Below are 54,682 nucleotides of genomic sequence, written 5' to 3'. Positions count from 1 at the left end.
TCAAGTCATATAACTGAACCTCCAGATCCTCTTAGGTTACATGGATATAATATGCCTGCCTGGCAACAAGATGATGTGAACTATGTGAGATGCAAGATGAGTGAGTGCCTGGCACAGAACAGGGGCTCAGTGAGTGCTAATTCTCTTTCCCACTTTTTTCATAGGCAGTCGCTATTCCTTTTTGCCCCTAGGAGGTTGCAATATCACCTTTAGGGACTCAGGGAGGAATTTCCTCAAGGATTTCTCTAGCATCTGCAGCAGTTGTGGGTCTTGTAATTGGAACATCTTGGCAGGTACTGTATCCTAAAGAGGGGATCAAGAAACATCAAGGAATGAGAAGTGCTAGACAACATACTAAGACACAATACAGACCCAATAGTCAGTTCTAGCTAATGGTCTGGCCTTTATCCCAGCCATTTCATTGGTGCCCATTCACTGAACTCCTCACTAACTCTAAGGAAGGATAAGTCTGGCAGAAAGCACAGATGCCTCTTTCTAAAATTATTTTTTCACATATTTTAATCTTTAAAAACATAAAATTTCATTTTGATTTTTATAATATCCAAAATTCCAATAATTAAGGATTCACTGAGATTAACAACTATATTCTCTAAGCATGAATGAGCACCCTTTGAGATTAACTTTTATTCATGACAAGCCTCATTTGCCAATTAGAAGCTATATGCCTTTGGGCAATTTATTTTAACTCTTCCATGCCTTGGTTTTCTCTTCTATAAGTGACAATGACTAAAGCAACTGTCCCATAGAGTAGTTGAACAATTAAATAAATCAATACATGTAAGGTTCTTAGAACAGTGCCCGGGACATACTAAGCACTCAATTAATTATTATAATTATTAGTATCCTGTTTATTATTATCATTAATAGAAGCAACAGTTTCCACACTGTCATCCAAAATGTTTATTGAGTGACTCCATGCAATCTGGCTCATGGTAAATGAGACATTTAATTTTACATCTAAAGAGTGTCTAGCATGGAGTAGTACTCAGTACATGTCAACCATTTTTATTATTGCTATCACTTTAACTTAAATAAAGCATATCTTTTCTTGCTTCTAGAGCAAAAAGTTAAAATTAAAAAATATAAAAATAAAAAAGTAAAAGAGCCCTTATATAGAAGACAAACAAATGCTGTAGGAAAATATTTTCCAAACTAAACTATGTGTTAAAGCCATCTGAAAATATATTTAAAATTATTGAATCCCCCAAAAAGTTATTTAATCCTGTTCCTAGTATTTTGTTATTTAGAACATTTTATGTGAAATGAGGTCTAAATTATATATTTAATTTTTTTCAGACTGTTTTTATTGTTGTTCAGATTAATCTTACCTAATAATAGACAAACAAGTAAATTGACTGTACCTCTGCTATGCCACCAGGCAGTCAGGAGTGATATGCAAATTAATCCAACAAAGATGGTGGTTAATTTGCATACACAGGTGCCAAGTGATGGGGGCAGGACACTTGCATCGTCGCTGTGGTGACAACGCAGGTGTTCTGCCCCACCCCCTGGTCTCTCAGGGCCTCTGGGCAGTGTGGGAAGGCAGGGCCAGAGTGGAAAGAGGCGGCTCTGGGGCCTGAGGGGAAAGGGGCTGGGCCAGAGTGGAAAGGTGGTGCCAGCAGCCAGGGAAAGGAAAGCCCATTCTAGCATGAATCTTCATGCATCGGGCTTCTAGTTAAGATATAATTTACATACAATACCAACTTTAAGTGGACACTTGATGAGTTTTAAAATATATGTATATATATTATTATATATATATATATTTGTGTAACTAGCACCATAATAATAATATATAGTCAATTTGAATACCCCCAAGGTTTACTTATGTCCCTTGCAATCCATATTTCTCTTACTCCCAGTTCCTAACAATCATTAATTTGTTTTTCTTTACAGAATATCAAGTGTAAGAAATTATTTAGTATGAATCTTTTTTAGTCTATTCTTCAGTAGTAAAAAGCCTTTGAGAATAGTTCAAATTGTTATATATATATCAACAGTTCATTTCTTTATATTGCTTAATAGTATTTCCTTGCAAGGATCTACCAAAATTTGCTTATCTGGTCACTTGTTGAAATACATTTGTGTTGTTTCTCATATTTAATGATTATAACTAAAGGTGCTATGAACATTCATGTACAAATATTTGAATTTATGTTTTTGTTCCTCTTAGGGAAATGCATAGAAGTGCATATGTACAGTCACACATATGTTGAACTTCATAAGAAACTGCCAAAGTGTTTTCCTAAAGTGGCTGCACTAGTTTATGTTCCCATAGCAGTGGAGGGGCTTTCCATGTGCTCCACATCCCCTCCAACACTTGTCTCATGCAGCCATATTCAGAATCATTACATAGCAGTTAAAATCTTCAACAGTACCCTTCAAATAATTAAAGCAAAAAAGACTTGTAGAGCTAATTCTCAAAGCTAGCCAAAAGGCTGAGGTCAAAGTGTATTTCAATAGATGCAATTCTCTGGCTGGTGCATTCCTGAAATGGCTGACTGCGGGGAACCAGCCTTTCCCCATCTGGCCTAAGACACATGGATGTCCTCCTTGTTTACCTCTAAGAAAGCCAGATGCTGATGCTCTAAATTCCCAATCTTTGTTTCATGAATGATTAGCTAACTGTGAATCCCCACTGACATTTCAGAACAAACTGCTTGTTAGCCAAACTTGAGTTCATTTTCTCTCTTTCCCCTGGATTGAGTCAGCATATAAACCCATTCTTAGTCCCTACCAAGAAGAGGCTGAACTCAGGGTAAAACATTCTCTGAGCTGTATCCATGCTGCCTCTCTTGCATTCCTCCCTTCCTTTCAGGCTTTTCTCTAACCCTGTTTAGATTTACCTCTAAATGTGGGAACCACGCCAGAGACCCCAGATAGTCAAGGCCTTACTGTTAGTATGCCAGAATGGACAAGACCACTTTGAACATGGGCATCTTAATCAGAATGTTCAAACCTAAGATACCATAAGCAGGTGCAAGGCCACAGTTATGGTATACTGAGAACGTGTGCCCTTCTATAGCCCAAATGATTGATGTCATTGTTGGCTAGAGGCCTCTTTTGTTTAAGTGGTGTAGTACATGGTAATGACAAGCTAGAGTGTGCTGGAGAAGCTGAGTTAGGCACAGATGATGTAGCTACTATGTAAGGCTGGAGAGGTTGGAGAAGCTGCTGAGGCAGAGGGCTCAGGTGCTGTGGTGTGAAGCGGTGAATCTAGGGGCAGCATGTGGCTGCTCAGATAATAGCTGTGGGCACAGAAGAGGCTACTGCTTTTGTAGGAAAGATATATTTGGTTTATCAGCCAGTGTGTGGTGACCTATATGGAACTTTGCTTGAACTTTTGTGTGATGGCTAGATGGCCACTGGCTCCTGCAATAAAGACTCATTCTTATACACCCACAACTTCTCATGATTTCTCCATCAGATACCTGGTGTCCCAGAAGGCTTAGCTCCTGGCAGTGAGGCTTGGACCCAAGAGTTAGGGCAATGGGCAGAGTTTGAGAAGGAACCTACCCTGATAGTTGGCGTAGTCGAGCAGAATTCAGAAGAATATATGGACTCAGAGCAGCAGTGCTCTGGCAGAGCTCTAGTGTTTCTGACACCTTATAAATGGTTAGCTTAACTGTTCAACGCCACCGATCCATGAGAACAAAGTTCTGATGTGTTAGCAAAGTGTTAGTGGACTTAACCAAACTTAAACTTCTATCCTCTGCTTACAACTGAACTTTGATCCACACTTGGCCTGGGCCAAAATTGGCAGTGGGAAGACCCATGTACCTGGCTTAATCCTCTTTACAAAAGAATAGTCATTTCTGCTTGACCTTTCAGATGGTCTGGGGTTCTCCATGTTGAAATAGTTCCCCCTCCCTATCATAACAGCCCCTTTTCCTTTCTCCTCTTACAATAATCCTCTCAAATAAATTCTCTCCTTACCTAAGGGCGGAGTTGTTTTCTATTTAGCAATACTTTGGCACAGCTTCATTATGAGTAAATAGACTTTGTGACTAGCTTGGACCCAGGGATGACCTTCTGTGCCCCCACCATTGTGGAGCCCCTCTCCAATCTTGCCCGACGGGGATTGCCAGGGAATCTGTGGTCTTAACCAGTGAGAATCTGATTGTGATGGAGTAGTGGGCAGAGATTGCAACAGGGCAGTCTGAGTTCCTGCCTGCGGGGCTCAAGTAGTAGCATTTTGCTCATGTGTAGAGCCAAGACAAGGTGCTGTCTGATAGGGGAACTCAGAGGGGAACAGGTTGGTCTGATTTGAGTTATCAAAGAGCAATACAGCCATAGAGGCTGGTCTGCCATGCCCCACCCCAATCCCAGCCCAGTCAGTGAAAATACTTCATCAAAGAGATATTTGTACCCCACATGCATAGCAGCATTATTTACAATAGCCAATACTAGAATCAACCTAAGTGTTTATTGTTGTGGAGCGAAGGCGAGTGAACGACCACTGGAATCCAGACCAAATTAAAATTTAGTGAGCCTTTATTAGCCAGCCAGCCAGCTGGCCAGCCAGCCGGTGACTGCTCTGCCTCCATGCAGGGAGGTCAGAGAGCAGTAATGACCCTTTGTGTAGGACTGCTTTTAAGCCCATTTACCACATCCTGTTTGTGCAGAACAAGTAACCCAAGACAAAACAGTTTTTCGTAAGCAACGTCAGGATCATGCCATTGACGACCATGTTATTCACAGGGTCATCCTGTTCTTCAGAAAGCTGACAGTGATTTATGAAAGAAGGCCTACATGCTGGGAAGGGGCAATGAGACCGTATCTCAAGGCCTGGCCTAGTGTCAGCACTGACAACTCTATCTGCGGCATAGTTCACGGTCTCTCTGGAAGGGCCCAAAATTCCCACTCTCTAACATCTCCCTCTGGTTTTACGTACATGAGTCAAATCATTGACTGTTTTGGGTCATTGTTGGCGAAGGAGTTATACTGACCCATGAGGACTATAAGCTTGATAGAATTAATTCTCTGCTGAATAAAGTCAGAGCCTGTTTCTTCGACCTTGACTGCTGTGGAGGTGGTCCTTTCCAGGTAGGAGTCAGTCCTTGTGTGGCTTTATCCAAACAGTCAACAGGGTGGAAGGATGGACCGGATCAGAGATGCTTCTGGACTGCTTTCTGGGTGGACTGTAAAGCCTGTAAGAACTTGAGTAAAGATTGGTTATGGATTTCAGCTTTTCTAGATTGGGTTTCCATGTAAGCTGGTGAGGTGGGTAGGTCAGGGTTTGGAAGAGTCACTAGAATCTGTAGCGGCCCCACTGGTTTTAGGGCAGCCTCCCGGGCTGCTTCATCTGCAGCCTAGTTCCCTCTTGCTTCTGGGAGTCCCCATGTCTCACATAGTTAGAGCTGGAAAGACTTAATTACATCTGGTAGTGCTAGTTGGCCCATCATCTTTGCTCTGCTCATATCTGTCTAACTGCCTAATATATTATCTCAAGGATCCTGGCTCTGAATTATTTTAGGGAAAATGGACGTCAGTGGTCTCTTCTAGCTACTTCCTGCTGAGGTGGGTCAGAAGTTTCTCTCAGAGCCAAGAGATCCTTGCTGTCTGTCAGAGGGACAATGAGACCTGGGCACAGAAGAAGGTGGGCTTGTGACCTGGCGGAGACAAACTGTAACAAATGGTATGGTGGAAGGGAAAGAAAACCTTTCAGTTTTAGTAACTTCTATTGAAATAGAATTTTTCTCCTCAAAATTACCCCCATATTTATAAAAAAAGCCAAATCAAGACTAATTTATCTATGGTATTTAATTTGGCCTGATTGTTTGCATAAACATAACAAGAATGGTAACTGACTACCTTTGCCGGAATTTAATGATTGAATCTTAATGTGCCCCATAGGGTCAGGAAGCCAAGCTATCCAGCTGCTGTCAGGCCTGCCTGTAGTATCTGCTGAGATAGGTGAATCCTCACCTGTAGTGGCTCTACCCAGGCCCATGCCCTAGGCTTCAAGGCCGATCTCAGCCCTCCTACTCATCGTGGCTCAGAATTGCTTGGGGGTCCTGCAGGGATGCAGAGGCGCCCTTATTGCTCCCCTTGTACTCTGACCAACCACCAGTGATGGTAGGGTATGGGCCTGATGCTCCAGCACCAGCTATTTTCAGGGCTCCCAAGAAGGATACCAGACTTTCTCCATGGCACTCTTATTGGCTTCAAGTCTTCAGAGTTCAGGCAGGGCTCTTTAAAACATGATACTCCAGTTAAAGTTTCTGGTTAACAAAACTACTATTGGAAACCAGTCTTATTGAATTTATGCAAAGAAATTTATTGTCATGGTTTACTTATTAAGTATTGCCAAATTTCGGAGGAATTGTATAAGGAGAGAATAGAAAAAATCAATAAAAAAACATATTTATAAAAATTTAAAAAATATGAAGGAGAAATAAGGACTTTTTCCAGACTATAGAAGCTGAGGAAATTTATCACCAAAAGAAGAGGCAATTACTTCCTAACACATTTTATAAGGACAATATAACCCTGACACCAAAACCCACAACCCAAGCATGTGCCCTGACCACAAGGATAACATAAAAAAGAAAGCTACAGACCAGTATCTCTGATGAATACAGATGCAAAAATCCTAAACAAAATACTAGCAAATAGAACACAACCATACAGTAAAAAGATAATACATGCCCAGCTGGCATGGCTCAGTGGTTGAGCATTGACCTAGGAACCAGGAGGTCAAAGTTCAATTCCTGGTCAAGACACATGCCTGGGTTGTGGGCTCAAAGGCTCGATCCCCAGTGTGGGGTGTGCAGGAGACAACCGATCAATGATTTCCTCTCATCATTGATGTTTCTATCTCTCTCTTCCTCTCTGAAATCAAGGTGTATGTATGTATATTACATCATGGCCAAGAGGAGTTCATCCTGAGGCATAAGGATGTTTCAACATACCCAGTCAATCATTGTAATACACCACAATAACAAAACCAGGAATACACATCATATAAACTTATCAGTAGATGCATAAAAAGCATCTTTGATAAGATACGACATCCATTTATAATTTAAACGCTCAATAAAATGGTTACAGAAGGAAAGTACCTCGACATAATAAAGGCAATATATGACAAACCCTCAGCCAATATCATAGCCAATGGTGAAAAACTGAAAGCTTTTTTCCTAAAATCAGGAACAAGACAAGGATGCCCACTCTCACCACTGTTATTCAACATAATTCTGTAAGTCCTAGCCAGAGCAACCAGGCAAAAAAATAAATAAATAAAATACATCCAAATTGGAAAGAAAGAAGTAAAACTGTCACTTTTTGCAGATGACATGATTCTGTATATAGAAAGCCCTAAAGACTCCACAAAAAAAAAAATTTAGAAACAATAAACAAATATAGTAAAGTTGCAGGATACAAAATCAATTTATAAAAATCCACTGCTGACACACTGGTGAGGGAGACAAAATGGCGTCAGAATAGGCGGAAGTGTCCTGAGCCTTGTCCCGGAGCAAATAGAGTGATCGGCTAAAATGAATAGAATTCAGCCCTCATTGGTGGTGAGACAGTTTGCAGCCAGGAAGGGCAGAGGAGGTCCCCTGGAGAAAGGTAAAATCAAGGATCCAGGCAAGAGAGTCTGCTGGACTCTGTACCCAGAGGGTCAGGGGGGGACCACATGGTGCCAAGCCGCATCCCTGGGGACAGGCAAAGCATCTGACTGTGAAAAAAGGGTCCAAGGGACTGTGGGAGGCAGGGGAATTTGAACTTTGAATTTTGGATCTGAGCTCAGAGGTAGCCCTTGAAGGGCTGGCTGGACCGTGCAGTGTCGGCAAGAGAGGAGCTTGCAGAGATGCAGTCCTTCCCTGCTATGGAGCCTGTGCTTTTCTTCACTGAACCTAGTTCATAGGACATTTTGGATACAGACACTTACCCGTGGCTGAGGTGTGGTTGAGGGTGTGGACTTGTGGGGTCTGGAGAGAGGAGGCAGTTCAGGAGAGGTAGTAGCGAGTCTGGTGCTGAGTCATACCTGAGCACAGGGCTGCCATTTTCTCCTGAGAGAGAGCCCCTCCCTCCAATCTCCAGGCAACTAATACAGCCACACCCAGATTCCACCCTGAATGACACAAAGGAATATGAATAGTCCCTGAGAGTTCACAGGGACTGGCCTAAAGAGGAACCGTCAGCCCCAGCAACAGGAAACTGAGAAACAGTACAGTACAGACGACTGGGATCATAAGCCAGCCAAAGGAACAACACCACTTTTTTCACTTTTATTTTTATTTTTTTATTATTTTGTTATCCCTTTTTTTCTTTTTTCTTCTTTTCTTCTTTTTTTTTTTTGCTTTCCTGTTTTTATTTGTTACTTTATTTTCTTTTCACATTATTTTTCCATCACTATATTTTATTGTATTTTTATTTGCTATTTTTTAATTTTTTATATCATTTGTGAAATCAATTGTTTTGTAAATTTACTATTATTTTCTTCTCATTCTCTTTCTTCTTATCCACTCATTCTCTTTCTACTTCCTGAATACTGAATTAAGGTCCTCTCAATATTCATCCAATTCTTAATCTTATTTTTAGTATGTAAGCTCAGCCTCTACAGATTCTGCCCCAACCCTCTTTGCTGGGTATTTGGTGTTTGGTGTTTGTATTTTTTTGGTTTATCTATTGCTTCTGTGGTGTCTTACCCATATATATATTCTCCTTTTTCTTCCTTTTTCTTTTATCTCTTATCTTTTTCTCTCTCTTCGATATAATTTGTGCTCTCTTTTCTCTCCACTAATTCTCTTTTCTCAGGTGGCCACTTATATTGAGGTTATTGGTATCATGAGTACATTTGTGCTTAGTTCCCTTTGTGTTGTTTCTTGTTGAGGTGAATTTTATCCTGTCTGACCAAGGTGTTAGAGAGCAAGCCACATAACCAGACACCTGGAGAGGAAACTCCATCCATGAATGGGTCAATAACACCCCAGACCCAACTATAGAGGCAGGAAGAATGTGGCAGTGAGTAAGAGAGTGTGAGTGAGTGAGTGAGTGAGTGAGTGAGCAAAAGAGGAGTGTGTGGTCAAGTGGTGTGTGTGTGTGTGTGTGTGTGTGTGTGTGTGTGACTGAGTGAGGCACAGTTAGATCCCATAGGACCTTCAGGGGCAGGCTAATCTGGCTCGCCTAACTAGGCAGCTTCTGCTACCACTGCAAACAGTACTGGGAGGCTGAATCCTTCTCAGAGGCCTAAACTTTTTAAAAGGGAGAGCTGCTGTAACTGGGTGGCCAGCCTCAACTCCACCCAGAGTGCCCTCAGATAACACCTGGAACTCTACAGCCACCCCTGCCAGGTACCTGATATGTGGGCTGTGATCCCATGGTCATCAAGGCTCCAGCCACCCCGGGCGCAGGCTCCTGTGAGTTCTGAAACACACTCCCCTCTAAACGGTCCTTTGCTTTAACACAAGGCACTGCAACCACGTGAACAGCAGACACATGAGCAGCCCACTCCTGTCCAAGGAGCAGCAGCCCCGCAAGAAACCCACACCAGGCCTAAGAGCAGCAGTTTCACGTGGCCTGCACCTGTCCAAGGAGCAGCAGCTGTGTAAGCGGCCTGCTCCCCTGTCTGAGGAGCAGCAACCACGCGAGCAGCTCACCCATTCCGAGGAGCAGCAGCCGCACAAGCAGCCCATCCTCTGTCCAAGAAGAAGCAGCTGCGAGAGCAACACACACCCATACAAGGAGCAGCTGCCCTGCAAGCAACCTGCCCCTGTCCAAGGAGCGGCAGCATCACAAGCAGCCCGCCCCATCTGAGAAACAGCAGCAGCACACAGCCAGCCTCCATCTAAAGAGTAGCATCCATGTGAGCAGTCTGACCCTGGGGAGCAGCAGCAACGTGAGCAGCCGGCCACCATTCAAGGAGCAGTGGCCACGTGCAACCTGTCCCCATCCGAGGGGCAGCAGCCTCATAATCACCCCACCAACCGTCCAAGGAACAACAGCTGTGTGAGCAGCCTCTCCCACCAGCCAGAGGAGACACCACTGCTGTGAACAGCACCCACCAGAGGTGCCACTGCCAAATGAGAAGCAGCTGCTACCGTGACCGCCCAAGAAGCAACTGCAGTCTGAGGAGCCACCGCCACCCAAGAAGCAGCCCCTGCACAACTTGACATCTAGATCAGTCGGTGAGACAAAAAAATGGGTAGACAAAGAAACCCCAAAAGGAAAGAAAAGGAGGAATCACCAGAAAAGCAGCTAAGTGAAACAGAGGGATGCAATAAGTCAAAAAAGAATTCAGAATAAGGGTGACAGAGTTCATAAACCGGATGTAAGAAAAAAATTAGTACTTTATGTAAGGATCAAAAAGAAATGGATGAAAAAATCAACAACTTATGTAAGAATCAAGAAGAAATGAAGAGTGATATAGCTGCAAGAAAAAACACCATGGAAAGTTTCAACAGTAAACTAGGAGAAGTGGAGGACCAAATTAGCAAATTAGAAGACAGAGAAGCAAAACATACCCAAACTGAACTGCAATTAGAGAAAAAAATTAAAAGACAGGAGGAGAGCCTATGGGAGCTATGGGATAGCATGAAACGAAGCAACATATGAATAATAGGGGTGCCAGCACAACAGGAAGAGGAACAAGGTTTAGAAGACCTATTTGAAGAAATAATATCAGAAAACTTCCCTGATGTGGTGAAGAAAAAAGTCACACAAGCACAGAGAGTCCCAAACAAGATGAACCCAAAAAGACCCACACCAAGACACATCATAATTATGATGGCAAATATTCAGGACAAAGAGAGAATCTTAAAGGTTGCAAGAGAGAGAAAGAAAGTTACATACAAGGGATCTGCCATTAGATTATCAAATGATTTCTCAACAGAAACACATCAGGCCAGAAAAGAATGGAAGGAAATTTACAAAGTGATGCAAAGCAAGGGACTGAATCCAAGAATACTCTATCCAGCAAGGTTATCATTCAAAATTGAAGGTGAAATAAGGAGCTTCACAGACAAAAAAAAAAAAAAAAAGCAAAGGGAGTTTATCACTACCAAGCCAGCAATGCAAGAAATGCTAAAGGGACTGGTGTAAAAAGAAGGAATAGAAAGGTAAGAAGGAACACAGGTACAAAACATAAAAATGGGTACAAACAAGTACCTTTCAATAATAACTTTAAATGTAAATGGACTAAATGCTCCAATCAAAATACATCGAATGGCTGAATGGATAAAAAAAAACATGACCCATATATATGCTCTCTACAAGAGACCCATCTCAGAACAAGGGATTCACACAGAATGAAAGTGAAGGGATAGAAAAATATCTTTCAGGCAAATGGAAATGAAAAAAAAGCCTGGGTAGCAATACTTAGATCTGACAAAATAGACCTCAAAGTGAAGGCCATAACAAGAGATAAGGAAGGCCACTTCATAATACTGAAAGGATAGAAACAACAAGAGGATATAACCATGATAAACATATATGCAACAAATGCAGGAGCATCCAAATACATTAAAAAAAAAAAAAAAAAACTCCTGGAAGATATCAATGGAGAGATCAACAACAATGTAATCATAGTAGGGGACTTTAATACACCACTGACATCACTGGATAAATCCTCTAGACAAAAAATCAGCAAAGAAACATCAATACTAAATGACTCACTAGATCAGAAGGACTTAATTGACATATTCAGAACATTTCACCCCAAAGCCACAGAATATATGTTGTTCTCAAGTGCACATGGTACATTTTCAAAAAATAGACCACATATTGGGTCACAAACAAAGTCTCCCCAAATTCAAGAAAATTGAAATCATGTCAAGCATCTTCTCAGACCACAATAGCATAATACTAGAAATAAACTACAATAAAAACAATCCAAACACTTGGAAGCTGAGTAGCGTGCTATTGAACAATGATTGGGTTACCAATGAGATCAAAGAAGAAATTAAAAACATTCTGGAGACTAATGACAATAAAAACACAACAATACAAATGCTATGGGACACAATGAAAGCAGTCCTGAGAGGGAAGTTTATAGCTCTACAGGCCTACCTCAAAAAAAACAAGAAAAAATGGCAATAAATCATCTAACTCTACAACTCAAAGAATTAGAAAGAGTGCAACAAGAAAAGCCCAGATTGAGCAGAAGGAAGGAGATAATAAAGATCAGAGCAGAAATGAATGACATAGAGACCGAAAAAACAATATAAAATATCAATGAAACCAAGAGCTGGTTCTTTGAAAGGATAAACAAGATTGATGAACCTCTAGCCAGGCTCACCAAGAAGCAAAGAAAGAAGACCCAAATAAACAAAATCAGAAATGAAAGAGGAGAAATAACAACAGACCCCACAGAAATACAAAGGATTCTTAAAAAATACTATGAACAACTCTATTCTAACAAACTAGACAACCTGGAGAAAATGGACTTATTCCTAGAAAAATACAACCTTCCAAAATTCACTCAGGAAGAATCTAAAAATCTCAATAGGCTGATAACTATGGAAGAAATTGAAGCAGTCATCAAAAAGCTTCCAGCAAACAAAAGCCCGGGGCCAGACGGCTTCACAGGGGAGTTTTACCATACATTCAAGGAAGAACTAAAACCTATCCTCCTCAGACTATTCCAATAAATTCAAGAGGAAGGAACACTTCCAAGCTCATTCTATGAAGCCAGCATCGCCCTAATACCAAAACCAGAAAAAGATAATGCAATGAAAGAGAATTACAGGCCAATATTCCTCATGAACCTAGATGCCAAAATCCTCAACAAAATTCTAGCAAATTGGATCCAGCAGTACATCAGAAAGATTTTACACCAAGACCAAGTAGGATTTATCCCAGGAATGTAAGGATAGTACAATAATCGCAAATCAATAAACGTGATACATCACATAAACAAATTGAGAGATAAAAATCACACAGTCATATCAATTGATGCAGAAAAAGCATTTGACAAAATCCAACACCCTTTCTTGATAAAAACTTTCAGCAAGGTGGGAATAGAAGAATCTTACCTTACCATAATAAAAGCCATACATGACAAACCCACAGCCAACATCATATTCAATGGGAAAAAACTAAAAACATTTCCCCTAAGAACAGGAATAAGACAGGGATGCCCACTTTCACCATTCTTGTTCAACATAGTGATGGAAGTACTAGCCATTGCGATCAAACAAGAAGAAGAAATAAAAGGCATTCAAATTGAAAAAGGAGAAGTAAAATGGTCCTTATTTGCAGATGACATGATAACCCTAAAGACTCCATCAAAAAATTATTAGACTTAATAAATGAATTCGGCAATGTAGCAGGATACAAAATTAACACCAAGAAATCTATGGCATTTCTATACACAAATAGTGAACTTATAGAAAGAGAGACTAAAAAAGCAATCCCATTTAACATTATACCAAAAAAAATTTAAATACCTATGAATAAATTTAACTAAGAAGGTAAAAGACCTATATGTGGAAAACTACAGAACACTGAAAAAAGAGATAGAGGAAGACATAAACAGATGGAACAACATACCGTGTTCATGGATTGGTAGAATCAACATCATTAAAATGTCCATACTAACTAAAGCAATCTATAGATTCAATGCACTCCCCATTAAAATATCAACAGCATATTTTGCAGACCTAGAATGAACTTTCCAAAAATTCATCTGGAATAAAAAGAGACCCCGAATAGCTGCAGCAATTCTGAGAAAGAAGAACAAAGTAGGTGGGATCTCAATACCAGATATCAAGCTGTATTACAAAGCCACTGTTCTCAAAACAGCCTGGTACTGGCATAAGAACAGACATATAGACCAATGGAATGGAATAGAGAACCCAGAAATTGACTCAAACCACTATGCTCAATTAATATTTGACAAAGGAGGCATGAACATACAATGGAGTCAAGAAAGTCTCTTCAATAAATGGTGTTGGGAAAATTGGACAGATACATGCAAAAAAAATGAAACTAGACCACCAACTTACCCCATACACAAAAATAAACTCAAAATGATAAAGGACTTAAACATAAGACGGGAAACCATAAAAATACTAGAGGAATCCACAGGCCGAGAAATCTCAGACATATGCCGAAAGAACTTCTTCACTGATACTGCTCCTAGGGCAATGGAAACTAAAGAGAGAATAAACAAATGGGACTACATCAAAATAAAAAGCTTTTGCACAGCAAAAGAAACCACCAATAAAACAACAAGAAAGTCCACTACATAGGAGAACATATTTGCCAATGATATCACCGATAAGGGTTTAATCTCCAACATTTATAGGGAACTCATACAACTTAACAAAAGGAAGATAAACAACCCAATCAAAAAATAGGCAATGGACCTAAATAGAATCTTTTCAAAAGAAGACAGAAGGAAGGCCAAGAGACATATGAAAACCTGCTCAAAGTCACTAATCATCCGAGAGATGAAAATCAAAACAACAATGAGATACCATTTCACACCTGTCAGAATGGCTATCATCAACAAATCAACAAGTTGCTGGGGAGGATGTGGAGAAAAAGGAACCCTCGTGCACTGCTGGTGTGAATGCAGACTGGTGCAGCCACTGTGGAGAACAGTATGGAGTTTCCTCAAAAAACTAAAATTGGAACTCCCTTTTGACCCAGTGACCCCACTTCTAGAAATATATCCCAAGAAACTAGAAACATGAATCAGAATGGATTTATGCACCCCTGTGTTCATAGCAGCACAATTCACCATAGCTAAGATTTGGAAACAGCCTAAGTGCCCATAAGCAGATGAGTGGATTTAAAAACTGTGGTACATCTACACAATGGAATACTACGCTGCGGTAAAAAAGAAGGAATTCTTACCATTTGCAACAAAATGGATGGAGCTGGAGAGCATTATGCTAAGTGAAATAAGCCAGGCAGAGAAAGATAAATATCACATAATATCACTCATTTATGGAAAATAATGAACAACATAAACTGATTAATAAAAACAGATCCAGAGACAGAGAAACATCGATCAGAATGTCAAACCTAAGGGAAGGTAGGGGAGGGTGGGGGCAAGGGGGAGAGGTCAACCAAAGGACTTGTATGCATGCATATAAGCCTAACCAATGGACACAGGCAACAGGGGGGGTAAGGGCCTGAATGGGGGGGTTGGGGGTAATGGGGGAATAAGTACACATGTAATACCTTAATTAATAAAGATTTTTTTTAAAAAAAATCCACTGCTTTCCTAAATATTAACAATGAACTTCGGGGGGGGGGGGGGATTGAAAGGAAAAACACACACATTTATTTTGCAATTACAACCTAAAGAATAAAATACCTAGGAATAGACTTAACAAAGGATGTAAAGGAACTATATACTCATAATTACAAAGCATTATTAAAACAGATTTTAAAAAACACAATGAGCCCAGCCAGTGTGGCTCAGTGATTGAGCATCAACCCATGAACCAAATCATGGTCCTATTCCTGGTCGGGGCACATGACAGGTTTCGGGCTTGATCCTTAGTAGGGGGTTGCAGTAGGTAGCCGATAAATGGTTCTCTCTCATCACTGATGTTTCTATCTCTCTCTCTCCCTTTCTCCCTGAAATCAATAAAAAACATTTTTTAAAAAAATAGAAAAGACACAATGAAATGAAAAGTATTTTGTGTTCATGGGTTGGAAGAATCAACATAGTTTAAATGGCTATATTATCCAAAGCAATATACAGATTTAATGCAATCCCCATCAAAATCCCAATGTCATTTTTTAGAGAAACTGAACAAAAAATCACCAGATTTATATGGAACCAAAAAAAACCCAGAATAGCCAAAGCAATTCTGATGGGGGAAAAAGAGTTAAGCTGGAGGTATCACTCTACATAACTACAATAATCAAAACAGCATGGTGTTGAAAAACAAACAAACAGAGAGCAATGAAATAGAATTGAGAGCCCAGAAATAAAACCACATGCATATGGGCAAATAATTTTTTTACAAAGGTGCCAAAAATACATAATGGAGAAAATAAAGTCTCTCCAATAAATGATGCTGGGAAAATTGAAAGCCAAAAGAATGAAACTACAGTTTCATTGTCCCCACATACAAAAATTATTTCAAAATGGATCAAAGAGCTAAATATAAGATTTGAAACAATGAATTACATAGAAGAAAACATAGGTATTAAATTTATGGACCTTGTTCATAGAGAACACTTTATGAATTTGACCCCAGAGACACAGCAAGTAAAGGTAAAAATAAATGTATGGAACTATGTCAAACTAAGAAGCTTCTCCACAACAAAAAAAAAGTAACTGCCAACAAAACAAAAAAGACAACCAACCGAATGGGAGATGATATTTTCAAATAATAGTTTTGACATGGGGTTAATATCCACAATACAAAAGAACTTAAAAAAAAACCTCAACCACACACACACAACACACACACACACACACACACACACACAATCCAATTTAAAAATGAGCAAAAGACCTGAATAGATACTTCTCCAAAGAGGACATACAGATGGCCAATAGACATATGAAAAGATGTTCAATGTCACTAATCATCAGAGAAATGCAAATTAAAAGCACAGTAAGATATCACCTAGCACTGACCAGTTTGGCTCAGTAGATAGAGCATGGGCCTGCGGACTCAAAGGTCCCAGGTTCAATTCTGGTCAAGGGCATGTACCTTGGTTGCGGGCACATATCCAGTAGGGAATGTGCAGAAGGCAGGGGTAGAGAGTTAGAAACTCCCTCATCGATGTTTCTAACTCTCTATCCCTCTCCCTTCCTCTCTGTAAAAAATCAATAAAATATATATATTTTTAAAAGATATCACCTCCCTCCTGTCAGAATGGCTATCATCAAAAAATCAACAAACAAGTGTTGATGAGGATGTAGAAAAGGGAACCATTGTGCACAGTTGGTGGGAATGCAGATTGGTGCAACCACTGTTGAAAATAATATGGAGTTACCTCAAAAAATGAAAAATGGTATGGCCATATGACCTAGTGATTCCACTTCTGGGAATTTATCTGAAGAAACCTAAAACATGAAAGAATATATATACCCCATATGTTTATTGCAGCATTATTCACAATAGCCAAGATTTGGAAGCAGCCCAAGTGTCTTTCAATAGAGGATTGGATAAAGAAGATGTAGTACATATGCACAATGGAATATTACTCTTATGTAACAAGGAACAAAATGGATAGACCTTGAGAATATTATGTTAAGCTAAATAAGTCAGTCAGAAAAGGCTAAGAACTGAATGATTTGACTTAAATGTAGGACATAAAACTGAAACTCATAGACACAAACAAAATTATGGTGGTGACCAGAGGGAAGGGGTGGGGGAATACTTAAGTGTAAAGGAAGCCAAGTATATGATGATGGAAGATGATTTGACTGAGGTTGGTGGACACACAATGCAATATACAAATCATGTATTATAGGAATGTACACTTGAAACCTATATGACCCTATTAACCAATGTCACCCCAATAAGTGTCATTAAAAAAGAGAGAAATGCTAATCAGTCTCAGATTGGAAGCATTTGTGGCTTTGCTCATGGAGAAACATAAACTCAATTTTCATACGTGATAGGCTGAACAGTGACTCTCAATGATATCCAGATGCTAATCCTTGGAAGCTTTGAATATTAAATTATATGATACTGAAGAGGTGATTAAATTAAGCGTTTTGAGATGAGAAAATTATCCTGGGTTACTTAGTGTAATCATAGGTGTCCTAGTAAGAAAGAGGAAGGGAGACTTGAATACAGAAACAAAGGCTAAGTAAAGAGGATAAAAGTAGAGGGCCACCCGCCAGGGAATGAGGACAAATTGGAGAAGAGGAGGAAATGGATTCTTCCTTAAGAACGTCCAGAGGAACAGGCCTTGCTGCCACTGTGATTTTGATCCCATAAGACCTATTTTGGATTTCTGACTACAGAAATGTGAGATAATATTATCTTATATTTTGTTGATTTAAGCCACTAAGTTTGTGGTCATTTGTTACAAAACTAATACAGCATAGATATAAAAATCATCTTGAATATGAAGACACACAACTCAACCTACCAAACCCCTATAATAAAAAGCTAGTCAGAAAACCAAACTGTCCCATACTTTAATTCAGGAGAATATCTCAAAGGACCCAAAGCACCCAGGACCCAAAGCAATGATGCTGCGTGCTTCTGAAAAGTACTTTGGAAAACTTTGTAAGAGGTAGGGGAGGGTACCAGAGGAGACATTTTTCAAAGCAGATTTTTTATTTTCAAAGATAGGAGCATGAAAAAACAGGATTTTTTCACAAAAGACATCTTCAAAGAAGAAAATATTGCTTTTAAAGGATTCTCTTGGCACTAATGATTGACATTGGGTGATTTTAATTCTGAAATGTCTGTCCCTATCAAGGAAAAGTATGGCATCCACGGGACAAGCTCCTAATTTTCTATAAATTGAATGAGGAGGAAAATTAAAATATTATATAAGGATGAGCTTAGGTAATTCATGGACCCCAGATAACTGGATGATTTTTTTTTTTGCACTAATACAGATTACCATGTTTGTACTGATGGGTTTTCACTGATAAGAAAGGCTCAAAATGGACAATGGCACTAATCAGCAATATTTCTTGGGGGTGCACTTCCAAAGATGCCATCCACAAGGAAGACACTTAAATCCAATTTTTGTCAGTGTCTGTATGTAACCTTCTCTATCATCTGCCACATGAAAATAGAACGGTATTTTTTTCTGAATAAGATACTCTATCCCATTATAACCAATTTGCATCATGTTGCCTTGGCGTCGGTATTTAGGAACAGTATATCCCATTCTTATCTCACAGGACTGTTCCATCACAACCCAAGAAATAAGAACCCTCTCTGGATCCAGCACACCAAATCCTGGAAAATGCTGGAGGCAGTGTTCAACATATTTCAAGCTCCTCTCATTTTTTCCATAGTCCCAATGCTCATTCACAAGCCCTGCATGTGAGGCATCCAAGAAGATGCTCAGAAAATTTCCTTTCCTGCCAAGAAAAAAGAACATTTATTCAGCCAATTTTTACCAAACACCAGAATTGCAGAGTATTAATATGATACCGTTTCTTTTCTTTAGGATCCCACAGCTTAGAGGAGGAAGCGGATGAACAAAAAAGTACTGTTTTTATGTCTGCTTCAAAATCTTCCCAAATAATTGAAAGGGAGAAAATCCTAATTGCTTTGTGATGAAGAAAGCATATCTCAGAAAAGGTCCAAGCAAATACTCAGGGAAGAATAAAATGAGCTGATGTTCCTAAAATAGCAAAGATGTACCCCAGAGCGACCTCCCATGTGGCTGAATTTTCTTTGAAGGTTCACATGGGAAACACATGGGTTCTGAATTCTACTACACAAAATATCTAAATAGACAAGGTAATATTTATTTTAAAAGATAATTTAATAAAATGTATGTTGCAGGAAGATGAGAGTAATGTTAATCTTACAGCTTCATGTGTCCCAAAGCCCATCAACACATACCTTTAGGGAAGTATCAAAAATGCCATTTGAGAAGGATCAATATAGAGGGGAAATTGGATTTGGGGGTGGTAATAATCAGGATTTTAATCCTGTTCTCTCAATGGATAAGTTATCTAAGACTAAGTGTTCTCATCTACAAAATCAGAAAAACATCCTCTGTAGCAGGGGAGGCTGGGGCAGGTGAAAGATTCCAAAGAACTTTTAGCCCTCCCCAGAGAGGAAGAGTTTTCAGGAACTTGTCAGTTTCAAAGTGGATCTATGTTTGCTCAAGGGTGAGGTCACTGGGCACTAAATCATCTGCACAGGAGTGAGGCTTTCTTTTTGCTCTTTTCTATGCCTGACCTGATCCTAGTCCTGCATCCTCAAAGGTCTGGAGCCTTGTTGCCTGCTCTTCCTGTGGAATAACTATGCATTTGGAAACACAGATGGACTAAAGAAAAATTTGAATATTGTTGGCTCTCCCAGTTAAATCAATGGCATCTGTGAGTGGGAATTTAGATTTTAGTTATTCTTTTGAATTAGTAATACAGTTATAAAGCATAAATGGATATTAACTGAAAATAATTACTTCTCTCTCTGATCCCCTATTACCCAGTTATCTTCTCTAGAGGCACCTAGTTATCCTATCTAATAAAAGAGTAATATGCAAATTGACCATCACTCCAACACACAAGATGGCTGCCCCTATGTGGTCAAAGATCCTGCCCCCATGTGGACACAAGATGGCCACCACAAGATGGCCAGCAGGGGAAGGCAGTTGGGAGGGACCAGGCCTGCAAGGGAGGGCAGTTGGGGGCGATCAAGCCTGCAGGGGAGGGCAGGTAGGGGTGACAAGGCCTGCAGGAAAGGGCAGTTGGGGAGGGGGGGGGACCCAAGGCCTGCAGGGGAGAGAAGTTGGGGGGGACCAGGCCTGCAGGAGAGGGAAGTTAGGGGTGACCAGGCCTTCAGGGGAGGGCAGTTAAGGGTGATCAGGCCTGCAGGGGAGGGAAGTTAGGGGCAATCAGGCTGGCAGGGGAGCAGTTAGGCATCAATCAGGCTGGCAGGGGAGTGGTTAGGGGGTGATCAGGCTGGCAGGCAGAAGTGGTTAGGGGCAATCAGGAAGGCAGGCAGGCAAGCAGTTGGGAGCCAGCAGTCCTGGATTATAGGATCGGGCCTAAACGGGCAGTCGGACATCCCTCGAGGGGTCCTAGATTGGAGAGGGTGCAGGCTGGGCTGAGGGACATCAAGCCCCCCCCCCCATGCACAAATTTCGTACACCAGGCCTCGAGTACAATATATTTATGTAATTTTCTAGAGGTATTCTATGCAATTTTCCATGTGTACATACTGTGATAGCATGCAGTATATAATGTTTTGTCCATCTGAATTGTCATTTCTTCCTTTCACATAGCAATATATTTTGGAATTCTTTTCTTATCAATTCATATAGAGCTGCTTCATTCTTATTAATAGCTGCATATTATTCCAGTGTTTGGGTTAAACTTTAATGAATTTATCCATACCCCTACAGATAAACACTTAGGTTGTTTCAGATGTTATGCTATCACATATTAAATTCATCAAAGTTTTAGCATCCAATTTGGTAATATCTTCACTTAATATACATATTTTGATCCAACCATTTCAATTCTAGGAGTCCATCTTTCAGAACTATTTATACAGCTTGTGCCATGATATATTTATGAAGATATTTATTACAGAATTTTTGTTATTAGGAAGAACTGGTGATAAATTAAACATGTGATAGGGAGATAATTATGTATCTCCCTATTAGAGAAATCTATGCAGCTGTCCAAATAAATGAAAGATGTCTGTGTGAGCTTACATGAAAGATGTAAATACCATATTGGCTGAGTGAAAAAAGTAAACTGCAATACGGTATGTGTGAATGTTATTTTAAAAAAGGGGTGGATAACAACAAAAACACACATAGTACTAAAAGCATAAACACCAATGCTAAGAGTACTTACACTTGGATAGGAAGATTGTGGAGAATCCACGTAGGCAAACTTTTGCTTTTTATTTTGAATACCTGTGTATTTTGTACACCATAGCATTTTTGCAAAAAGTAATAGTTTTAGGAAAGATTTTTCAGTGTCACCATGAGGTCCAATACCCTGCCAGGTAAAGGACTTGTCTAATGAAGGCACTGCCCATGCTCAGCAAACCAAGTTCCCTTCCTTTACCCATCCAACCATGTACCTCATCGTAATTTAGTCTCAAATCTTACACTTCCAAATTTAGTTTCAAATATTATGGCAACTGAATGATTCTATCAGGAATTTGGGAAGCAAAAAAGTAAAATCTCACTTGCTAGCTTCATCCATGTCGGAACTTTTAATTAGCTCCATCAAATTCACATTGCCATCACTTGATGTCTTGAATTTCTCTGATATATCTAATGTAAAAAGCGTGGTCTTCGTGTAATCCACCTGCACTGATTTTGAAGCTGAAACCTTTCTTATGGCCTCACCCAAGTTCTCTTGGCAACCTGGAGAGAGGAGAAAGACAGGCTCAGCATCACCCTCTCCATATCTACTGTGAACAAACCAGGTGGGGGGTGAGGCTTTGCTTGATAACTCAGACCAGTTACCTTGGATCTGGAAGGCTTGTTCCCAGTTGATAACCTGGGGGGATGCCAGGGCTTCCTCCAGGTTGTCAGGAGCTTCGATGAAGATGTGGTAAGTGTTGGTATAGTGATCCAGATCATCTTTCATCTCCTGATATAACAAATATAAATCAAATTTACATAGCACTAAAATTTATCAAATGTTCTTGCCTATATCTGGAGTGCTAGAGATATGATGCCCTCTGTTTTTCTGAGAGAGGTGCATAAGATGGCCTTGGAATCCCTTGAAGAATAAGTCACTATTAACACACTGAAGGTGTTTCCTTTCTTTTTTTAAAAAAATTAAGTTCTTTATTGTTTAAAGTATTACATAAGTCTCCTTTTCCCCCCATTAACCTCTCCCCGGCCACCCCCACCCCCAGCACATGCCGTCACCACCACCACCACCCTGTCTGTGTCCATTGGTTATGCTCATATGCATGCATACAAGTCCTTTGGTTGATCTCTTATCCCCACACACACACTTTGTCTAATAGGTTGGACAGTCTGTTCGATGTGTCTATGTCTCTATGAAAGGTGTTTCCTTTCTGATGGTGCACTAAAGTCAGCTGCCCTTGGGAGGGTAGGTAAGTAGGTCCATTGTCTGGGAAGGAGGAGGCATCAGGATTAGATAAAGGTGTAAAAGAGAGAGCGCCTCTGGTATAGAGAGAAGTATAAGGAACAGGGTTGGGGGTCAAGATTCTGAGTCTGTGAGGAGACAATGCTTAAGCTAATTCTGACCCAGCATTCTGGGGCATGGTGATTGACTCTTGGTGCGCATGTGAATAAAGAGGACTTTGAGAAAGATCTATCATCCAGAGCTCAGAGCAGCACCTGGAGTAGAGGGCCAGGTCTGCCCCTGCCTACCTGCTTACTTTCTGCTTCAGACACCATCAGGGGGTGGGTCCTGGGGGACACTGCAGGTGATGTGTTCTAACTCACCTGATTACTGTATAAATAGAGGGAGAGTAAAATATCCCTATTCTGAGATGGAAGGAATTCACTGCTTATACTCCCCAAACCTGGAAGATGAGGAAGACATTCTGATCAAATATCCATGACTTATCTGTTGTTTAATAATTCTCTCACATAATAATTTTATCAACTTTACTTTTTATAGTTAAGAGAGCAGCTATCTTCCCAAGGTCACACATCTAGTCACTTGGCAGGTTTAGATCTCAATCCCAATACTGACTCAGGTATTATTGGATTATGTTCATTTAGTCATAGAGAAAGACAATATTAACTAACCACTTGCAGCCATAGGCATCTATGTTGAGGTGCATGGCTGTGGTCAGACTCTTAATAGAAAAGAATGCACTAGATGGGATCCTAATGTTATTTACAAGACATGTACTATTAGCTATTTGGTTGATTCCCATGCTAATCTCACTGTCCTATCTTCTCCCTCAAGCGGCCTTTCTAAACCTATATGAATCAGGAATATCAAGGTTGTTCTTCCCAACCACCAGCTTCAGTTCTCTCATTCCCACAAAAAGACCATCCAGAGCATAACCAGCCTGGTATTCAGTAGCTTGAGCTCTCACCTCTTTCTTAGGCCGAGTAATGACTATCTGATAATCTGGCCAGGCATCCACCAGCACCTCCAAGTTGAATGGGTTTTTATTTTTAATGTGAAAAATGGCACCATATACCTACAAGAGCAACAGAACAAAACAGGAGAGTAAGTTCTTCTTTGAAATAGAGCCTTGGATATGGTACAGGAAATAAGACCAGGAGTTAGGGAGACTGAACAGGATAGAACCAGTACTTCCAGTATGGTTCATTGGACTATTTGTTGCAAGATATGCTTCAAAATGGCCCAATAAAGATCCACAAAACTCCAAGTTAATAGCTGAATCATTGACAAGTTTTTCCCTGGCTGGTATGGCTCAGTAGGTTGAGCATACTCCCAGATATCAAAAAGTTGATGGTTCATTTTCTGGTTGGGGCACATGCCTGGGTTGCAGGCTCAATCCCTGGTGGGAAGTACATGCAGGAGGCAACCGATTAATGTTTCTCTCTCACATCAATGTTTCTATCTCTCTCTCCCTCTCTCTAAAAATCAATAAAAACATATTTTTAAAAATAACTTGCCATCCTTCTCTCTCTATCTTGAAATTCACTCATTCATTTTTTAAACATTCATAGCATTTTTCCCATTTTTTAAATTTTATACCATACTATATCACTTATGGGGCATCTATTATATATCAGAAGTTTGTCAAGTATAGAGAATTCAAAGATGAAATAACATCACCACTGCCTTCAAGTTAGATCTGGAAGGGGAGAGAAATACCTAGTCTGATCATAATGGGACACGTGTTCTGATACATGTATGCGTGTGGTGTGTGGCGTCCCAGGGAGGAAGTGGTGGAAGACTGACAGAAGAAGTAATACTTGAATTGGGCCTTGAGGTATAAGTAAAATTTTCCCCTGGCAAGATAGAGAGAGAAGGATGGCAAGGAGTTCCTGGTGGGAGAAAAAGCATGAATGAATGCTTGAAGGTGTAGCAGATTGTATTCTACCTGCAGAACTGTGAGAGGCTCAATAATTGTAACATGTGGTATATGACAAGGGAATGTTGGGAAATGAAATAGAAGAGCTTGGGGAATTTTTTGTAAACCTTTGTATACCCAATTAAGGATTGTGGACTTTATTCTGTAGACATGGACCTCTACTGAAATTTTAAAACAAGGAATGATATGATTATATTTGTTCAGAGAGATGGCTCTGCTCACCAAGTTGCAGATGAGATAGTAATATTGAAAACAGGGAGCTATTGCAATAGCCTGGAGCAAAAAAAAAGTAATCCACTAAAGATAGCAATATAGTTGGTTCAAAAGATGTTTAAGAAGCTGAAAAAGAGTAAGGTAGGTAAATGGATATGGCTATTAAAATCATCCCTGAAGAAGAAATCTGACTTTAAACTTGAACTTTCATCCACCTGGGAAAACTTCTGAGCCCTGAATCTATCCCCCTTACACCTCAGCCCTGTCTCCCCACATCACCCACTACTCTCTCACCTTATAGGATTCAGGGATTCTCTTTTCCAAGGATTCATATAGAATCTGCAGGTTCTGGGGTTCATTAATCACAAACATCTTGTGTAACACCTCAGCCCCCTTCCTTCAGGAAGATGATCTAAAGAAATAAACACACAAACAAAAACACCTGGAGAGATGAGACAGGTGTCCAGGGAGAGGAGAAAAGTGAAGCCATCTAGAACACCATACACTGTCAGATATAAAGGGCTTTAGAAATTATCTAATCCAACCCTTTCATTTTACAAATAAGAAACTAAAGCCTATAGTTGCAACTGGACCTCAGGTCTCCTTGGTGATTTCTCTACAACTCCAAGGTAAGTAACATTAACATATCTGGTGAAACAAATCTCCAAAAGTCCACTTGACTCAAATCAGACCAAGAACCTGAGAGGTGCATGTCTTCAGCTGTACAGATGCAAATAAATAATAATGTATCTCTTCAGACACTGTCCCTAGGGATCCTCAAGGCCATCCAGGCATTGAGGCACATGCTCTAACGTTGCCATAGCATCAGTGATATTTTTCAGCCAATATGAGAGAATGAGATTTTCTGGAAAAAATTCTGAAGACCATATTGTGTAGTCCCTTTCTTCTAATAAATAAAATCAGAGGAGAGAAATTTGTTGATTAGCAGTGGTACCATCCAAGTATAAATTGGAAAAGTCTAGGAATTATATTCTAATAACCTTAAAAAAGAATAAGCTCTTTGATTCAATAATTCCCCTTCTAGAAACTCATTCCAGGAAAGAAAATGATAGATATCCATAAAGGTATAAACACAAGGTAATCCATTGTAGTATTAGGTTGTAAATTTAGAAATGATCCAACATCTATTATAGAGAAATGGCTAAGTTAATGATGGCATATCCAAATAATGGGTTGCCAGGCAGCCACTAAAATGCTGTCTTCAAAGTGTATTTAAGGACATAGAAAAAGTCCATGTTATAAAGTCAAGAAAATATATGATATAATCCCAAATTAGTAATATAAAAATGGATAGGGAGCCCAGTCTGCGTGGCTCAGTGGTTGAGCATTGACCTATAAATGAGGAGGTCACAGTTTGATTCCCAGTCTGAGCACATGCCAGGGTTTCAGGCTCAATCCCTAGTGGGCCATTTATTTCCAACCATAAGGCCTTCTCGCAGTAGAATTGTTCTGGATTAACCTGATTCAATAGAAACTCTGTTATGATCATCCATAAAAATAAGTTGAAGAATATATATGTTTAACAAGATAAGAGAGGAAGAGGGGCCAACAGAGCAGACTAAGGAAGAATTATCAAAAAACAATGTGAAAAATAAGAACAGTATCTCAGAAATCAAAATAAGAGAAACTTCATTTAAAGAAGAGAGTGCATAGCAGCACAATTTACAATAGCTAAGATTTGGAAACAGCCTAAATGCCCATAAGCAGATGAGTGGATTAAAAAACTGGTACATCTACACAATGGAATACTACGCTGCAGTAAAAAAGAAAGAGTTCTTACCATTTGCAACAGCATGGATGGAACTGGAGAGCATTATGCTAAGTGAAACAAGCCAGGCAGAGAAAGATAAATAGCACATGATCTCACTCATTTATGGACTATAAAGAACAACATAAACTGATGAACAAAAATAGATCCAGAGACAGAGAAACATCGATCAGACCATTAAACTTCAGAGGGAAGGTAGGGGAGTGTGGGGGTAAAGGGGAAAGATCAACCAAAGGACTTGTATGCATGCATATAAGCCTAACCAATGGACACAGACAACAGGGGGGTGAGGGCATGAGGGGGGATATGGGGGAATAAAGACACATATATAACACTGTAATCAATAAAGAAATTTAAAAAAAAAAAAGAAGAGAGTGGTCAGAGAAGTCAAATGCTGCAGAGAAGCTAAGAGAGATGAGCACAAAAATGCCAATGCATTTTGGAGTAAGGAATTGATTTCTGATTTGGTGAGAGATGTGCCATGGAATGGCACATCTCTCACCAAATAACCTGGATGGAGGAAGAAATCCAGGTTAAGGTGATTGGAGAATAAATGAAATGTAAGGAAATGAAGATAAGTCTTTCAAAGAGCTGCATCGGGAAATGAAGGAGAAATATATGATAGTAAGGGGGGGCCTGGAGACCTCAGGAACTCAAAGGAAGGCATTTCTTATTAGATGAGAGATAAGCTTATTGATGTTAACTATAGAAAGCAGGTAAGATGGACAGAAATTGGTGGGATTTAATAAGAGATGGGAAGGAGAAAGAAAAATAGCTAAATCTAAAGGGGAAAGAAAAATAGCTAAATCTAAAGGGGGAAGAAAAATAGCTAAATCTAACAGTGCAGGCACTGTTTCAAATCCTTTATGTTTATTAATTTATTTTATCTTCAGTCACACCTCTGTGTGTAAGTATTGGGACTAGTTTTGTACAAAAAGAATACCTCTTCTACACACTGGAAAAAGAAGTATTTTAGCTTAGGTATGGATGTAGGTATATGTGTGTGAGTACTTGAGATTAGAAGAAAGAGCAGGAAGTTGACATGTTATCTCTGAATACCTATTTTCTGGAAGAAATAGAATGGAAAATCACCTTTTGGAAGTGAGTAGGGTAAGGGAATGCACCAGAAAAGCATAGAGAAATAGAATAGGGTGTTAATGCTAAAGATTAAAGTTTGAATGGCCTCTTATGCTAGTTGGAGAAAATGCAGAGTAGAAATACATAGAACAACTGCGAGACATCATTTAGCGTCAGGTGCAGATGGAAAACCATCATTTAGGAGTTGTATTCATCCACATGTATGATCTCAGTACTCCAGAGACCAGAAGAAGATAAAACAAATTGAAATGAAGCAAGTTTAAATTTTTCCAGACTTAGAGCAGCAGATAAGTGGCAAAGTTTTTTAGAATAAAGGAAAGAGACACTTTAAAGTAAATTAAAATTGTGTAATCTAGGAGAAATGAGAAAGTAAATTAGGATGGGGAGTAATCAAGTGGTAAAAGATAAAGAGAGCAAGGGATGAAAGCACTTTATGAGGTCAAAGAATAGCAATGGTGATAGGTAGGGGGAATGTATTCAGAGAATTGAGGTTGGAATCAGAAATTAGGCTATTAGAAGTTAGGATTTCAGAAGTAAATCAGTTCAAGTCAGAGAAACAGTCATGCCCATCCAGCATTGCTCAATGGTTGAGCATTGACCCATGAACCAGGAGCTCGAGGTTTTATAGACAGTCAAGGCACTTGCCTGGGTTTCAGGCTCAATCCCCAGTAGCGGGCATGCACAAAGCATTGATGTGTCTATCTCTCTCTTTCTCTCTCCCTTCCTCTCTCTGAAATCAATAAAAACATATTTAAAAAAATAGAGATGTCAGTAAGGAAATGGGTGTTGTAGGTACCACAGGCATGAGCAGGATGCAACAGGAGTTTAATGGAGAGAAATATCTGTGAACCCGGTGCCAAATACATCAATGATTAGAAAGAAATTTGTCAGGAGAAACGGGAAAGGATAAAACTTCATCTTAGCCACATGGCACTTCATTCAAAGAAGGAAGAGTTTTTCTATGCAAATGGACAAGTAACACTTTAGAACCATGGATTGAAGGCAAGGAGAATGTTGATTCTTGTCTTTACTCACAGTGTTACTATAGGTGTCTGGAGGATGGCAAGGAAAAGCATACACATATCAATACTTTATAGTTCAAGGAAAGGATTTGGACATCTTACCATTTCAAAATAACACATGCTGACTTTGTAGATTTTTAAAGTACTTTCTGGCTCCAGGGACCTACAGTTTTTTTTTTAGGAATTAGTTCCCAATATTGGGCTCAGGTTCAAGAGTTTGCAAAGGGAAAAAATGAATTAACAAACAAAAATTCTTTTTTTTTTTTCTATAGGGGAGTAGATTTCTACAAACAATTATTTTCTTCTTTTTTTTACTTTAAGTGATTTTTATACGCCCCAGAGATAACCATTATTCTGACTTCTATAATAATCAATTATTTTTCCCTGTTCACATAAATGAAATTATACATTGTATATTCTTTTGTGTATGGCTTCTTTGACAACATACTTTTTTTATATTTATCCATGTTGTCATGTGCATCCATACTCCATCTTTTTTTTTTTTTACTGTTATACAGTGTTCCACTGTAGGAGCATCCCACAATTCATTTATCCATTCACCTGTTGATGAGTATTTGAGTTGACTTTAAATTATGTTTTATTTTTCAATTTCAGTGAAATACAATATATATTAGTTTCAGGTATACAACCCAATGATTAGACATTACATAGCTTAGTAAGTGATCATCCCAATAAATCTTATGCCCATCTATCACCATACATAGTTATTACAATATTATTGACTATTTGGAATTTAAGGGCATATGAAGAGCTTTCCAGACAAGAAAAGCTATGGAGTTTGCCACCACCAAACTAGAATTACATTTGAAATGTAAAGGGTCTTCTTTAAGAAGATGAAAAAGAAGATTAAAAAATATTAACAATAAAATGACAATAATTACATATCTATCAACAACTGAATGTAAAATAAATAAACAAACATACAAAAAATCAGAACATAAACAGACTCATAGAGAAAAAATTTTGACCATTGTCTCATGGGAGGAGGGTTGGGCAGGTTAGGTGGAAAAGGTGAAAGGATTAAGAAATACAAATTGGTAGTTACAGAATAGGCTCGGGAATATAAATACAAATTCTTTTTTAAATTATTTTTAAATATAGGTGATATACAGTATATTAGTTTCAAGTGTACAACATAGTGTTTCAATATTTATATACATTACAAAATGATCACCGCAATAAGTCTAGTAACCATCATAAATACAAATTCTTTAGAACCAGGATTCTAATTAATTGGAATGCTGAAAAAGACAAGACACTGCTGTCCAAAACAATCTGCTTACCTGACGGTTTGTTGTAGACCTGTGTGCACACCACCTTCTGCAGTCACTCCGTGTGGCAATGGAGAAGCTTCTGTGGCTACCACCTTTTAGACTCCACCACACCAAACTTGAACTGACTCTAGTGTCACTATGCAGCATAGAACTCCAAGAAGAACTGGGTTCCTAACGAGTCAACTGAAGGAACTGTTCGTTGACATAAAGTCAGAGACTTTGTGGGTCAGAGGAAAACTTCTACAATTATGAAATGTTTCCCACTGAACATTTTTATTTATATGTCATCACTTATATATGATTGGATACTCCAAAGCAATAAATAATAAGGCAATGTTGTGGAGTTGGCAGAAATTGTCCAGCTGCAGAGTTATTTAAATAGTATTATTAGGGCAAACAGAAGACCTGAAAAATTTGACTGCATTTCAAAATGCCTGGCCCAATGCTTTCAACCATGTCACCTGGGGGAAGCCAAGAACTCTTCAGAGAAGTGGATGTTAGCCTGATAACTGGGCTTTGTACAAGTTATCCTTTTTGTTCTTTAAAATGAATGGAGGCAAATAAGGGAAGGACATTGTAAACATAAGAAAAAAGAACAGTTACTGGACAAAAGTCCATTAGAAATTGGAATTAGTTTTGGAAAGAAGCAGAGGTAAATTTTGTCTTTTAAAAGTGTGTTCCTCACACCATTCCTATCAAGATCTTCTGGGCTGACTTGTTAGAAATACAGGAACTTCTCCAAATCACATGAATCAGGATCCTCCAGAATGCTTGGGAATCTGTTTTTTACAAAAAGCTACCTAAAAGTGTTGAATCTACATTAACATTTTGGAGATGTTTTGACAGAGAAAGGGGAAAAGAAGCTATCAACATTTTACCTACTTTCTAAAATAGTGTAGCGCAACATCACAAATTTTAATCATTCATGAAATAATAAAGCAAGAGTTATTTTCACACAAATAAGGAAAACAATGTTAAGAGAGAATTAATGTCTTTCCCAGGGTCACAGAACTAGCCAGCAGCAGTCCCTCAATCAAACGCCAAAGATCAGGTTCTTTTAATGACACCATGATTCTTCAGTGAGTGGTCTCCTCTCCATGGCCATTATATCTTCTTACAAACTTGCTTCATTCACTTAAGATGACATATTAAAAACCACCTATGATGATTTAGTACTATGTATGTGCTTGTTAGGTAAGGCATTGGGTCTTACAATCTTAGTAATTCCATCTTTTGAACCAAAAATGGTTCACACTGTGGGGAAACACAGGACTTGGTTGGAAAGTCTATAAGGAAGATTCTCCAAAAGGTCAGGGGCCTCTAGGGGGACCTTGCCAAAGGTGGCAGCCCCTGCCTTGACTTTTCCAAACAAGTCTGAGCCCCCGGGTGTTTACTTAGACACGTCCTTGCTTAAAAGACACTACAGATGCATGTGTCTTCTCAAGGATGCTTACCCTGATGATAGTATCTAATAGTTAACTTTAGTTCAATCTGTTGTTACAATAAAAGCTTAAGGAGGCAGGCAAACAGGGCTGTTTGCTCCTATAGCCAAGCAGTCCCTTAGCCTCTCTTTCACAGAAACGTGTGTCAGAGTAATCCATTCATCCATCGCTCAGGGTCTGCCTGTCAGTCCCGGCATTATGCAATCTATCAAAGAAATTTTACAGATTGGTAATTTTATATGATTAATTTGTTCACAAAATTATATGTAGTTATATTATCTGTTATTTCATTCTCCTTTTTTAAAAATGTTGGTGTATTCCTGCCAGTAAATGCATAATTTTTACACAGTTGAGATCATACTGTGCATGGTTGAGATGACACAATTTTGTATCCCACAATAAGTATTACATAAGTAATTTCTCAAGCCATCAAAAAATTTTATAAAGACAGTTCATAATGGTTGTACATTTGAATTACAAATCTCAGAAAGAATTTCATTTCATAACATTTGGACTTTCCTAGAAACTTCAGATACCTAGGAGATATGATTAATAAGGTAAGTTTCCTTAGCACACCCTTTTACTTCTATAGAACTGTATGAATGGTCACATATTTTTTTTCTAATCACTTATTGCACCAAATATTCCTACCCCAAGTGAAATCACTTTTATAACTTATGCCTTTATGTAATTTGGACATTTTGGTATTTTCATATGCATATTGTCAGTCTTTTGTAGGAAAAAAAGGTTGAAAATAGAAAAGGGAGGGAAGCCAGATAGTAAAGTAGTATCCTAAAAGATCTTATATTTGAGACTTTGCAAGGACAATTTTATTAGTCAGAGTAGATACCCCAACATTTCAGTGACTTAGCACAATAAAACTTCACTCTTGCCTATATCACCCTTCACAGTCCTATCAGGATGCAAGCTTTTCCTATATTGTAGTTCTAGCCTCCTCTGAGACCTCAGCGTTCTCTCCAATTCAGCTGTGGTAAAAGAGAGTGAGGGCCAATCACTGAAATGGTGCTATCATTTCACTAAAAATCCACTAGCCACAATTCAGGGGCCATACTTAACTGCAAATGAGACTGGGCAATGGGATCTAACTGTGGTCTAAAGAAAAAAAGAGAGAGAATGCAGATGTTGGTGACCACAAGCAGAACCTGCTACAATGAGGGGGAAAGGAGGAAGCCTGAAAGTGAAGAAGGATCTTCCAAATCCTGAAATCAGAAATGAATTGGTATATAAATGGAGAAACAAACACACACACACACAATGTGTTCTCTACAACACACTTCAATTAACCTATTTTAGGAAACTGTAAAGAAAAAACTACAATTGACCCTTGAACAACACAGGTTTGAACTGCACTGGTCCACTTATATGAAAAATTTTTTCAATATATGGTGACAAGATGATTTGACTTTAAATGGTGGGCACATGATACAATATACAGATCATGTATCATGTAAATGTACACTTGAAAGCTATACAATCTGTTAACCAATGTCACCCCATAAATTTAATAAAAATAAACTTATTGGAAAATTGGGGGGAGATTTATAACAATTTGAAAAAATGCACAAACTATGTAGCCTAAAAATATTGAAAAAATTTAAGAAAAAGGTATATCATGAAAGCATAAAATGTAATAGACACTAGTCTATTTTATCATTCACTACCATAAAATATACACAAATCTATTATAAAAAAGTTAAAATTTATCAAAACATATGCACACACAGACAAAGAATGGTGTCATTTGCAGTCACAAGAAATGTAAACAAACATTAATATGCAGTATAAAAGCATAAAATTAATTGTAGTGAATACTGTTTTTCATTGTGTTTGGTGTGAAGCCAAGACCCATGCAAAGTGTCGCTGGTGATGCTGGAAATGCTCCCAAGAAGCAAACAAAAACCATGACATTCCAAACAAAGTTGAATTGCTTCATATCAACCAAGCAATTGCAGTCTGCAACTGTGGCTGCCCACCATTTCAAGATAAACAACTCCAGTGTGCCCTAGCCAGTTTGGCTCAGTGGATAGAGCATCGGCCTGCGGACTAAAGGGTCCCAGGTTCCATTCAGGCCAAGGGCATATGCCCAGGTTGCGGACTCGATCCCCCCAGTAGGGGGCGTGCAGTAGGCAGCCAATCAATGATTCTCTCTCATCGTTGATGTTTCTATCTCTCTATCTCCCTCCCTTCCTCTCTGAAAATCAATAAAATATATATTAAAAAAAAAAAACAACCTCCAGTGTAAGGACCATTATACGAAAAGAAAAGGAAATTCATGAAACTGCCACTGCAGCTATGCCAGCAGGCATGAAAACCTTGCACTTTTTGTGAAATAAGTACCTTTTTATCTCTTATTGAAAATACAGCTTTTATGTGGGTACAAGATTTCTCTAAGAAATGCATACCTGTAAACTCTAATGTGATTCAAGAAAAAGCAAAGCCATCATATGACAACTTAAAACAAAAGAAAGGCAAATGATCTAAAACTGGAGAATTTAATGCCAAAGATGAAGGGTTTGATAATCTTAGAAAGAGGTTTCGCTCTAAAAACAAACAAAAGTCAACAAACAGGAGCAGCTGCTGTGGCAGACCTAGAGGAAAGTGCGTTTCCATAAGCCATTGAGAAAATCATGAAGGAGAAAAAATACCTGCCTGAAAAGATATTTAATGCTGACAAAAGTCCCCTACTGTCGGGGGAGAGAGAGCCATAGAGGACATTATTAGTAAGGAAGAGAAGCAAGCACTGGGATTTAAGGCAGAAAGAGATAGGCTAACTCTACTGTTCTGTGCAAATACAGTCGGGTTTATGATCAGGACCGCCCTTATCTATAAAGCTGTTCACCCCAAGCCTTGACGGGCAAAGATAAACACCAGCTGTCAGTCTTTTGGTTGTACGACAAGAGGGCCTGGACAATGAGTACTCTTTTCCTGGCTTAGTTCTATCGATGCTTTTCCCTTCAGTCAGGAAGTACCTAGCCAGCAAGTGACTGCCTTTTAAAGTTCTTTTTATATTGGACAACCCCCTGGCCACTCAGAACCCCAGGAGTTCAACACCACAGGCATTGAAGTGGTCTACTTGCCCCTAGACATGATGTCTCTGACTCAACTTCTAGATAAGGAGGTCATAAGGACCTTTAAGGATCATCACTAAACAAGGTAATATAGAACTCTACAGAAATGATTGTCAATGCTATGGAAGAGACCCCCGATAGAGAGAGCATCATGAAAGTCTGTTACACCATTAAAGATGCCACTGTTGTTACATTAAAAGCCGTGAAGTAAGCCACAGATTCCTGCTGGAGAAAATGCGTCTAGATGCATGATTTCCAGGATTGTGACAGAAACAATGAAGGGCATCATGAAAGAGATTTTAGATATACCGAAAAGTGGGGTGAAGAATGTCAAGATATGGGTCATAGAGAAATTCAAGAGCTAATAGACACCACACCAGAGGAATTAACATAAGATTACTTTATAGAGATGAATGCTTCCAAACCCGTGCCAGAGGAAGATGTAGAAGAAACAGTGACAAAAAATAAATTGACATTAGACAGTCTGGCAGAAGGGTTCCAGTTATTCAAGGCTGCTTTTGACTTCTTTGATGACATGTACCCTTCTATGATATGGATACTGAAACTAAAGCAAATGGTGGGAGAAGAATGGGTACCATAGGGAAATATTTTCAGAGGAATGAAAAGGCAAAAGGGTCAGACAGAAATTGGGATTTCTTTCACTGAGTGTGCCTGCCTCTCCTGCCTCCCATTTCACCGCCTCCACCTCTGTGATGGAAAAACCAGCTTTTCCTCCTCTTCTTCTCTCTTCTCCTCCTCTTCCTCCTCGGCCTATTCAACATGAAAATGATGAGGATAAAGACTTTTATGATGGTCCACTTGTACTTAATGAATCCTATATAATAAAGAGGCAGTATGCAAATTAACCCTTATGCCCTCACAAGATGGCTGCCTACAACCAGGCCGGCAGGGGGGTTAGTGAGGGACGACCAAATGACTGAACAGGCAGGCTGCGTGGGGCAACCAGGCCAGCGGGGGGGCCGTGAGGGACGAGTCTCTATGACTGTGATGTGCGCACACTGACCAGTGCCTGGTGAGGGAGGAGCCTATAACCAAGGTATGTGCCCTTGACCGAAATCTAACCTGGGACCCTTCAGTCTACAGGCTAATGCTCTATCCACTGAGCCAAAGCAGCTAGGGCTGATATGTTTTTTAATAACAAATTCTGCAATAGCTTTTATTTTATGCCCAGTGCTATCTCCACTCTCCCCTCAAAGAAGGATTTGCTATTTTCCAGGGAAGCCTTTTAAATCTGCTTATGGACATTCAATTAGAGGACAGTGAGAATGTAACTAACAGAAATACAAAGATGCCCCTATGTTGCCTGACTATAGGTTTTGAATAATAATCACTAGCATTTATTAAGTAGCAATATACCAGGAACAATCTAACTTATTGACATACTGTTTTATTTTATCCTTGCAAATACCTTACTTTACCTTACCACACTGTAAGGTAAACATTAACTATATTTACATGTTATAGATGAGGAAATTGAGATTCAGAGGGATTAAGTAGCTTGCTCAAGATCACTTAGGATGGAAATAGCCAAGCCAGGACTCAAAACCTATGTAGTCTGGTTCCAGGAATTAAGGCTCCAAAATCTTTGCCCCGAGCCTCCAAGCAATATAAGAAGACAAACACCATTTGGCTTCAGATGGCTATCAGCTATTTGAAACCATATTACCTGCCAGTTTCCTCATTTATGCAGCAGCCTGAATTTCCAGAAAGACCACAAAAGGTAGAGTCCAGTAAATAAATACTTAGAGATAGTTTTGTTCAACTTGTTCCTACAGAAAATGAATTCTGAAAGGTATAAGACACTATTTGATTCAAAAGGTGAGAAATTTTTTAAAAATTGTTTTAAATCAAGCTAATTTAGAATAAATGTAGTCCACAATGCTCTTGGTTCAGTATCTCTGGGAGACCAGCAAATATACTGAAAGGAACTTGGACTACAGGCTGCTGCATCCACCCTTCTCCTGCAAGTTTCCTCTGCTCGCCATTGGTAGAAAGACAATAAAATAATTGTTAAAACCAGAAACATTGGGGGATTGGACCTGGGTTCCAGTCTAGACTCTGCAACTTAGAATCTATGTACTACTGAATGAACAATTTAACCTCCAATAGCCTCAATTGACAGAGCTACCACATTTAAACAATAATACTGTCTACCTCATAAAGTTGTTGCCAGAATGAAACAAGATAACACATGAGATGCACCAAGCACACTTTCTTGAACCTATTGCATGTTTTTGAAAGTATTCTTTTTTACTAGAGGCCTGGTGCATGAAATTCATGCACAGAAGGTGGGGGTGCACCCTCTCCAATCTGGGTCCCCTACACCCTCTCCAATCTGGAACCCCTCGGAGGATGTCCGACTGCCAGTTTAAAGGCAGTCAAACATCCCTCTCACAATCCGGGACTGCTGGCTCCTAGCCACTCACCTGCCTGCTAGCCTGATCACCCCCTAACCACTCCCCTGCCAGCCTAACTGCTCCCCTGCCGGCCAGATCACCCCAAAATGCCTGCCCCTGCCGACCCAATCGCCCCCAACTTCCCTCTTCTGCAGACCCAATCGCCCCCAACTGCCCTTCCCTGCCGGCCTGATCGCCCACAATTGCCCTCCCCTGCCAGCCCAATGGCCAACAACTGCCCTCCCCTGATGGCCATCTTGCGGTGGCCATCTTGTGGTGATGTGGGGGCAGCCATCTTGTGACAACATAGGGACAGCCATCTTTTGATGACGTGAGGGCATTGTGCAAGGGCACGAGGGCCACCTAGGCTTTAATTAGTATAGATGATTCTATTTTGCTTGGTAGTTCAGTTTGTTTACTAAATTCCACATATGAGTGAAATCATATGGTACTTGTCTTTCTCTGATTGGCTTATTTCACTTTGATAGCAGGAAAACAGCTCTAGTGGGGGGGTAGGATGGTAGAGGGATTGAGAAAAAAAGAGAAAGAGGATTCATGGACATGGACAACAGTATGGTGATTGCAGGGGGGCAGTAAGAGATGGAAGAGGGCATAGAGGGGATAAATGGTGATGGGAAAAAAAATAAGCTTATAGTTTATACCAAAAGAAAAGAAAAAGAAAAAAGAAAGTACTATTTCTATGCTATGATGTCAGTGTGCTGGTATTTATTTTTTTATATGGAGTCACAGCATCCATCCCCTTTTTCTAATAATGTCACATTCTCATTCAAGAAAATGATTTATTCCTCCGAGTCCCTGGTATCAAGGGAAGATCAGACAATCAGACACTTTCACTGGGGATGTTGAATTCTGAGTGGGTTACACAAGGCCAATAGGGTGCTGATGATCAAAGGGTTGCTTCTAGCAAACTGCTGCTCCACTTCTTGCTGCTTGGGTAAGGTGACCAGATTTTAACATTGGTAAAGCGGGACACCATTGACCAGGGGAGGGGGGGGGGGGTTCTTGATTAAAAATTTGGTCTATATGGAGCAACAAAAATTTTCATAGAATGCAAAAATAGTATTGTAATATATATTTTTTTAATTTCAACATAAGTACAATTTACAAATATAATAAATAAAAAATTATGTATAGTATTATTTTATTCTTTGGCATATTTCTCATTTGAGTGAATTTTTTTTAGTAGATTGTTGTCATTGTTTTAAAGGTCATGAATTTGCCATAACGTAAGTCGTAAGTGTCACTTTCAAGGCCGGCGCTAGACTTTTTGCCGCCACTATAAAATATAAATAATATGAGTACTGTCTGCTAAATTCAAGAAAATTTATGTATTTATGAAATAAATAAATAAATTACTTACCTAAATTATCTGAATAGCTGATTTGTAATGACATCACTTGTTTAACTAGCTTACTAGCACGCAGTACGATGTGTATCGTCTGAGAGACAGTTACAAAATGTTTTCGGCATTGCCAATCCCAAGAAATGCCATTGTTCATTAAGTCCAAACAGTGGTGGTCGAATTCTAACAACTGATCAACAATGCGAACTTTGATAAGCAGTTCTCGATAATCAGTTCTCAACAATTATTTGTTATTATTAAAGTTTAACATTATAAAATTAACAAAAATAATATAAAACTCATATCCTGGCTAAATAGCCACATGGCAGCTGAAAACCGTATATTCCCTTCCCGTTCTCCCGCTGTTCCCTAGCTTGTGGTGCATTCTTTCCAAAAATCGGGACTTTTTTAAAACGCCGCGGGACGCGGGACAGATTGTTAAAAAGCAGGACTGTCCCGCCAAAAGCGGGACATCTGGTCACCTTATGCTTGGGCCTCAAGAACTTTACATAGTCACTCTCTGTTTCCAAAGCTAGTTTTGTCTCTTCCACCACAATGCATTCCTTTTAACTTTAATCATCCAGTGAGTTGCTTACAACCAATAATCCTAACTGATACAATGTCTTTATATGATAGCAGTAGGTCTGATAGTCATTCATTTGTTATTCCTTTGATTTATTCACATATCCAAGTATTCCATTCACTTAATCATTTATTCAAACCCAGTTTTCTGCCTTTTAACTAGCTATGTGACTTTAGGAAAAATAACCTAGGTCTCAGCCTCTTTAGCTGTAAAATGTGGACAATTATACCAACCATGCAAAGTTGTTGGCAGGATTTCAGGTCATATAGATGTATGTAGTTACACTGCTTTGACAAATAGTATTAACCTGGAGCATACATGTCTGGGAGCGATATGGCTTTCATTAGAAAAGTATTGCAATTTTTTAAAAAGGAATGATTAAGAAAAAAGATGGCGACCGGCAGGAAGGTAGGGAGGGAGAGAGTGTGAGAGAGTGAGGAACCCATAGAGGAGAGTGTAGACGTGTGTGGTGTGTGTATGTATGAGCTAGAGACAGTTAAATTCTGCAGGTCTTCCAAGGGGCTGCCAAACTGGGCAGTCTTAGATGGTGGAGCCCCCCGCACAAAGCGGACACTTCTCGGCAGCTAGTGCGGGCACGGAGACCACGCCATCTTGAGAAACAGAGCTGCCTGAGACTAGGATCCTGGCTTCAGACACAAACCAGGACCCTGCAGCCACTGGGGACAGAGAACTGCTATCACAGCTTCAGATCAACAGACAACAAGAATCCAGACTTCCCGGCAGCAGATTTCCGTGAGTCAAAGAGCCTATCCCCCTCCCCGCAGGATCACAGATAGCGCCATAGTAACTGATAGACCCGCCCCTCGCCCAAGCTGCAGAGCGCACGCACACGAACATGCTCCCCTTCAGGGAATTTGGCACGCTGGACACAGCTGCCTGGGATCCCTGACTCACAGCGCATTCACACTAAGAGCCAGTGACTCCAATTGTTGGTGCATGCACACACAGGGACCCTGATTCTCAATGAGAAGCCGCACGAGGCAACAGAGACTCTGACACTCAATTATTGGTGCAGACACAGGGAAACTCTGACTCCTGGCACGTAATAAGGGACTCATTTTTGGCACATACCAACAGTGTGGTTCAGACAGGGCCCCTGATTCTAAGTGTGCACACGAGACCACACGGGACACTGGGGACACTGACCCTGGGCAAGTCTGGTTCCCACCAACCAACGGCAGCCACACATCCTAGTGTCAGAGCACTTCAGTGAAACTCGGGTGGAGCGAAGTCCCCACAGTACACGGCCCAGGTCCATGCAAATTAAAGCTTGAGCTTTCTGGTGATAGTCAGAATGGGGAGACGAAACAATTCACAGAGGAAAGAAAATGAGGAGTCTCCAAGAAAGGAAATTAGTGAAACTGAAGCATGCAACATGATCAAAAAAGAGTTCAGAGTAATGGTCGTGGAATTTATACATCAGATGGATGAGAAAATCAACAACTTATGCAAGAATCAGGAAGAAATGAAAAGTGATATAGCTACAATCAAAAACACCATGGAAAGTTTCAACAGTAGACTAGAAGAAGCAGAGGACCGAATTAGTGAGTTAGAAGATCAGGTACAGAAACAAGCTCAATCTGAACAGCAATTGGAGAAAAAAATTAAAAATCAGGAGGAAAGCCTAAGGGAGCTTTGGGACAACATGAAATGAAGTAACATACGTATAATAGGGCTGCCAGAAGGACAAGAAGAGCAGCAAGGATTAGAAAATCTATTTGAAGAAATAATGACAGAAAACTTCCCAGATATGGGGAAGAAAAAAGTTACACAAGTACAGAGAGTCCCAAGCAGGATCAACCCCAAAAGACCCACACCAAGACACATCATAATTTCAATGGCAAATATAAATGACAAAGAGAGAATCTTAAAGGCGGCAAGAGAGACACAGAGAGTTACCTACAAAGGAACACCCATCAGATTGTCGAATGATTACTCAACAGAAACACATCAAGCTAGAAGGGAATGGAAGGAGGTATACAAAGTGTTGCAAAGCAAAGGACTGAATCCAAGAATACTATATCCAGCAAGGCTATCAATCAAAATTGAAGGGGAAATCAGGTGCTTCAAAGACAAAAAAAGGCTAAGGGAGTTTATCACCACCAAACCAGCCATGCAAGAAATGCTAAAGGGAATACTGTAAAAAGAAGAAATAAACAGGTAAGAAGGAACACAGACACAAAAATAGATATGACTACAAACAAATAACTTTCAGTAATAACTTTAAATGTAAACGGACTAAATGCTCCAATCAAAAGACATCGAGTGGCTGAATGGATAAAAAAAAAAAAATGACCCACATATATGCTGTCTACAAGAGACCCACCTCAGAACAAGAGACTCACACAGATTGAAAGTGAAGGGATGGAAAAATATCTTTCAGGCAAATGGAAATGAAAAAAAAGCTGGGGTAGCAATACTTATATCTGACAAAATAGACCTCAAAGTAAATGCCATAACAAGAGATAAGGAAGGCCACTTCATAATACTAAAGGGAGCAATCAAACAAGAAGAAATAATTCTGGTAAACATATACACACCCAATATAGGAGCATCCAAATACATAAAAAAAAAAACTCCTGGAGGATATCAAGGGAGAGATTAGTAGCAATACAATCATAGTAGGAGACTTTAATACCCCACTATCACCATTGGACAAATCCTCTAAGCAAAAAATCAGCAAAGAAACATCAATCCTAAATGACTCACTAGACCAGATAGAATTAATTGACATCTTCAGAACATTTCACCCCAGAGCCACAGAATATACATTCTTCTCAAGTGCACATGGGTCATTTTCAAAGATAGACCATATGCTGGGACATAGGCAAAGTCTCTTCAAATTCAAGAAGATAAAATCATATCAAGCATCTTCTCAGATCACAGTGGCATAAAACTGGAAATCAACTACAATAAATACAATCCAAAGAAATCAAAAACATGGAGACTAAACAGCATGCTATTAAACAATGACTGGGTCACCAGAGAGATCAAGGAAGAAATAAGAAACATCATGGCAACAAATGACAATGAAAACACAACAACCCAAAATCTATGGGACACAGCGAAAGCAGTCTTGAGAGGGAAGTTCATAGCTCTACAAGCCTACTGCACAAAACAAGAAACAATGGTAATAAATTACCTAACCCTACAACTCAAAGAGTTAGAAAAAGAGCAACAAGAAAAGCCCAGTGTAAGCAGAAGGAAGGAAATAATAAAGATCAGAGCGGAGATAAACGACATAGAGACCGAAGAAACAATACAAAAGATCAACAAAACCAAGAGCTGGTTCTTTGAAAGGATAAACGAGATTGATGAACCTCTAGCCAGGCTCACCAAGAAGCAAAGAAAGAGGACCCAAATAAACAAAATCAGAAATGAAAGAGGTGAAATAACAACAGACCCCACAGAAATACAAAGGATTGTCAAAAAATACTACAAACAATTCTATTCCAACAAACTGGACAACCTGGAGAAAATGGACATATTCCTAGAAAAATATAACCTTCCAAAACTCAATCAGGAAGAATCTAAACAGCTCAATAGGCCAGTAACTATGGAAGAAATTGAAGCAGTCATCAAAAAGCTTCCGGCAAACAAAAGCCCGGAGCCTGACGGCTTCACAGGAGAGTTTTACCAAACATCAAGGAAGAACTAAAACCTATCCTCCTCAGACTATTCCAAAAAATTCAAGAGGAAGGAACACTTCCAAACTCCTTCTATAAAGCGAGCATCACCCTAATACCAAAACCAGATAAAGACAACACAATGAAAGAAAATTATAGGCCAATATCCCTCATGAACATAGATGCCAAAATCCTCAACAAAATTATAGCAAATCGGATCCAGCAGTACATTAGAAAGATCATACACCATGACCAAGTAGGATTTATCCCAGAAATGCAAGGATGGTACAATATCAGCAAATCAATAAATGTGATACATCACATAAACAAACTGAGAGATAGTAATCACATAGTCATATCAATTGATGCAGAAAAAGCATTTGACAAAATCCAACACCCTTTCTTGATAAAAACTCTCAACAAGCTGGGAATAGAAGGCTCATACCTCAACATAATAAAAGCTATATGTGATAAACCCACAGAAAACATCATACTCAATGGACAAAAAATAAAACCATTTCCCCTAAGAACAGGAACAAGACAGGGATGCCTACTCTCACCACTCCTGTTTGACATAGTACTGGAAGTATTATCCACTGCAATTAGACAAGAAGAAGAAATAAAAGGCATCCAAATTGGAAAAGAACAAGTAAAGCTGTCTTTATTTGCAGATGACATGATATTGTACATAAAAAATTCGAAAGAGTCCATCAAAAAACTATTAGACTTAATAAATGAATTCGGCAATGTAGCAGGATACAAAATTAACGCCAAGAAATCTATGGCATTTCTATACACCAATAGTGAACTTACAGAAAGAGAGACTGAAAAAGCAATCCCATTTACCATCACACCAAAAAAATTAAGATACCTAGGAATAAACTTAACTAAGGAGGCAAAAGACCTATACGCAGAAAACTACAGGACACTGAAAAAAGAGATAAAGACATAAACAGATGGAAGAATATACCATGTTCATGGATTGGTAGAATCAACATCATTAAAATGTCCATACTACCCAAAGCAATATATAGATTCAATGCACTCCCCATTAAAATACCAACAACATATTTCACAGACCTAGAAAGAACTCTCCAAAACTTCATCTGGAATAAAAAAAGACCCCGAATACCACAGCAATCCTGAGAAAGAAGAATAAAGTAGGAGGGATCTCAATACCAGATTTCAAGCTGTATTACAAAGCCACTGTTCTCAAAACAGCCTGGTACTGGCACAAGAACAGACATATAGATCAATGGAATAGAATAGAGAATCCAGATATGGACCCAAACCACTATTCTCAATTAATATTGACAAAGGAGGCATGAACATACAGTGGAGTCAAGACAGTCTCTTTAATAAATGGTGTTGGGAAAATTGGACAGATACATGCAAAAAAATGAAACTAGATCACCAACTTACACCATACACAAAAATAAACTCAAAATGGATACAGGACTTAAACATAAGACGGGAAACCATAAACATACTAGAAGAATCCACAGGCAGCAAAATCTCAGACATATGCCAAAAGAACTTCTTCACTGATACAGCCCATAGGGCAATGGAAGCTAAAGAGAAAATAAACAAATGGAACTACATCAAAATAAAATGCTTTTTACAGCAAAAGAAACTATCAACAAACAACAAGAAAGCCCACTGTATGGGAGAACATATTTGCAAATGGTATCACTGATAAAGGTTTAAACTCCAACATCTACAGGCAGCTTATACAACTTAATAAAAGGAAGATAAATGATCCAATAAAAAAAAAATGGGCAACGGACCTAAATAGAATCTTTTCAAAAGAAGACAGAAGGAAGGCCAAGAGACACATGAAAACATGCTCCACATCACTAATTATCCGAGAGATGCAAATCAAAACGACAATGCAGTACCATCTCACACCTGTCAGAATGGCTATCATCAACAAATCAACAAACGACAAGTGTTGGCAAGGATGCGGAGAAAAAGGAACACTTGTGCACTGCTGGTGGGAATGCAGGCTGGTGCAGCCACTGTGGAGAACAGTATGGAGTTTCCTCAAAAAACTAAAAATGGAACTCCCATTTGACCCAGTAATCCCACTCCTAGGAATATATCCTAAGAAACTGGAAACACCAATAAGAAAGGATATATGCACCCCTTATGTTCATAGCAGCACAATTTACAATAGCTAAGATCTGGAAACAGCCTAGGTGCCCATCAGCAGATGACTGGATCAGAAAACTATGGTACATCTACACAATGGAATCCTATGCTGCCATAAAAAAGAAGGAATTCTTACCATTTGCAGCAACCTGGATGGAATTGGAGAACATTATGCTAAGTGAAATAAGCCAGTCAATGAAAGAAAAATACTACATGATCTCACTCATTTATGGATAATAAAGAACATTATAAACTGTTGAACAAAAAGATAGATACAGAGACAGTAAAGCATCAAACAGAATATCAAATTACAGCTGGAAGGTTAGGGAGAGGTGGGGAAGATAAGAGATCAACCAAAGGACTTGTATGCATGCATATAAGCATAACCAATGGACACAAAACTCTGGGGGGTGAGGGCATATATGGGAGTGGGGTGGGGATGGGGCAATGGTAAGATATGTACACATATAATACCTTAATAAAAAAATGAGGAAAAAAGTAAAAAAAGAAAGAAAGAAAGAAAGAAAGAAAGAAAGAAAGAAAGAAAGAAAGAAAGAAAGAAAGAAAGAAAAGAACTAACCAAAAAATAAAAATAAATAAAAAGGAATTATTAGTTTCTGGTTCTCCAAAATAAGACAATAAAGTAAAGTATTTTCCTTCTCTCTATCTTATCAAAAATCAAGCCTGGAAAAACTGTCTTCCCTTTTGCTTATGTCATAGAGGCCATGTGAGTTGTTGTTCTAATGAAGAAAAGGGGATATGACAAAGAGGACAACCTTTCAGTGGTCTAGTACAGTAAGAGAGAAGAGGGAGAGGAAAGAGTCTGATTGTAAGACCTGCAATTGTTCCCCTAAATGTTTCTGCTTTAGAGAAGGAACAGGAGGTACAGGATGGGTAAGGGTAATACTATGGTGAGAGATTCCTGACTCCTCTACCCCACTTGGTAACTTGGAGAAGGTCTCATTGTGGAATTCTTTGTACAGCCTTGAGGTACAGACCATCAAAATGTACTTGGTGCATCGTAATTGGAGGGAGAACTTAAAGTTAATTATATCTGGGCAAAAGAGGCCTGTGACCTCTGACCTGGGCACCATATTTCAGAGGGACCAGTATAGACAAACATTCACAAAAACAAATTTATTCAATAACACATGAGCTCCTCCACCACTGGGGATCCAGTTCTCTGTGCTAACATGATACAACCTATCACCTTAAACAACTGTCCTTGTGACTCACGCTGTTCAGGCTTCAGGGAAATGCTGCTCCACATTTTAAAATGAAAGCCTACCATCAAAATACCATGAAGGTTTGTAGGTGGTTCCATCACTGACACATTGTAAGAAAAAAGAGAAATTACTTAACTTGCCAAATCCACTCAGGTAGCCTGAATGCAATGCATTATTGCATAAGCTTCATGTTCTATTTTCTTTGTGTTCCAAGTCATAGATCTGGATGTTCCAATAGTAAAGTAAATAAGAAACATTTTACAATATTACATAATTAATATTGCAACAGTCACATATAAGAAATAAGGAACATTTGGTGATGTTTAGTAATTAATATTGCTCTGTAATTGTATCCATGCAGGTGTAGAAAGGACATGCTTGAAATGTGACATCAATTATTTATATCCTTTTAAGGATCTATAGTAGTTGTTACTTCAAAAGATGGTAAAATAGCAACATATGTGATTATGATTAAAGTATTCTGGAATGTCTCTACAATGCTAATTTAGGGTACATCATGTCCTTAAGAGGGAGGTAGCCAATATTCCCAAGGAGTATTTAGTATTGGATGATTCAAATGATAATGCTCCAGTACTCCATCTATTAATGCCAGGAGGGCAAGAAGCTATCAGGTACATAGGGTCTCAAAAAGCCATAGGACTTCCAGCCAAAATAAACTCTGAGTCTCATCTCCTGCCATAAAGTTGAATAAGCTACTCTCTTCCTCTTTTACACTCAGAGGATGTTCTGTAACATTTGAGGAAGAGGTGGGGAAAAAAATCTGGGAAGGTGAATATCACCTACAGGATCTATTTAAATAAAGATAAATAGAGCATTTTTAACTCGTATAGTGGGTGGTTGTTGGAATCTACCCATTGTCTTCACTATCAGAAAAGTGTGAACAAGGAGCCCAGAATGCTGGTGAACCTTGAGCTCTGGCAAGGGCCAAAGCTATGCACCGATTGTTTAGTCGAGACAATGGTGGCTCAAGCAATTTCCTGACCAAATAGTCTCAAAGTAAATCTTTACTAATTTTTAATGACCTTTAAGATAGTCTGTCTGTTACTGGAATTGTCTGCCTGACTAAGGGCAATATGTGTATCCAAAATTGAATAAAAGGTTGGCAGGTCCTGGGCATCAGTGAAGTCCTTCCCCTAGCATTGGACTCTCCACCTGGCCCCCAATTTCCAAATTATTATTTCTTATTTTTTAAATATATTTTATTGATTTTTTTACAGAGAGGAAGGGAGAGGGATAGAGAGTTAGAAACATCAATAAGAGAGAAACATTGATCAGCTGCCTCCTGCACACACCCCACTGGGGATGTGCCCACAACCAAGGTACATGACCTTGACCAGAATCGAACCTAGGACCTTTCAGTCCACAGGCTGACATTCTATACACTGAGCCAAACCGGTTAGGGCCAAATTATTATTTCTTGTGTCATCTGGTCATTTGCCCATGGCCCTTCTCCAGATCTCGAACCCTAAGTCATGTGGGATGTGGCATCTCACAGGTAGTCAAGAAGAAAAGAAAAATTATATAGAAAATAAAGAAGTCACAAATTATGTAGGAATCAGAAAAAAAATACTTGCAAAGACTATACCACCTGAAGAAAGCCTTTTATTACCATGATATATTCAAAGAGAAGTTATTTCAACCTGCATATCAACTATGTTCTCAATCATGACAAAAAAAGATAATAACTCAAAAAAGTCTGGAGGAAGCACAAAATTTTTCAGCAGTAACTTAGAGCTTAGAAATCTTGCACATGTATTAAGATTTCTTGGGTTTTAGGCAGCCGAAGCTTTTTTTTTCCACTGTAAAGAAAAGAGGAATATTTTAGAAGGAATCTCTGAGTTTGAAAGGAAATTCAGAACATAAGGTCAGCCAGCCAAATTAATTGTGCAATTCCAGCCTGTAAAATCTGCCAGGATAACCCAAGATATGCTTTCCCTGGGTCTCCTCTCAAACTCATCCTCCATGACTTTATTTCCCCTTTCTAGACTCTCTTTCTCTATTAGTCCAGAAACTTCCATCTCCCACCCTCACATAGGTACACCTGGAATCCTACTTTAAATCCCTCAGATGTCGCATCTATTTGGCCTAGCTCAGACTAAGTGTTCATCCTCTGTCCAGGTAAAAGCAGCCAGAGTGGCAGGAAAACGTGGTACAAAGCACCATGGCTACCAGGCTGAGCACAGTTGTGGCTGAAAGTCATTGCGGGAGGAGAGTGTGGAAAGCCCATAAATACCCCAAAAGTTATACACTATTCTACAATGCATCCTTTCTCCTGCTTTCTGTTTCTATGCTCTTCTGTATAGTTTTGTGACTAAGAGCATGGAATTAGAGCCGGATTTTCAGGTTTGACTCCTGGTTTGTTTACTGATTGGACTGTAGTTTTGGACAAGGAGCATAATCCCTTTGTGTCATGATGATCTGATTCACTCTAAGTACAGAGCTGGCAACATTAGTAGCCATTTCCTTATTTGTAGGTGATAAAAGTACCTACCTCATAGGGTTGATTTAGGGACTAAGATTTAAAATATGAAAAGCAATTTACAACAGTGTCTGCCATACTGTCAGTGCATGATAAACATTAGCTGTCATTTTTATGGATTATTTCTAATGAGTAAGTATGTTGATGAAATTAATAGCTTAAAATATTACTTTGTCTCTCAACATAGACTGCATCAAGCATGAAGCATAAAGCATTTATAAAACTAAATTCAAGACTGCCTAGATATAGTAAAGTATAGAACATAGCCTAACTATAGAGAAAATTAAATTTTTTATATAAATTTCTGCAGTCTTCTATATTAAATTAGAGGCCCGGTGCACAAAATTCATGCACTGGGGAGGGTGTCCCTCAGCCCAGCTTGCACCCTCTCTAATATGGGACCCCTCGGGGGATGTCCAACTGCAGGTTTAGGCCCGATCCCTGTGGAATCGGGCCTAAACCTGCAGTTGGACATCCCTCTCACAATCCGGGACTGCTGGCTCCTAACCGCTCACCTACCTGCCTGATTGCCCCCTAACTGCTCCCTTGCTGGCCTGATTGCCCCCTAACTGCTCCTCTGCAGGCCTGATTGCCCCCAAATACCCTCCCCTGCTGGCCTGATCACCCCCAAGGCTTTTATTAGTATAGATATGACCCTGCACAGAAAATTTTACTAACCCTGCTTTACAATAAGGGCTTGACGATTGAATCATTAGGACCAGACACCAAGATTTCCTTTCTTTGAATAGTGGAGGGAATACTTATCTTGTCTTTAAGTTGCCCAGAAATTAAAATGAGATAATGACTTAGAAAAGTATAAAAGCACCATATAAAGACAACTGTCTTTTTAATGAAGTGGCAAAATGAAAAACACTTTTTATTCTCCCCTTCCTTCCTTTACAGCTTTTATTTAAACTTTGAAATTTATAAAAATTTCACTCCAATTTTCATTTCTTTACATTCAACATTATTTTGTATTGGTTTCAGGTTTTATATTAGTTACAGAATAGTGGTTAGACAATCATATACTTTGCAAAGTGTTCCCCGATATTTCTAGTACCCACCTGGCATCATACCATCATTACAACACTATTGACTATATTCCCTATTTAAGTGACAATGGGTTTACAGGTTCCTTTCAGTCTTTCTTTTGTGTTGCTTGTCCTTCCTTTTCTTTCTCACTTCTTCCCTCATTTTCTTTATATAGTATCTCAATTGGCCATCAAAGCTCAGTGAAGGCACTGGGACACGCTTCATCCATTTTACAGACCAGGAAACTGAGGCCAATTCCAGTTGACTGTGGAACTTGACTCAGCACACAGGAAGCCCTCAGAGCCATGCTCTTTGTGCTTCCTAAGGGGCAGCGGCCCAGCAAACAGAACAAACCTTCCAGTCAGGCTTCTGAGCCTCTTTCTCAAGCACCTCTTCATTGCAGATGCTCCACATTCTTTCCTCTCCCCCAATTTTTTCCTGCTCCCCCTTCTCCGAAGCAGGTGGAAGGCTTCCCACTCACTGCCTAGGCATGCTCTGCCATGGGGCAGGGTGTCGCAAGCTTGCTTTTGGGTCAAGGCAGGAGCAGGAGTCACTGCCTCTGAAGTGTGAAGGCCGCCTGAGCGAGGCCCATTAGCACTGGGAGCTTCTCTGAATCACATCAGTCAGTCCAGTACCCTGCTGTGCAGCACCCCTCCACTGAGGTGGCACCACCCCTCAACTGCCGCCTCAGGGGTGAGGGTCCTTGCCCCTCTGCCAGGAGTCCTTCCATGCCCCTTGATCCCTGGCTGGGCCCACCCACGTCTTGGGGGCACTGCAGAACCTCTGTCTCTCTGCAGATGAGGCAGATCCCTGCCCTAGGTCTCCGCAAAGCTATGAATCTGTGGCCAGAGGCCTGGACTGGGTCTCAGCAACCACATGCCTGCAATGTTCCCAGGGACCCTGGGAGCAGCTGGGCGAGTCCCGCCTCACCTCCCCGGGGTGCCGATGTCCCCAGGGACCCCTGGGAGAGGCTGGATGGGCCAGCTAGGCCCCCCGGGTTGCCGATCTCCCGGCCATGCCCCCCTAGGTTGCTGATCTCCCCAGGGACCCCGGGGAGCGGCTGGATGGGCCCGGCCACATCCCCCCGGGGTGCCGATCGCCCCAGCGACCCCCGGGAGCGGCTGCCTGGGCCCAGCCACGCCCCCCCAGGTTGCCGATTGCCCCAGGAACCCCGGAACTAAGAGGACTGGACGCCGCCATCTTGATCTTCTCAACTGCCGGATAGGCCACCTGGAGTCCCGCCCACCAGCCTCCCGCCGGCCCAATCATGGGCGTAGCGGAAGTGTGGTCAATTTGCATGTTTCTCTATTATAAGGTAGGATTAAATTAAGTTTATCAGAGACAGATAAGTATCACATGATCTCACTCATATGTGGAATCTAATGAACAAAATAAACTGAAGAACAAAATAGATCCAGAGACACCCAGAGACATAGAAGCAGACTGTTGAATCTCAAAGGGAACGTGAGGATGGGTGGGTGAATGGGAAGAGATCAACCCAAGACCTCTCATGGACACAGACAATAGTGTGGTGAAGGCCTGGGGTCAGGGGTGGGAGGCAGGGGCCTGCTAGAAAGGGTCAATGGGGGACAGGGGGGATTTATGTAATACTTTAAACAACAAAGATTTTTTTAATGAATTTTAAAAAGTAAAAGTGCTATCTTCCAAAGGAGTTAGCCAACATAAAGGCACGTTGAATTCTTGGGAAGAATAGAACTAGATGTGAGGGAAAAGAAGGTAATGAGTGACCAGTCTTTCCTACAAGGAAGATAACTTTAGAGGAATATGCCTTGGACAAAGTTCAGGGGCCTCTGTGGAAATCAGTCTGGGCTTTGCCTCAAGAAAAGCAATCGATGAGGAGTATAAATGTTTTAGTAAGAGGGTTTATATATTATGCCACCGATGACATAATGGTAAACATGCAATCACTTCCCTGCTCTATTTCCTCATATCCTTGCATGTTGGAATCCTTCAATGTTCTAATCCAATCTTACTGTTTTAAATCTGAGCAAGCTGAGGAGAAATGGTGAGAAGGCACCTTACACAATACAAAGGGCCCTGCCAGTATGTCACTGGGCTCATTGCCCATGGCCATGTCACATGCCAGTGGTTGAGTTCAGAGGCACAGCCAAGAGTGAATGTCTGAAGGTGTGAGCACAGGGTTGTAACCAGGCAGGGGTGGTAGGGCAAAGGAAATAGAGTCAGCAGAATCGGCTGGTTAAGAGATCAGCCGATTAAAAAAAAAAAAGCCACTCTGTCTACCTTTTCTGCACTTGCCATCGACTTGTTTTCACATCATATTCCCTAATACTTTGATGACATTTCAACATAGTTTTATTACATGTCAGGGTATCACAAAACTTGAAATTGTTGGTAAAACTATAAGCCAATATCTTATGAATATAGATGCAGAAATCCTCAACAAAACACTAGCAAGATGATCCAGCAACATATTAAACAAGTTACCGTATTTTCCGGCATATAAGACGACTTTTTAACCCAGGAAAATCTTATACGCCCAGTCGTCTTATACGCCGGAAAGTACGGTATATATCATAACCAAATGTAAGTTATCCCAGGAACACAAGGGTGTTTTAATGTACAAAAATCAATCAATGTAATACTCCACCTTAACAGAATGAAGAAAAAAATGATCATCTAAATTGATGCAGAAAATGTACTTGACAAATCTAACACTGTTTCATGATTTTTTTTAAAAAAAGCATTCAACAAATTAGAAATAGAAGAGAACTTCTTCAAAACAATAAGAGGCATTTTTTAAAAAACCTACAGTTTACATCATACTCAATAGTGGAGGGGGGAAATGAAAGTTTTCCCCTAAGATCAGTAACAAGATAAAAATGCCTCCTTTCACACTGTACTAGAATCCCAGTCAGAGCATTAGGGAAGATAAAAATAAAAGTAATTCAAATTGGGAAGAAAGAAGTAAAACTATCTATATTTGCAGGTAACATAATTCTACATACAGAAAATCCCAAAGAATCCACACAAAAAAATATACCAAAGCTATAAAGTAAGTTCAGCAAAGTTGCAGGATGTAAGAGCAATGCACACACACAATTATATTTCTATACACTAGCAATGAATTATCCATAAAGGAAATTAAGAAAACCTTTCATTTACAATAGCATCAAAAGAAATAAAATATTTAGAAATAAATTTAACCAGTAGATGCAAGACTTGTACAGTGAAAACTACAAAACACTACTGAAAGAAAATTTAAAAGATATCCTATCTAATAAAAGAGTAATATGCAAATTAACCATCACTCCACTACATCCACAAGCCACGCCCACTAGCCACACCCACTAGCCAATCAGGAGAAAATATGCAAATTAACCACAACCAAGATGGCTGCGGCCACTAAGAGCAGGAGGAAGACTTGGGTTTCCCCAGCAATGGAGAAAGCCAAGCTTTCCACACACCCTGGCCAGCCCAGGCTTCCGCTTAAGGCTACAAAGTTTCAATTGTAGAAGTTAAATAAATTCCAACAGAAATGACAGCAGCCACAGAGCTGGAGAGAGCGGGAGGCTAGGGTTGCCCACAGCGATAAAGGAAGCCAAGCTTTCTGCACACCTTGGCCGGCCCAGGCCTCCGCTTAAGGCTACATAGTTTCAATTGTAGAAGATAAATAAACCCCAGATACCAGGGCCTCCGCTTGCATCACCAGGGGGCATGGCCAGTCTGAAAACCACCACAGGCCCCTCGCCCAGGCTGCCCCACACCCCAAGGGAACTCCCACCCTGATCTGGGACACCCTTCAGGGCAAACCAGCTGGCCCCCACCCATGCACCAGGTCTCTATCCTATCTAACAAAAGAGCAATATGCAAATTGACCATCACTCCAAAACACAAGATGGCTGCCCCCATGTGGTCAAAGATCCTGCCCCCATGTGGACACAAGATGGCCACCACAAGATGGCCAGCAGGGGGGGGCAGTTGGGAGGGAACAGGCCTGCAAGGGAGGGCAGTTGGGGGCAATAAAGCCTGCAGGGGAGGGCATTTAGGGGTGACCAGGCCAGCAGAAAAGGGAAGTTGGGGGCAAACAGGCTGGCAGGGGAGCAGTTAGACATCAATCAGGCTGGCAGGGGAGCAGTTAGGCATCAATTAGGCTGGCAAGGGAGTGGTTAGAGGGTGATCAGGCTGGCAGGCAGAAGCGGTTAGGGGCAATCAGGAAGGCAGGCAGGCGAGCAGTTGGGAGCCAGCAATCCTGGATTGTGAGAGTGATGTCCAACAGCCCATGGTGGGATCGGGTCTAAACGGGCAGTTGGACATCCCTCGAGGGGTCCCAGATTGGAGAGGGTGCAGGCTGGGCTGAGGGACACACACACACACACACACACACACACACACACACACACACACACCGTGCACGAATTTTGTGCACCGGGCCTCTAGTATAGTATAAATGAAAAGATAACCCTTTTTCATGGATTGGAAGATGGTGATTCTACTCAAAATGATTTATAGATTCAATGTAATCCACATCAAAAGCTCAGTGACAGTTTTTATTAGAAATGAAAAAGCTGATCTTAAAATCCATGTGGAATTGCAAGAGTCTCCAAAGAGCCAAAACAATATTGAAAAAGAAGAATCAAGTAGGAGGACTTACACTTTTATTTCAAAGTTTACTATAAAGCAAACTTTACTATAATCAATATGATATGCTATTGTCATAAAGATAGACATTTAGGTAAAAGGAATAGAATTGAGAGTTAAGAAATGAATCCATGTATCTATTGTCTACTCATTTTCAACAAGGGTGCCAAAATCATTTAATGGGGGAAAGAATTGTGTTTTCAACAAAAGTTGCTGGGAAACTGGATAGTCATATTCAAAAGAATGAAGCTGACCCCTTACCTCACACTATATAAAGAAAACTAACTCAAAGATTTTAAATATTCAAACTGGTGTCACCAATCTTTTTGAGCCAGAGGAACCTGCATGCCTTACCACCAGCCACTGGTCAGCTAGAACAGTGTTCTTTGGGCACTAAGAGTTACAACCACATTCAAAGCCACCAGAAGTCCAAGGTCCTCTGTCTGGCTGAACAATCCCTCCCTGAGTGTTCAGAGGTGCATAATCTACTCACACACCCAGGTTCTTTTATTTTTTATTTTTGTAATGTATTCTATTGACTTTTTACAGAGAGGAAGGGAGAAGGATAGAGAGTTAGAAAC

At 39.9% G+C, this 54,682-nt stretch overlaps 1 protein-coding gene across 3 annotated transcripts; it reads right to left on the bottom strand.

The window, feature by feature from the left end:
• Positions 1–18,219: 18,219 nt before the first annotated feature.
• On the bottom strand, positions 18,220–30,304 carry GLYATL2 (glycine-N-acyltransferase like 2). 3 transcript variants are annotated; one of them, XM_008148907.3, is made up of 6 exons: positions 30,041–30,098; positions 25,122–25,239; positions 23,643–23,750; positions 22,081–22,207; positions 21,798–21,978; positions 18,220–18,997 (listed from the first exon to the last, which is right to left on the bottom strand). In XM_008148907.3, the coding sequence occupies exons 2-6, from the start codon at positions 25,197–25,199 to the stop codon at positions 18,589–18,591; spliced, it is 903 nt and encodes a 300-aa protein (XP_008147129.1). In that variant the 5' UTR covers positions 25,200–25,239; positions 30,041–30,098; the 3' UTR covers positions 18,220–18,588. The 3 variants fall into 3 exon arrangements, with proteins under 3 accessions (XP_008147129.1, XP_054581547.1, XP_054581549.1); XM_054725572.1 differs by lacking the exon at positions 25,122–25,239 and having other exon boundaries at positions 30,041–30,304; XM_054725574.1 differs by lacking the exons at positions 25,122–25,239; positions 30,041–30,098 and adding an exon at positions 22,963–23,044 and having other exon boundaries at positions 23,643–23,706.
• Positions 30,305–54,682: the final 24,378 nt, after the last annotated feature.

Source organism: Eptesicus fuscus, chromosome 13, assembly GCF_027574615.1.
Source record: "Eptesicus fuscus isolate TK198812 chromosome 13, DD_ASM_mEF_20220401, whole genome shotgun sequence".
NCBI classification, from domain to species: Eukaryota; Metazoa; Chordata; class Mammalia; order Chiroptera; family Vespertilionidae; genus Eptesicus; species Eptesicus fuscus.
This window is presented reverse-complemented; position numbering and strand designations above follow the sequence as displayed.

Bases quoted from the DNA above. Each gene is read 5' to 3' on its own strand.
- GLYATL2 (XM_054725572.1), bottom strand. From the start codon at position 30,178: ATGCTGCATAGTGACACTAGAGTCAGTTCAAGTTTGGTGTGGTGGAGT. The intron at 23,751-30,040 runs GTAAGCAGATTG...TTGCTCTTGTAG, and splicing joins GGTCTACAACAAACCGTCAG to GTATATGGTGCCATTTTTCA. The intron at 21,979-22,080 runs GTAACTGGTCTG...TCCTCTCTCCAG, and splicing joins ACAAGCCTTCCAGATCCAAG to GTTGCCAAGAGAACTTGGGT.